Here is a 72,089-nt window from a genome sequence, read left to right on the forward strand (position 1 = left end):
TCCAAAGATGTAATTTTTGAGTAGACTCGCATTTTGTTATCCTGTGCGCTAAAAACTTAGTTCATATGCGCTAAGCAACGCTTGTTAATTTAAAATATTACCTTCTGTGCGGCTGTTTATCAAATCTGAGAGATGGCAAGTCTTCGGCTTCAGCCCCCATGCCACGAGTGCTGGGGTGTTCGGGATAAACTTGAGCACTCTTGTTCCCATTTTTGGGTCCATCTAGGGAGGCGCTCAACACAGCGAACAAGGCAACCGGACTTATAATGCTTGAACACTCTCACTTAGCCATAGAATTCTATAATTTTAAATTTCGGTGAAGCCCCTAGTCTTCGGAAGGCCCAATTTGGGGCGCTATCCACGCCTGGGCCAGACAAGATCCGGCTCCTCGCTCTAAGCGGCATAAGTCTTTAAGGACTCGCAAAAAACCTCTCCGAACAGCGACCGGCCTCGCCTCATCATGACGGTCAGTTTTAGCTTTCTCCACTGAGGCATTAACCCAGCTCAACTGGGGCGCAATCGCAGTGGTTCTCCTAGTGCTACCTTAGCCGATACAACGGAACGTAAGGTACCAAAACATGGGAGCCGGGCAAACCCAACTATTGACCCAAGACATGATTCGGAGCCGATGCATATAGTTCTATAAGTTCGGGGTGCCGCACTTGTGAAAGTGTTCGGACTTATCACACCATGATGCGGGAAGCATAAGCCCGTGGTGTATTGTAGCCGTACAAAAGTGTACGGATGCGACATGCCATAAATGAACATATGTATAAAAAGAAAATGCAATTATAAGCAAAAAGGTGTTGCATTGTTTTATGCAATAAGTGCTGCTATGAATGCAGAACGATGCAAATGGTGCGATAAGCAAGGGATGGGATTGTTAAACATGTCCCCCTCCAGGGGTAGGCTGCGGATTGGTGTATAAAAATGCTCGTAATGGAGACCACCTGTATTTTCGTTGTAGCTTTTATCCTTCCCTGGCTGTTGCATCGTGAGTTCGGCAGGTCTACTGCCGGACAAGGCCTCTGACTAACGGAGTCCTGTGGGTAAAAAAGAAAAGGTAAAAAAAAAAAGAACGACACACTTGAGAGCCCCTGGTGTGGTTGAGCCGTAGTCTGGGCTTATCGTGGTCGTGCCCCTCTCCCCATGCCCATGGTATCTTTAGAGCGTAGTGGTGTACACGAAGGACTTGCTTTGACGTTTTGCAGGGGCTGGGGTTGGGGCCGCACTGCTACGCGTGCTCGGAACGTGCCAGGTGGTCTTGTTGTAGGTTACTCCGGGCGCGCTTAGCTATGTCCGGCTGTTTAACGGCCGGACTCAAGAATTGCCTTAAGAGGCTGCTTTGTACTTCTGTCGCGAGAGCCGCTGTATGTTCCTCCGTTCGGAGAGAATGTTCAGTGTTTCCATTGACCGTGATGACTCCTCGAGGGCCTGGCATCTTGAGCTTGAGGTATGCGTAGTGCGGTACCGCGTTGAACTTTGCAAACGCGGTACGTCCTAGCAAAGCATGATAGCCGCTGTGGAACGGGACTATGTCGAAGATTAACTCCTCGCTTCGGAAGTTATCCGGGGATCCGAAGATCACTTCCAGTGTAACGGAGCCTGTACAATTGGCTTCTACACTTGGTATGACGCCTTTAAAGGTCATCTTGGTAGGTTTGATCCTTGAGGGGTCTATGCCCATTTTGCGCACTGTATCCTGATAGAGCAGGGTCAGGCTGCTGCCGCCGTCCATCAGGACTCTGGTGAGGTGAAATCCATCGACGATTGGGTCTAAGACCAATGCGGCAAATCCGCCATGGCGGATGCTGGTGGGGTGGTCCCTTCGGTCGAAAGTGATCGGGCAGGAGGACCATGGGTTGAACTTCGGGGCGACTGGCTCCATCGCGTATACATTCCTGAGTGCACGCTTCCGCTCCCTTTTGGGTATGTGTGTTGCGTATATCATGTTCACTGTCCGCACCTTTGGGGGGAAACCTTTCTGTCCTCTATTGTTCGACGGTCGGGTCTCTTCCTCGTCGTCGCTATGCAGCCCCTTGTCATTGTTTTCGGCAATTAACTTGCCCGCCTGCTTGAATACCCAACAGTCCCTATTGGTGTGGTTAGCTGGCTTTTCGGGGGTGCCGTGTATCTGGCACAAGCGGTCGAGTATTCGGTCCAAATTGGACGGACCCGGAGTAGTTCTTTTGAATGGCTTTTTCCGCTGACCGGGTTTAGAGCCTCTGAATCCGGCATTGACTGCCATATCCTCAGTATTGTCGCCGTTGATGCGGCGCTTGTTTTTGTTACGACGCGACCTGCCATTTTGGTCCTTGAAATCCGGACTGCCAGAATGTTTGCTAAGGTTGTTGCTGCGTGCTAGCCAGCTATACTCACCCGCGCAAAAGTGGGTCATCAGAGATGTGAGGGCTGCCATGGATTTCGGCTTTTCCTGTCCCAGGTGCCGGGCAAGCCACTCGTCGCGGATGTTATGCTTGAAGGCTGCGAGGGCCTCCGCATCCGGACAGTCGACGATTTGGTTTTTCTTGATTAAGAACCGTGTCCAGAATTGTCTGGCCGATTCGTCTGGCTACTGAATTATGTGGCTTAGGTCATCAGCGTCTAGTGGTCGCACATACGTGCCTTGGAAGTTATCGAGGAATGCGGCTTCCAAGTCTTCCCAACTCCCAATTGACTCTGTTGGCAAGCTATTAAGCCAATGTCGGGCTGGTCCTTTAAGCTTGAGGGGGAGATATTTTATGGCGTGAAGATCGTCACCGCGGGCCATGTGGATGTGAAGAAGATAGTCTTCGATCCAAACCGCGGGGTCTGTTGTGCCATCGTAAGATTCGATATTCACGGGTTTAAACCCTTCGGGGATTTGATGATCCATTACTTCATCTGTGAAGCATAGTGGGTGTGCAGCGCCTCTGTACTGGGCAATATCACGACGGAGCTCAGAAGAACTTTGCCTGTTTGGTTGACCCAGCCGGACTTACTGTGTCCGGCGCGACGGCTGTCGTCACGTACTGTGGGGCGCCCACGCGATCCATAGATCGATCTTGATTGTCTTGCCTTATCCTCCAATATATCTCGCAAGTCCGGAGCGTTCCCCTGTGGCCTTGCGCTTTTCGAGCGATGCCGGGGTACGGTCTAGTGAAGGGCCTAAAGGCCTCTCTGTCTCGACCACGGGGTGGTCGGTCAGCCGTATTGTCTCCTGGTGATGTGGGTTCATATGCTTCCTCCTCTAATCGGGGGAGCAACTTGCGCTTAGGGTAGCTTTTGGAGGGGCGTTCGAGCTCATGCTCTTCGGCCGCGAGGACTTCAGTCCATCTGTCGGCTAGCAGATCTTGATCAGCTCTAAGCTGTTGCTGCTTTTTCTTGAGGCTGTTTGCCGTGGCCATAAGCCTGCGTTTAAAATGCTCTTGTTCGACGGGATCCTCAGGCACGACGAATTCATCGTCGTCGAGGCTTGCCTCGTCTCCGGAGGGAGGCATATAATCCTCTACCTCTTCTTCTGCCGCTCTCTCATGAGGGTTGGCGTCTCCGTCCTCCTGCGCTGCATCTTGCTGGAGTGGGTTATCTTCGGCACTGTCCGGTGTATTATTATCTCGGTGCCGGAGTCTTCATTCTTGCTGTGGCGGGATTTAGAGCGGCGCCGCTGACGCCGGCGCTTGGGCTGCTTCTTGGAGGGGTCATCTCCTACTGTTTCTTCGCCGTTCCCATCCTTTGGGATATCCACCATGTATATGTCATATGATGAGGTAGCTTTCCAGTGCCCAGTAGGGGCTGGTTCTTGGTCGTCTCCGACATCTTCGTCCATACCGTTGATGTCTTCGGAGTCGTAGTCTAGCATGTCGGTTAGATCGTCGACAGCGGCTACGAGGTGGGTGGTGGGTGGGCTTTGAATTTCTTTGTCGTCCGCATCCCAACCGTCCTGACCGCAGTCCGGCCAGGGCTCTCCCGATAACGAGAGATACTTTAGCGAACTCAAGATGTCGCCAAAAGGTGAGTGTTGAAAGATGTCCGCTGCGGTGAACTCCATGATCGGCGCCCAATCGGATTCGACCGGAGGGGGCGCGGGAGGTTCGGAGTCCGGCAAGGAATCCGGCACCTCGGAGTCACAAACTTCATGAGGGACAAGGTCACTGTTCGTCTCTATCGCCGTAGAGGTTGCGGTTCCCGAGGCGGTGTCTAGCCATCCATCCTCGGCCTGCGCAGCCCGCCCCCAATTGAAGATCGGAGCGGGTTCGAGTGCAGCCTCCAGGGTACTGTCCGGCTGCAGAGCTAAATCATGCTCGCCGTGACAGTGCGGCACGCTCGGCTGTGGCTCCAATCCATCGAAGATCAAGTCCCCGCGGATGTCCGCCGTGAAGTTTAAACTTCCAAATCTGACCTGACGGCCAGGGGCGTAGCTTTCGATCTGCTCCAGATAGCCAAGCGAATTGGCCCGCAGTGCAAAGCCGACGAATACGAAGATCTATCTGGGGAGAAAAGTCTCACCCTGGACTGCGTCGTTGATAATGATCGAAGAAGCCATCGAGCCTATCGGTGACGACACAGAGGAACTCTCAATGAAAGCACCAATGTCGGTGTCAAAACCGGCGGATCTCGGGTAGGGGGTCCCGAACTGTGCGTCTAGGCGGATGGTAACAGGAGACAAGGGACATGATGTTTTACCCAGGTTCGGGCCCTCTTGATGGAGGTAAAACCCTACGTCCTGCTTGATTAATATTGATGATGTGTGTTACAAGAGTGGATCTACCACGAGATCAAGGAGGCTAAACCCTAGAAGCTAGCCTATGGTATGATTGTTGTTCGTCCTATGGACTAAAGCCATCCAGTTTATATAGACAGCGGAGAGGGCTAGGGTTACACAGAGTCGGTTACAATGGTAGGAGATCTACATATCTGTATCGCCAAGCTTGCCTTCCACGCCAAGGAAAGTCCCATCCGGACACGGGACGAAGTCTTCAATCTTCTATCTTCATAGTCTTGGAGTCTGGTCGATGATGATAGTTCTGCTATCCGGACACCCCCTAGTCCGGAACTCCCTCAGCCGTGGTGGTGGTAGAGGCCGTGGTGATGGTCTTGGCCGTGGTGAAGGCGTAGGCCGTGGTGATGGTCTTGGCTGTGGTGGTGGTAGAGGCCGTGGTGATGGTCTTGGCCGTGGTGCTGGTAGAGGCCGTGGTGATGGTCTTGGCCGTGGTGGTGGCGGTAGAGGCCGTGGTGGTGGTGTAGGCCATGGTGCTGGTGGAGGCCGTGGTGGTGATCTTGGCCTTGGCGGTGGCCGTAGTGGAGGAATGTTCCCTTGGCTCAATGGACCATTGCCGTATGTGACTTACTATGATCTTGTTCTTTTGGCTCAATGCTTGTGTTGTCATTTTGTATTGTGTGACTAACTATTATATTGTCATTTTCATAGGTATGGAAACAATGAAGGGGGTGGAGGACATGGAGGGGGAAGGTGAGATCCCTTGGTGGTGGGAGGAGGGAGAAGAATAAAAAGAAGAAGAGAGGAAGAAGAAGAAACTACAAGGACCGTGACCTTCTTATGAATCAAAATTTGTGCCACTATGTGTTTTGGCTCAATGTTTGTGTATGACTATGTGATTGGACTACTCTATTGCTATGTGTGTATGACTATGTGATTTGGACAAGTATATGTGCTATGTGTGTATGACTATGTGAGTGGACTACTATTTCTGTGTTTTGGACTACTACATGTAATTTGGATATGATTATGTGGCATCTATATGAATCACAAAACAAAAAAAAAGCATTAGGTATTTGAAAATAGCAGTTGTTGCAGCGCCCAAGGGCAAGGCGCTGCACTGTGTAGTATGGCGCCCAAGGGCAAGGCGCTGCACTGTGCAAAACCTACTGGAATGCTTCTGTTGCTCTCTGGACTGGCATGTCCAGGTGTGCAGCGCCTAAAGGCAAGGCGCCACACTACACAGTGCAATGCCTTGCCCTTAGGCGCTGCACACCTGGACATGCCAGTCTAGAGAGCAACAGAAACATTCCAGTAGGTTTTGCACCTAAAAATTTGCTAAGTCAGTGTGCAGCGCCTAAGGGCAAGCCGCTGCACTGTGTAGTGTGGCGCCTTGACCTTAGGCGTTGCACACCTGGACATTTATTAGGCTGCACCAACTCCCTCCCACCCATCCCCACCCCACACACCCCTACCCTCCACACAAACCCGTGCCTCCCCTCTGCCCTCCTCTCCCCCCTCTCAAATCCTTCTCAGATCCGGAGTATTTGACCGTGGATTTCGAAGCCAACCTGAGGGAGTTTCGGACTAGGGGGTGTCCGGATAGCCGAACTATCATCATTGGCCGGACTCCAAGACTATGAAGATAGAAGATTGAAGACTTCATCCCGTGTCCAGATGGGACTTTCCTTGGCGTGGAAGGCAAGCTTGGCGATACGGATATGTAGATCTCCTACCATTGTAACCGACTATGTGTAACCCTAGCCCTCTCCGGTGTCTATATAAACCGGATGGCTTTAGTCCATAGGACGAACAACAATCATACCATAGGCTAGCTTCTAGGGTTTAGCCTCCTTGATCTCGTGGTAGATCCACTCTTGTAACACACATAATCAATATTAATCAAGCAGGACGTAGGGTTTTACCTCCATCAAGAGGGCCCGAACCTAGGTAAAACATCATGTCCCTTGTCTCCTGTTACCATCCGCCTAGACGCACAGTTCGGGACCCCCTACCCGAGATCCGCCGGTTTTGACACCGACATTGGTGCTTTCATTGAGAGTTACTTGTGTCATCACCGATAGGCTCGATGGCTTCTTCGATCATCATTAACGACGCAGTCCAGGGTGAGACTTTTCTCCCCGGACAGATCTCCGTATTCGGCGGCTTTGCACTGCGGGCTAATTCGCCTGGCCATCTGGAGCAGATCGAAAGCTATGCCCCTGGCCGTCAGGTCAGATTTGGAAGTTTAAACTTCACGGCCGACATCCACAGAGACTTGATCTTCGACGGATCCGAGCCACAGCCGAGTGTGCCGCACTGTCACGGCGAGCATGATTTAGCTCTGCAGCCGGACAGTACCCTGGAGGCCGCACTATAACCCGCTCCGATCTTCAATTCGGAGTCGGATGCGCAGATCGAGGACGAATGGCTAGACACCGCCTCAGGGGCTGCAACCTCTACGGCGATAGAGGCGAACAGTGACCTTGTCCCTCATGAAGCTTGTGACTCCGAGGCACCGGACTCCATGCCGGACTCCGAACCTCCCGCGCCCCCTCCGATCGAATCCGATCGGGCGCCGATCATGGAGTTCAACACTCACCTTTTGGCGACATCTTGAGTTCGCTAAAGTATCTCCCATTATCAGGAGAGCCCTGGCCGGGCTACGGTCAGGACGGTTGGGGTGCGGACGACGAAGAAATTCAAAACCCACCCACCACCCACTTGGTAGCCACTGTCGACGATCTAACCGACATGCTAGACTACGACTCCGAAGACATCGACGGTATGGACGACGATGCCGGAGACGACCAAGAACTAGCGCCCACCGGGCACTGGAAAGCCACCCCTACTCATGACGTATACATGGTGGATACACCAAAAGGAAGCGACAATGAGGAAAAGTGGGACGTGGCGAAGGACAACTCCCCCAACAAACAACCAAAATGGCGACGCAAGCGCCGCCCGAAGACCAGCCTCGATAAAAACGGCACCCATACGGACAAGGCCCTAGAGCAGGGCGAAGCAGTGGACGACGCACACGTCACCAAGCAGCCAACCGGACATGAACTGGACAAGCAACCCATCCCCGGCGAAGATGATCTCACATCACCAGAGCACACGAATCTTCATAAAAGGCTCATCGCCACGGCAAGAAGTTTGAAGAAGCAAAAGCGGAAGCTCAAAACAGCGGAGGACGCACTCAGAATGAGATGGAGCAAAGTACTCAACAGCGCAGATAAAAATGGCGCTAGTCACCAGACAAAGAGCTACCCCAAGCGCAAGTTGTTGCCCGAATTTGACGAGGAGGCCTTAGAGCCCCCGCAGTCAAAAAAGAAAGAAGCCGCCTGGCCGGATAGACGACCAGATGACAGGCCAAGAGCAACAAGGGGCGCCGCACACAAGCCGGCACACGATCAGCATAAAGATCCTCGGGAAAAAGACTACCCAGTCAGATCTATTTATGGACCAAAAAAGAAGACTCCAGGAAGCAACATAACCCGCCGAACATTTGAAGACAACGGCACACCCAAATATAGGGGCGCCGCACACCCACTATGTTTCACCGACGAGGTGCTGGATCATGGATTTCCAGCGGGATTCAAACCCGTAAACATAGAGGCATATGACGGAACAACAGACCCCGAAGTCTGGATTGAGGATTATATCCTACACATACATATGGCCAGAGGAGACGATCTCCATGCCATTAAATACCTACCCCTCAAGCTCAAAGGGCCAGCTCGGCATTGGCTTAAAAGCCTCCCAGAAAATACCATCGGAAGTTGGGAAGAGCTTGAGGATGCGTTTCGAGCAAATTTTCAGGGTACTTATGTCCGGCCTCCGGATGCAGACGATTTAAGTCACATAACTCAACAGCCCAGAGAGTCAGCACGCAAATTCTGGAATAGGTTCCTCACTAAAAAGAACCAGATAGTCGACTGTCCGGACGCTGAAGCCTTAGCAGCCTTTAAACGCAACGTCCGAGACGAATGGCTCGCCAGACACCTCGGCCAAGAAAACCCAAGAACAATGGCCGCACTAACAAGCCTCATGACCCGCTTTTGTGCAGGGGAGGACAGCTGGCTGGCTAGATGTAGCGCCAGCGAACCGAGTACATCCGAAGTCAGGGATGGAAATGGGAAATCAAGATGCAGAAAAGATCAGCGCCGGAACAAGGAAAATGGCCCAAATAGTATGGCGGTCAATGCCGGATTCAAAAGCTCTCGGCCAAATAACAAAACACTGCCCCTCAAGGACAACAGTGACGAGCTATCGAACCTAAATAAGATTCTGGACAGGCTATGTCAAATACACGGTACCTCCGGAAAGCCTGCAAACCATACCCACAAAGATTGTTGGGTCTTCAAGCAGTCCGGCCGACTTAATGCCGAACACAAGGGGCTTGACACACCAAGTGGAAGTGACGAACCCCAAAAGCAGCACTCCGGACAACAGAAGACTTTCCCACTAGAAGTCAAAACAGTGAACTCACTTCATGTGATAACACGAAAACAGAGTGCGGCACCTGCCATACCAGGAGACCGTCCGCAGAATGGGGATAGACCATACCAACATTCGACATAACAGCACTTCCTTTAAAGGAGTGATGCCAGGCCTCTAAGCCAATCATACGGGCTCTGTACCACTAGAGGTCGTGTTCGGTTCATCCAACAACCTCCGTCGCGAAAGGCCCATTCTTCGCAGCACCCCATTTCACAGTGGCCATAAAGCACTACTGGGGCACAAAGCTTTCGCCCGCTTTAACGCCATACCACACTACACGCCTCTTATTCTTACAATGCCTGGTCCACGCGGCATAATCTCATTTAAGAGCAACTACGAGTGTCCCTCAACAACAGAGAGCGTGGGGCTGCCTTGACAGCCACTCCGACCTTGCAGGTCAAGGCCCCTAACCACAGGTCATTCAGACCCCGGACACGGTTAGGCGAGTCCGGCTTAACTAAACAAGGGGCTTCCAGCCGCATATCCCCTTTACAAGGGGCTGCTGTATAAATGATGAGAGCCAATAAAGCTCAACTTTCTTCATCTTCCAAATTATACTTTATTTCATACAATTTTTTGCACGATATTTCTTAGAAACTAAGTCCTTCTCTTTTACAGATGAAGCACGTGCTACACCCGTCCAGGATATAGCACAACGGAGACACATGCGCAGACGTGCAGCAGGGACCCGTTGCAAGGATTCTTTTCAGATTAAGACCCTGCGTAAACCTTTCTTATTGTCTTTGTTGATACACACCCCCCGGTTTCCCACCATAGCCGAGGAGGAGGCTGGTGTTTTGGCATCGGCCGCGCCAGAAGTTCCCGCCCGTACCTGGACACTAGGGGCTTAGGGCATTGTTCTGCCCAATATCATAAAGACCGAACACCTCAGGGAGTGTTTGGCGTCTCGAGTTAGGCCTTATATGCATCAGCTCCCAATCATGTCTTTGGTCAAATGTTGGGTTTTCCCGGCTCCTGTGTTTTGCCGCCTTACGTTCCGTATCATCGGCTAACGCGGCACCAGGAGAACTACTGCGATTGTGCCCCGGTTCGGCCGGGCGAGCACCTCAGTAGAGAAAGCCGAAAACTGACTGTCATGATATAGTGAGAGACTAGTCAACCACTCGATCGACCATTGGAATGTTTAGAATTCCTCCGCTTTGACGAAGGACCGCTTCCCGGTCAGGCACATACGCGCCCCGAAGTTCGGAGAGGAGCGGTGCCGCTAGGGGCTATATAGTAGCCCCACATTCGAGCTCCTATGGCTAAGTGAAAGTGATAAAGCATTATAGTCCGGTTGCCTAGTTTGCTATGCTATCACCTCCCTAAAAGGACCAAGACATTGGATTAAGTGTGAAAAAGTGCCTTTTTATTTGCAAACACCCCCGCACCATGTGCGTGGGGGCTGAAGCCAAAGACTGCAACTTTCAGGTTATTCATACATATACGGCCGCACAGGAGATAGTTCAATACTTGAGCACACAAGTATAAAAAGTTATTGCGTTATAAACATGATCTCAGAAATCATACATATCATTCAAAAATAACATCTTTCGAGCACTGTGCCTCTATTATACAAGCGCCCTGCAGGACTTCCTCAAAATAGTGCTCGGTGGGGAATCGACTTTTGTCCGAACCCCGGGATGCAACAGTGGTGGCATCCATCTCCGCCCAGTATGTCTTACCACGGGCGAGAGCCATCCGTGCACCTTCTATGCATGCCGACCGCTTCATCGCCCCAATACGCGGCACCGCCCCAAGGAATTGCTGCAACAAGCCAAAATAACTCTTCGGCTTGGGCCTTTTCGGCCACAGATGAGCGACCACATCTGTCATGGCAAGTCCGGACAATCTACTTAGCTCAGCCCACTCAACCAGCCGATCACTCAACGGAAGTGGACGCTCCGGACTATGGAATTGAGACCAGAAAAGCTCTTCCATTTCATGATCCTCCTGGCTTCGAAAGTGCACGACTGCGTCCGCCGCACTCGCCACCAAGTCCAGATAAGGATCCTCCGCACCGTACAATTGGCCCAGCTGAGCATACTTCGGATCCGTGAACTTCCTACGCAGCATAAAGGGCTTTCCAGCCACAATGTCTCCAATCTGACGAAGTTCCTCCTTCATAGCCCGCATCGCACTATGGGCATCCTTGGCTTCGGCGTCGGCCTTCTTCAGGTCCTCTTGCTCCGCTCGGCGTTCTCCTTTAAGAACCTCCAGGCGGTCGGTAGCAACTTTTAATTTCGTGGCCATTCCGGCCATCTCCTCCCTGCTTCGGCAGTGAGCAGCCTTCTCGGCTTCTAGCTCTTCCGCTGCCTTCGAGGCAACCGCCTCGCTTTTTCTGGCTTGCTCCTTGGCCCGAGCAACTTCTACTCGAAGGCCTTCCACAGCGGCAGCACTATCTGCATCAGGCATACAAATTGTAAGGAATGGGCGTCAGCTCCCTTACTAGGCGACCATAGAGCAACCACACACCTTGTGACTCATCGAGTCGTTTATCGACCAGCGAGATGTCCGCATCCGCAATGTCGAGTTGCCTCTTAAGCTCGGCAACTCCATTAGTCCGGCTAGACACCGAACGTTTCGCCACCTGCATAGGAGAGGCGACATTATATAACTGAGATTATGATCCTCGGCACGCTGCCGCTTTCGACAGCATACCAAGTCTCAGGGGCTACTATCTATACAGGCCGCACTTCATGTGCAAAAACTATCAAAAGGTATATCATTTTTTGCGTACCTCAAATCCCGTCAGCAAACTTCCGACGACCTCACACAACCCGCTTTCGGCGGACGAGATCCTCTCAATCACCATACTCGTTAATGTGCGGTGATCTTCTGAGATGGATGTCCTCTCAAGCAAATCCTGCAGCTCCACCGGCCGTACTCCAATGGGTGCCGAACTCTCTGGCCCCGCCGGACTCGGGGAGACCCTCCGCGACGACACCTCAGGGTCGTCCGCCCCGCACGATGGGGCGGCAGATGGAGGCGTTTCGCTCTCCATCATATCCGGACGAAGGTCTCCCGAAGATGAGCTATGCTGAGATGGGCTGAGATCTGAACTACAAGGTGAAAACTTCGGTTACCCTTAGAAATTAAACAGGGATGTTCACTATTACAAAATTCCCCCTTTTTACTTACGGCTCGCTAGAGGGTTGATTCCTCCGAGGAGACAGTTCGGCCGGGGCTCTTCCCGGCACGGGACCTTTCGGTACAGATTTCTTCCCCCGCTTTGAGGCCTTGACCTCTGGGTCTTCGGAAGCGGTCCTCTTCTCTCCTTGGAAGGAGGGACTCTCGATTCCTCCCTTACTGAAAGCCTCCGTGGCTGAGGTGGTAGATCCCTTGTGTCCTCCTTCGCCCTCCTCCGAAGGTACAACCTCTAACATTTTGATTAACACGGGATCCTGCGTGGTCTCAGGGAGGGGGGCTGGACACCATATCAGTTTTGCTTGCGCTATCCACTCCTGTCCAAGGGATAGCTGGTTAAAAGGCAAACCCACAGTAAATAAATGGACGATGTGTCTGGACACAAGGCTACTAACTTCAGTATCCGGGCGATTGCAGCTTAGGCCAGCATCCTCGGTCAATTCCGGACGCATTTCTTGCGATCCGAAGAACAGTTTGTACATCTCCACGGGTGTCGAACCCATGAAGTGTTGGAGAGCTCGTGGCCCGTCCGGATTAAATTCCCACAGACGGAGGGGGCGACGTTTGCAGGGCAGTAAGCGCCGGATCAACATAACCTGGACCACTACGTCCAGATTGATCTCCCTTTCTTGGAGACCTCGAATCCGGTCCTGCAACAGGGGAACATCCTTGGATGGCCCCCAGTCACGCCCCTTGTTGACCCATGACGGCAGCCGCTGTGGGGGGCCCGAGCGGAAGACGGGCGGCAGCCTCTGCCTGCTGCCCCTGGGAGCGGTGATATAGAACCACTCCTATTGCCACAAGCCGAGCTCCTCCTGAAAAGAGCCTTCGGGCCATGGAGCATCGGCCCTCTTACTTATAACCGCCCCTCCGCACTCTACCTGACGCCCCTCAATCACCTTCAGCTCCATGTTGAAGGTTTTGAGCCACAAACCGAAGTGAGGGGTAGTGCGAGGAAGGCTTCGCAGACGACAATGAATGATGAGATGTGGAGGATAGACTCCGGAGCCAAGTCATGGAATTCCAGCCCATAGTAAAACATGAGCCCCCTCACGAAGGGATCCGTCGGGAAGACTAAACCCCGACGGAGGTGAGACACAAACACGACGCTCTCGCCGCGCTCAGGATTAGGAATAACTTGCCCTCGGGTAGGCAGCCTATGTGAAATCTCGTAGGTTAAGTACCTGGCGTCTCTTAGCTTTAGCACATCCTCCTCTGTGATGGAGGAGGGAATCCACCGGCCTCGTAGGTCGGGGCCGGACATTGTCGAAGATCGAAGATACCCGAATATGGAGCCTTGGGTGTTGGAACTCGGGGCGAGGGGCAGATTCGATAGAGGATTGAAGAAGAAGAACGGGCCTTGGTCTCATTATAAAGAGGAAGAATACCAAGAGTCGTCCCCGTGACCGTTTGGAACCCGCCTTCGATGGAGGGGGCGTGGCAACGGGCGCGGTTGGGTTACCCACGTCCGTATTGATGGGAATCCCGGAATAAGGGGAACACGATCTCTGCTTCGACAAGACGTGCCAAGGAAACCGCCTCGCTAAACGCGCCGAGGTTGAACAATAAAAACAATTTGAGGGCTTGGTAGTGGTGTGACGTTACGCCGCAAAATACGTCAGCAGATTGAACTTGAATAATATTATTCTCTCTACGGGAGTACGTGGAATTTATTTTTGCAGAGCCGGACACTATCCTGATGTTCACAATCTTCTATAAATTATTCGGAGGAAGAACCCGCCTTGCAATGCCGAAGACAACATGCGCGCCGGACTCCTCGTCATTGAAGCCTGGTTCAGGGGCTACTGAGGGAGTTCCGGACTAGGGGGTGTCCGGATAGCCGAACTATTATCATCGGCTGGACTCCAAGACTATGAAGATAGAAGATTGAAGACTTCGTCCCGTGTCCGGATGGGACTTTCCTTGGCGTGGAAGGCAAGCTTGGCAATACGGATATGTAGATCTCCTACCATTGTAGCCGACTCTGTGTAACCCTAGCCCTCTCCGGTGTCTATATAAACCGGATGGCTTTAGTCCATAGGACGAACAACAATCATACCATAGGCTAGCTTCTAGGGTTTAGCCTCCTTGATCTCGTGGTAGATCCACTCTTGTAACACACATCATCAATATTAATCAAGCAGGACGTAGGGTTTTACCTCCATCAAGAGGGCCCGAACCTGGGTAAAACATCGTGTCCCTTGTCTCCTGTTACCATCCGCCTAGACGCACAGTTCGGGACCCCCTACCCGAGATCAGCCGGTTTTGACACCGACACAACCCCTCCCTTAAGGTAATCTCCTCTGATCCCCTCGTTTTCATCCATAGAAATTGTCACATTTGCTCAAATCTTGCTAGTTTGGGGAAACCCTAGTTTTTGCTTGGATTTGGAAATTTGTGTTTCTTTGCTAATTTGGTATGGTTAGGCTTTCATAGTATGCTAGGGTTAGGGTTATGTGTGTTTGATGTTGGTGTTAGGGTTATGTTAGTCTTAGGGTTGTGGTTATTGTTAAGTGGGGGTTAGGGTTAACCAATAATTCTCGGTTTTGTAGGCATGGCTTCATCCGGTTCCATGACGAGGCCACCGTGTGCTAACCAAGAAGACATGCCGAACAAGTGGGAGGACGCATCTTTGGACAAGGTGAAGGAGAAAGATGTCAACATCCCACCATGTTGGTGTGGAGATGTTTGCAAGGTGAAGGTGTCCACCGACCGAAAGAAAGCATGGACGGAAGGGCGGAGATATTTTGTATGCCCGAACTATGCTTATGATCGTGCACTTCCAACTCACGCCTATGACCAACCATAATCGTTGCCGTTTCCAACCGGTGTCTTCTCCAGAATAGACTGGCTCTCATCAGCTGCTTTCTTGATCTCGGTGCACTGCGGATGAGAAAGAATGAATGCGTTAGCCATTCAAACATGTGTAATACGGTCAACGGGAAAGTAAAGAAGGGAACACTTTACCACATAGTTAATCACCGGAACAGCAGGGACTCCTTGCCCTCGCCTGACATCTCTGTTGTACTTCCCCTTTGCTAGATCCTCAAAGTTTACGGGTTCTTCAAGAATATCCTCATTATATGCCGGCGGGCATATCTCAACTCGAGTAGTTACAATAAACCACCGTACGTAGTTATCAAAAGCAAGTGGGTTGTGCTCACGAAGCGGGGCGCTTGTAGTGCTACGAGCTTGCTCCACGGAAAGCTGGAAGTGGGTAACATACAGAGCATGATGCTTGTCCCAGTCCTTTATCTTCCGTTGCCTTCTCCTGTCCAACCTGCGTGGTATAAAACCAAACATTAGCACAATCAAAAGGAGTCCCGATGCTTAGACAATACGCAGACATGCTCTCTTACCTATAAAGTGCTTTGTCCGTGTCCACCCAATCCGGCGGGTGAGGCTGGAAAAGACCAAACTGACAATACACGCGATGCGGCAAATAAAACTCAACCGCCCAGTTGCATATCAGTGGGCACCGCATAAGCTAGAGATCCTTATCCCACAAGCACATCGGGTTGAGGCGGAACTCCTCGGTGTACCCCAAGCTCTCACCCGTGCCATATGGCTGCCATACCACCTATGAAACAGGGCAACAATGCAAATTTGATGACTATTTTTCAAGCAAGCATGAGAAAGGACTGAAGTAATGACCTCCTTACCTGCTCAGGCGTAATCGTGTCCAACTCGGCAATGTACTTTTGGTACATGAGATTGACATAGTTCGTCATCTCGGAAACGATATCCCACTTGTAATCCCACGTGGGGCGCTGTAATTCGTCATGTTCATCTGCATACCAAGGATCAAACCTGACGCTCTTCGGGCGTCCAACAGGCAGACGCTCCCAGCTCCATACAGAAAGTAGAAGCAGATTACCACCAATGCCTGCACTATCTGTGATCCTGCAACACGCATCGTCCAGCTACATATGAAAGAAAAACAATGTTAACTTGACAGCAAGCTTGCATTGCTAATGAAGAAATGAGTTGATCACAAAACATACCAACTACCTGTCGGTACAAGTAGGCAAGAGTCGTTGAACCCCAGCTCCATTTGCTATCGAAGATGGTCAACGCCTTCAGCCACATCCATGGAGCGTTCTTGCCAGTGGAGTCAGGAAACAAAGTCCTCGACACAACGTACCACGTATACACACGAGCATGTGTTTGGATCACATCATCAGTGGCATCCGGAGGGCACGTCGCAAAGTTATTTTGAATCCACGTGAAAGCAGCTCCGGCTGCTTTCCTTTCCCTCTTCTTCTTCTCTTCTCCCTCCTCTACATCAGCCTCAGCCTCGGTAGGAGCCATACCGATAAGAGCAATCATCTGCTCGCGCCATCCATCAGAATCGGTGCTCATACAGAGAGGCCTCCAGTCGATAGCAAGACCGGTGATCAACGAGACATCCTCGAGCGTCACGGTCATCTCCCCAGTCCGAAGATGGAAACTGTGCGTCTCCGGCCTCCACCGATCAACAAGAGCGGACACGAGTGGAGCGTTCAGATTCGGCGTGGACCGGCTAACCAACAGAATCCACGGGAGTAGTCCTGCCTACTTGATGTACGGTGTGTACCGCTCATCGTAAGGCATGGCAGGACCAGAGACCCCATGATACCGAATCTTCAGAGGTTCAAGCTTCTGCAAAAAACAAGTAATGACAAATCTTAGGGCATGTAAATTTCAACTAAAGGCAAATTTGCAAAATATTTAGATTACTAGCTGTTACCTTCTCCTTCTCGCGCATCATGTAGGCCCGGTGTTGCACGTCGTAAACATCGTCCAGAAGCCAAACCATCCTTACAAATTTCAAACAATAAACATATATGAGTTCATCTCAAATATCGGTAAACACTCAACATTTCATATGTGTTCATCTAAACATCTCATATGTATTCATCTACAAGAATCTCAACATCTCCTTCTCACACAATGAATAAATGATTGTAAATTCTCATATATATCTCGTATGACATATGTGTTCAAATAAATCAACATCTCATATTTCAAATAAACTCAACATCTAATATATATCTAAAAAACTCAACATCTCACCTATAGCTACAAAACTCAACATCTCATAATTATCTACAAAACTAGGCATCTCATATATATCTAAAAAAAATAAACAATCTAGGTTTCACTAACAAGAATCATATACTACCGGATATGACTACACATCCTCCATCACAACACACAATCTTGGACAAACAAAGATCCAAACCAAGTAAATCTAAAGTTCCACCTAATCTTGGGCAAATCCCTAAAATTTCAACGGTTTTACGGAGGAAAAGAAAGGGAATGAAGGAGTTTACATACTAGGAGGGATTGGAGATCGAATCCAGGCCTCAAAACTTCAGATCTGAGAGGGGGTGTGGGGGGGATCCGAAGGGGGCGCCGCCGCCGCTCTCTGTACAGAGAGCAACTTCTCAGAGGTGGAAGAACTGCCTGGGAGGGGCTGGCCCGATGCGGCCTAAGTCAACGTGCAACGCCTAAGACACGGGCGCTGCACTATACACAGTGCGGCGCCCTAGCCTTAGGCGCTGCACTGCTGTCTGTGGGGCCGCAACTGGACCAGGGCTGCCACGCTGGCTGGATCTGCGATGCCTAAGGGAAGGGCGTTGCACTGTAGGGTGCGGCGCCTAGCTGTCGGGCGCCACACTAAAGGGTCAGCAGAGTGATTTTTTTTAAAGCAGGTCAGTTTGTGATTTGATTTCGGCCTCAGGTCAAATATGTGATTTCTGCCGTTGTTTTCCACAAATTTGATCAAACTATATGCAGTTTGACTTAAGACAAAATCAATATGCAGAGTTAATAAAAGCAGAGCGAGTACAGGCACATGAAAGGAAGATCGATGACCCGTATAAATTGGCTGCATACAGTTGTCGAGATGGCCGTGGCCTGATGGCCATCCTTGGGCTTACTTGAAAATGACATCATTTTCTCTTTCATACAGGCTAGGTCCGTGCCATATAAAACAGACACGAAGTCAAGTACAGCATAGTCGGGCACACGTCGGTGGCGCCCGGCAACATCCGGGGACCGGAGAGGACGCGGTCGCGGCCGGCCGTGCCAGGCAGCGGCGAGTTATTTGCGCAGGCGGCGTGTGCACCAGCGCACAGCACAGCACTGCACCAGCGCAGCCGGTTCGTGGGCGCAGTGCAAGTGCAACAACCCCACCCACCGAAAAAAAAACCTGTGCCATGGGGGGCACGTCGCGTGGACGAATGATTCCGGCCGCACCCAACCTTCCAGTCCCCCAATGAATTCATCGATGCGATTGATTCCAGCGGCCGGCAAGGGGACAAGCCGGGGAAAAGGCACCGAGTACGACGCCCATACCCTATGGCCGTAGCTCTCGTCCCTCGACGACGACCTACTAGAGGGCGAGAGGGCGAGCACAGCACAGCACAGCGATCGTACTTCTCTCCTGTAGCCGATCGAAAGGCGCCGCTGCGGCATCACATCCCGTGCACCGAACCCAGCCCGGCCGGGGTCCAGCGAGGTGATCGCCGAAGGATCGATAATGCTTGTGCATCCTGATCGGACGGGTCAAGGTCAATGTGGCGCACTGTGCTGCGAGGTGGCGCCCTCCACAAATGCGAGTCCTCCTCCTCCCGTCGGTGCCCAGTTCTGACCCTGCGCCGCCGTCTCCTCCACCGGCATGGACGCCGTCGCCGGCCGGTCGCCGGTCAACGGCGAGGCGAGCTCGACACGCAACCGGCGAGCTCCCCAAGATTTCTGTCGAAGCGAGCTCGCCTTTCATGCGACAAGTCACGTTAAAATTATCCCTCCCTCCGCATTTCCAGATAGGCACAAAGGCCGGACCGGACGCAATCATGCAAGAAACAACAACACGAGGACTAATCTAATCGTGTCCCATGACAACGCCAGTGTGATGACAGGTGCAGTGTCCAGACACGGGGAATTCTCTGCATCAGCAAAAGCATATCGATCGGTCGGGGCTTAGCTTGTGCAGCTTTTATCTAGTTGAAAATCCAAACAAGACTTCGGCCATATGGTTGTTTACTCCAAAGAATGGGCGAAAGGAAGAACGAACATATTCCTATTGGATGGCTCGCCAGATAGAATTGGATCCATGCTACACAACAAACAATTGCATGATAGACGTCGTTAACCGCAACGTAAATGTAGTGCGTAACAGCGACCCAAATTAGTAATCATTAATGGCGATTTGGCAGCGGAGAGTGACACAGGCACACGGCCAGCCAGGTGTATCTAGGTAGTAAAGCCAGACAAATTCGGAAATTAATAGCCTAATGAACTGCAGTTACTACTGGTAATCATGGTGACAGTGCAGTACTAGCAGAGCACAAATCTTAATCTCGGGGAGTACTATGCACAAAATTCAGGTAACTGTCGAAGGAAAAAAAAAGGAAGGTGTGAGCTGTAAACGAAAAGGAGTAATGGCGCCGTTACATGGAGGCCAACGGCGTTGGTGTCGGCGTCGTCAACGTCAGAGCGGGAGCCACCGGCGGCGTCGGAGGCGGGGTCTGGAGCGGGCGGGGCGTCACGTTCTTGCCGCCGCCGACGGAGAGGGAGCGGAAGAAGGTCCTGGGCCGCGGCGGGGCGGCGGCCTGGCGCGCGGAGCGGCTCTTGACGGGGGCGGGCAGCTGCTCCCCCTTGCGGCGCACCTGGTGCCTGCCGCTGCCGTTGCTGGGGATGACGCAGGTGAAGACGACCCCGATCTTGGCGAGGCGGTTGACCCAGCGCGGGATGCGGGCGCGGGCGACGAGGCGGCGGCACGCGGCGTCGCAGAAGTGGTTGCAGTTGCGGGAGACGAGGTTGTAGGCGTCGCCCGGGAAGTCGGCGGCGAGGTCGGCCATGAGCGCGCGCACCTCGGCGCGGGTCAGCGCCGTGGTGCCCACCAGCACCGCCTCCCGGAACACGTAGCCGGGGCACCGCCGCGGGGGCACCTCGAAGATGCCGCTCCCGGCGCCCTCGTGCGCGCCGTACGCGTACTCCACCCCGTGGACCTGCACGCCCGAGTGGTACACGCCGAGGCCCAGCCACCGCGCGTACCCGTTGGCGGGGGTCACGTCGTACACGTTGAGGAAGACCGGGGACGACGACGGCGCGGCGGCGGCGTGCGGCGCCTGGCGCGGGGCGGGCCGGGGCGTGGAGGTGGACGCGGAGGAGCCGGCCGAGGAGGAGGTGGAGGACGAGGACGAGGAGGCGGCGGCGGCGGTGGCCATTCCCTCGGCCCGTGTGCCGTCGGTCGGTGCGGGCGTTCCCTCGCGCCGCGTCGGCCGAGAGGAGGGAGAGAGAAGGAGACGCAGACACCCCCGCACGGCACCGTGGTCGCCGCGCGGCGTTCCGGGCGCTGTGCGTTTTTATGTGGGTTTCTTTAGCAGCTTGTCGCGCGGCTGTGTCTGATGCTGATCGCTTTTTCGTGGCATCGCATTGGGGCGCTTTGGCTTTGGCTTTGGCAGGCTGGCGTGTCCATGATGCAGCGCCGCAATAGAGGATGCGAGCCGCCAAGATTCGTGCTGGGCTTTGCCCATGAACGACTTTTTCTTTTAGCAGTAAAATCTTATTTTGGTCACTGCCATTTGTTTAATAATTTCCGAATGCGGGATGATTTACAGCTCCCATTTGAACATCGCTTACTAAATGGCACCACGTGCCATCAACTCTCAATTCCTGTCCATTCAAAAAGAAGGAAAACTCTCAATGCCGACCAAATGATGGTTTTGACCAGACTTTGCAATTCTGTAATCAGCATGAGTACATGACAACCACGTCGTCTCTTTCCACCAAAGATTCTGGACCTCCATTAGGGCCTAGGATACTGTCAGATGTGCGCCCCTGATGAATACTGTTGGGTGTTGGCCTCACGATCAAGCGTCGTGTACTCTTTTTTTTTTGGCGGGGTAAGCGTCGTGTACTCTCTGCACGTCAAAACCTAGTCACGACACTGAGGGTTCTTGCCTGGTGGGCGAAGGGGGACGGGATAGGCACAATGAGAATTTGTCGCTGAAAACATGCTGACCCTACAAAAGCAGCCCGATCGTAGAAATTATGGCTCGAACTAACATGCAGCAATAGCTGGCAAACAAAAAAAGCAGAAAAATAATCTTTTAAAAAAGCAGAAAATATAAATTTGCCTGTGATATCATGACCGTTGTTGTGAGATTTCAGTCACCTCGTGTGTACTTGATTGGCAGTCTGCGCTTGGAGAATCATTAGACATCGGGCAGGCACAAGCTGAAAGCTGTATCGGTCTCCTATGATTGCAATCGATGTTGCTTCAGCTCATTTGTAAATTCAGATTCAGTGAGGTGGCCTGCTTAAAGCTGGAAGGATAACAGACTCAGGTCCTCCATCTTAACTCATGTCAGCCTTCACCTAATGTTAAGTTGTACCTACCGTCATAATTCACAACCTCTGTCCCATTATCCTTGTCTACGCATGAAACATAACGCAAAAAGGCGTCCAACTTATGTTATGCTCATATGCTGCAACAGTCCGAACCAGTGCAAGGTACTCTTGTGTTCTAGAAAAACAGATCTCACGCAATATCAATTCAGACTATTTTTAGAAAGGCCATACAGCCCTGCTTTTGTTAGAAAGCAGAGGTTCCAGCTGGGAAATGCCAGCGCGTTCAAACATCAGCCTAAATTCAGAGTTTCAGACAGCACAAGCACAAAGCAGGGAACTGACTGGTACACACCGTACAGCTCAACACAAACATCTTCATGCACAAAAATCGATTTGATCTCTCAATCTAGAAAGACCGAACTGTTTTGTTGCTTCATGCACAAAAATCTGTTTCATCTTTGCCTCTAAAAGCACCGTAATGTTTTGTCGCAACTGTTGTGGGGGCATGTATCTATCTATACAAGCAACGTACAATCTAGTAACAGAGGTAAGAGTGTATTAGCATGAGATATACATGGGAAATGCCTAAGAAAAACTGCCCTGTGTCTACAAGACTAAGAAACTTCTGAAAGTGTCAGTATGTTAGCAGCCATATGATGCCCCCCTCCAACAACGAACCTGGAGCTAATTTCTGCCTCCGTCTACCCTGTGTGGTTACTGTGATGGAACTCCATCTCCTAGACTCGCCTCAGTTCTGCTTCTTTCCGCCAGCCAAAATGCGAGAGATTTGGAGGCCTCGGGAGAATGCCTGGTTGAATAGCAGCCTCGTCTGGAACTCCGAGACAAAAGGGAACCATGCCAGAACCGCCACTGGCACGAAGATCACGATCCCCATAAGGTACTCGTACCCCCTGGACAAGGCCTTCACAGATCCCCACAGCCCTAAAGCCTTCACCACTGGCTTGCTTGCCTGTGATATCTGTTGCAATGATGCCGAAGGGATTAGAGCCAGTGAAAGATGTCAATTTCGATAATAGCAACTTTAACTCGATCAAAATTCTCTCGTTTCTCTCTCCCTATGAATTGATACTGCTCCTCACTCCTCGCTCCTTGCTCGTGATAAGCTGGGAGTAAAACCTTAAAATAAAACAAAAGGAAAGCTTTGGTGCTGATGACGTACCTGCAGAATGGCCCATCCTGTGGGTACAAAGGCAAGGAAGCTGGCGAATATGTCACCAACTGTAAGGTGCAGAAGGGTGAAAAGAATCGCCAAAGTTCCAACAGATCCAATGAACAAGAACAACTTGAGGAGCCGGAACATAAGCTGGAAGTCAGCACTAAATTTCTTTCTTCCCATAGATACCACCTAAGAAAATGGCACCATATCAGCAGCATAACAAGGACATAAACTAGAGGCATACGCCAACCAATATATACTTATTGATTTCATCAACAGCAAGCAAATGAAATTTACCTTGAGGATCAACACTACTGCTACAATGACCAGCCAAGACAGACCATAAATCTGAAGCCACAAAATCAAATTTGGAAGGGACAGTCACTAAATTGTATCCGTAAACAGTGATTATAAACAATCAAAAAGTTCATGTAATCAGTCTCATGAAATCCATTTAGTTCGAGGAGAGTTGTAAAATACTAGCAAAAATAAAGGATGACTTACTGATATGCTTTTGTTGCCATTAGAGATATTCAGGTGGTACATGATACCATACTGAAACATGAAGAATCGGAGAGATAATATGATTTCCCATATGCGGCCGATGATGCCTGTTGACAGCAGATGTTCCTGCTCCTCTTCCCACCACGACTCCCAGGCCTTATTGGCCGGCACACCAATCCCGCCACGGCTGCTTATCCATTTGTTCCAATCATCCCAATCATCCACCACCTTTTGCCATTCAAATCCGGATGGGTTGAAGAGGAATGGAGCAAACAACCATGTGATTACCAAGAACCACATAGATGATGTCAGCAGAACATAGGCAGTGGAATCGGTAGCCACATCACCATAGAGCTCATACACTACAAGTAGTAACATGAGCTCAAGTCCTTTCACAAAGTGACTCCTGCTATACATTCTGTAATTTTCAGCGAACTTTACATGGCGAACAACAAAGCCTCTGCCAGTTGCTCTATATTTTGCACCACCGTGGAGGATTGTGCGGCCAAAATAATGTGATTTTGTCCCGAGGGAAAAGGTAAAGAATACTGCACATAGCTGTAGCTGCATGATGATGAAATCCCCCAGGGCGCTTCTAAAACCCCTTTCCAGTCCGATCTCCATAAACATGGGTAAGGCCATCAAAAGACCTAGCTGCACAATAGATTGGGACCCCATGGCTGCCTCAAGAGCACGGTTGCCTCTCATTCGTGCTTGCTTCCTAATTGCAAACTCAAGTCCACTTAAGGCTAAATAAAGCCTCCCATACAAGAAAACATATACTATTATGACAACCATCTGCACAGTAATAAGAACATCAAAAAACATGGACGATGGCAAATCAAGACAAATGTGATGCAGGTAGATGTTTTGTACCATTGAGCTGACATAAAATCCCACAGTTGTGAAGTAACATGAGAGCATTCGGAAGAAGTCAAAGCGGTGGCCCAAACGGTAGATATCTCTGCTAAGCACTTGTTCTCCATTGCCACACGCTACTTTGGCCTCAAAGAGTGAAATTTGATTCAACCCAACATCACGTCCTTTTCCGACTTGAATGTACTCGTGATGGGTGACATTTCCTCGCCTCAGAGTTGAGTTGAAACCTGAAAAAGAAAATTTAAGTTTGTGTTGTTCCAGAGCAGAAATGGGAATGTTGGAATATGCGTTAATGTGTTAGATAAGAGTAGCATCAGTGTCTTAATCGAGTTTAGAGTAGTCTGTCTGAGGCCCATTGTCAAGGGCCTCAGTGCCCAAGACAGCGGGGCCTCGACTACGTAGTTCGTAGTCTCGATGGATAGGAGCGCTACGGTTTTTGCCTGGCTGCTCAATGGTGCGGGAGGAGAGGATAGGAGACAGAGGAAGAGGTACGAGATAATAACTTTATTGCTTGCCCTTAAAGGGTGCTGATTATACGATATATAAAGGCCCCATGGGCTGCTAACAAACTAGAAACCTATGCGTAACAAACTAGTCTTTTATTCTAGGAACTAATGTATCAGGACCAGGACTCCTGCCCAGCCTACGCCTCGCCTGATGCGGCCGACGGCTGCTGCTCCTGGCCGCGTGGCCCACGCCTGTAGGACGTGCCCCACATGACATCTCTCCCCCCCTCGACGAGCAGCTCGTCCTCGAGCTGAAAAGCGGGGTAGTGCTCGACGAAACTGTCAAGATCCTCCCATGTAGCTGATGATGCTGCTTCACCCTTCCAGTGGACGAGCGGGAAAGGGCATCCGCCACCGTGTTTGTACTACCGGCCTTGTACTCCACGGTAAAGTCGAACCCCAGTAGTTTGCCGACCCAATGATGCTGCGGGATGGTTGCCAAACGCTGGTCAAGTAGAAATTTGAGACTGTAGTGATCCGTTTTTACCACAAATTGGCGCCCCCAGAGGTACGGTCTCCAGTGACGAATCGCGAGCACCAGGCCGATGAGTTCCCGTTCATATGCTGCCAGGGAACGGTGACGTGGCGCGGCTGGCCGGCTAAAGAAAGCCATCGGGTGTTGGTCCTGAAGAAGGACGGCCCCGAAGCCATATGTCGAGGCGTCACACTCAACGATGAACGGCCACGTGAAATCCGGTAACGCGAGGACGGGAGCCGTGGTGACTGCCGTCTTGAGGGCGTTAAAAGCTGCTGCCGCCTCCGGCGACCAGGAGAAACCATCCTTGCGAAGGAGGGCCGTTAGTGGAGCGGCAACCACGCCAAACTCCTTGACAAACTTGTGGTAGTACCCCGCAAGGCCGAGAAACCCCCGAACCGCGCGCGCCGAGCGTGGTTGCGGCCATTCGGCCACTGCCTGCACCTTTTCCGGATCCATGGCCACTCCTGCAGCGGAGATGGTGTGACCCAGGTATGAGATCGACTCGACGGCGAATGCGCATTTGGATCGCTTGACGAAGAGCCGGTGCTGGTGCAGGACGGTGAAGACGATGAGCACATGTCGGAGATGGTCAGCCCATGTCTTGCTGAAAATGAGGATGTCGTCAAAGAAGACGAGAACAAAACGGCGCAGGTACGGCCGCAGCAGATCGTTCATGAGGGCCTGGAATGTTGCCGGCGCGTTGTAGAGGCCGAACGGCATCACCAGGAACTCGTAGAGGCCGTCATGAGTACGGAAGGCGGTCTTCGGGATGTCCTCCGCACGCATCCGCACCTGGTGGTAGCCGGAGCGCAAGTCGAGCTTGGTGAAGAAATGAGCGTGCCGGAGCTCGTCGAGGAGTTCGTCCACCACCGGGATCGGAAACGCATTCTTGACAGTAATGGCGTTCAGGGCGCGGTAGTCGGTGCAGAAGCGCCAGGACCCGTCGGCCTTGCGGACCAGCAGTACCGGGGACGAGAATGCGGAACAACTCGCTCGGATGATGCCCTGGGCGAGCATGGCGGCGCACTGACGCTCCAGCTCGTCCTTGTGCGCGGCCGGGTAGCGATACGGACGGACGGCCACCGGGGCGGAACCGGGTAGCAGGGTGATGCCGTGGTCGCGGCTGCGGGGCGGTGGCACGCCGGAGGGTTCGGCGAAGATGCCGTCGAACTCGGTGATGATGGCGTCGAGGAAGTCGCGGCCGCTGCATGATTTCAGGGCTGGCCCGTCCGGTCCTGCAATGCCGCGCCAGCACACCCGATGGCCCCTCCGCCAGAATGTCATGGAGAGGGCGCGGAAATCCCACAGGATCGGTCCGAGCGTCGCCAGCCACTGCGTGCCCAGGACGATGTCGTAGCCCGCGAGCGGCAAGGCGAGGAAATCCTCCGAGAACTCCTCTTGGCCGATGCGGAAGGGCACGACGCGGTACGCGCCCTGGCACGGAACGCGCTCGCCGTTGGCCACCGTGACGCGCATCTTCTCGGTGGTGGGGGATGGCAGCGTAGCACGAGCGGCCGCCTCCTCGGCGATGAAGTTGTGGGTGGAGCCTGAGTCGATTAGGGCGAGGAGGGAGACACCCCCGAGAGTAATATGCATCTGCATGGTTTCGCTCGTGCGCACGCCGGAGATTGCGTGGAGCGAGATCTGAGGGTCGGTCCGCGATGCATCATCAGTAGCAGAGGCCGTGTCGTCGTCGTCGTCGTCCGGCGCTAAGTCGAGGAGAAAGATGCGCTGGCACACGCGGTTGTGGCCCCTACCAAACTTCTCGTTACAGTTGAAGCATAGGCCCAGGCGACGGCGTTCCTCCATCTCTGTCTGGGAGAGACGTTTGATTGGGCGCCCGTCCGGCAGACTGTGGCCATGCTGGGGTGCGGCTGGTGGGGCCGGTGCGGGGGGCGCGAGGCGTGGTCCTGGCGTCGGCAGGATGCCCTTCTGCGGAAAACGCACTGGTGGCGCGGCGGGAAGCGCGCACTGGTCGCGCAGCTCCAATTTGCGGGCGAGGCTCATGGCGACGGCGAGGGACTGCGGGTTATGGATTTCCACGTCGAGGCTGAGGGGTGGCTGGAGGCCTGCGGTGAAGATCTGAACTTTCTACGTTTCCGACAAGGAGCCTGCCCGGGGAAGGAGCGCCTCAAACCGCTCCTGGAAGTCGACGACGGACGTCGTGCGCTTGCACGCCATCAGTTCGCCCAGCGGGTTTGCGCGCAGAGGAGGCCCGAAGCGGAGGTTGAGCAGCTCGGAGAAGCGGCGCCACGGCGGAGTGCCCTCGTCACGCTGGACCTGCATGTACCACAGCTGGGCAGAACCCTCGAGGTTGTATGACGCCATCCAGACTTTCTCCTCCTCGGCGATCCGTTGTTGATGGAAGCAGGACTCGCATCTGTTGAGGAAAGCGAGCAGGTCAGACTTGCCGTCGAACTTGGGGAAGTCCATCTTCTGAAACCGCGGGGGCCGATCGTTGTGGTCCCTGTCCGTCGTGGCTGACATCGGCGGCTGACGAGGAGGCTGACTTCTCCTTCTGGAGGGCTGCCACGAACGACTGCAGGGATGTCACGGTTGCAGTCAGGGCTTCGATCATCTTGGCCAAATCAGCGGTGGTGGGTTCCGACATGGCGGAAGAAACCGAGGCGGCGGCGGATGGCGGCGATGGAGGTGGGCGGGGCGGCGGGTGCAGCGTGGAGGAGGCCGAGGAGCGTCTGGAACCTGATACCAAGTTGTCAAGGGCCTCAGTGCCCAAGACAGCGGGGCCTCGACTATGTAGTTCGTAGTCTCGATGGATAGGAGCGCTAGGGTTTTTGCCTGGCTGCTCAATGGTGCGGGAGGAGAGGATAGGAGACAGAGGAAGAGGTACGAGATAATAACTTTATTGCTTGCCCTTAAAGGGTGCTGATTATACGATATATAAAGGCCCCATGGGCTGCTAACAAACTAGAAACCTATGCGTAACAAACTAGTCTTTTATTCTAGGAACTAATGTATCAGGACCAGGACTCCTGCCCAGCCTACGCCTCGCCTGATGCGGCCGACGGCTGCTGCTCCTGGCCGCGTGGCCCACGCCTGTAGGACGTGCCCCACATGACACCCATATAGGCCCATGTGTGAATCAGTTGTCAAACCCAGTTTGAGTCACATATATGAGGATGTGGATGTCCCAGGGACTTATCCATTCTTAGATTTCCCTCAAAAATCCACAGGAGTTAGAATAGGTGGAAAAGTACATACCAGCAAAAATGTCTTCACTTAAGTTTATACCACAGGAAGCCTTGCTAATTCCACCTCTTGTAATGTGAAAAATCCTATCAAACACATCAGGATGTCCATAGTGAAAACGTACCCTGCCCAGAAAAGAGAATGTCAGATACATAGCAATGACCAATGACCATACCACACACTTTAAATTAACAACATTGTTTAGCTTGAAAAGCTCTGATGCCAGGAAAGTTTCAGGAAACAGCATGTCAGATATAAATCACTTAGATATAATACACATTTTAAATTGATGACATTTTTAGCTCAAAAAGCTTTACTGACAGGAAACAGCATGTCAGATATACAGCACATACACAATAATACACCCTTTAAATTGGCGACGTTGTTTAGCTTGAAAAGCTTTGATGCCAGGAAAGTTTCAGGAAATAGCATGTCAGATATACAGCACTTAGACCACAATATACACTTTAAATTGATGACATTGTTTAGCTTCAAAAGATTTGATGCCAGGAAAGTTCCAGGAAATAGCACTTGGTTGTTTTAATATTTATGGCCTTATTGCCTCTAAAATCTCCAACAAACATGTGTGTGCATTTCAAGAGCTGATACAAAAAACATAAGGGCTCATCCAGGAGATAGTCACCATAGATGCTCAGCACTCCCTACTCATATTGCAGCATATAAATGACACAAAATGCTCCATATGATAACTATGGATTGCGCTTAATTCAAATAGGACATATCAAAGTATATTCAGGCTTACTTCAATGGATTGGCAAGAACCCTCTGTCCTATTGTCACAAAGCTGGTTTCCTGGTTTGACATAAACCAGGCAAGAGATGACACACTACAATCCAGCAATGTCAGATGTTAGGCATTGATTTGCAATTTTGACAAAGAAAACTAAGTAAAACCTACTGCAAAAGCTTAAAACACACCTTCCGGTGAATATGTGTTCACGTACTCCAAGAATTGTTGGAGGACGAATACCATGGTTCTCATTGAATTCTTCCAGCAAATTCCGCATTTTCAAAGCTTCCTCCAAATAATTGTCCTAAACAGCATTGATAAGTACAAAAGACAGAATGCAACCTACTTACCCGAAAGGTACTACCGTACTATAACCAAGAAGTTCACCTGGTTCATATCAATGGTTTGCAAAGCTTCTCCGCGGGTAAAAATGATCGCGTGATTTTGGTTTTCAGGTTTCCCTTCACCTAATTTCGCTGGCCCTGGCAATTTTATGCGGTATATTTCCTTCACAGGACAAAAAAGTACATAACGCACTACTGAGTACTGAGGTTTAAATCAGAACCAAAATGAAAGTTTGAACTCGCTTCACGTAAAATGATTACCTGATCGTGATTGTCAAGAGCTTTTACTAGCACCGAATAGAAGACCTTTTGCACCTTCTCACCATCCCTCTCCTCAACTTCATCAATGTATGCCACGCGGAGACCAGGATAACTGTAGTTTCAAATTTTAACTAAAATTACTTTGCACAGACGGAAATAACAATTTGAATAAAAGAAGCAATTCAAAATTTTCCCTCAAGGAACATCTCATTATCAATTAAATGTGAACTAAATATAAACATAACCGAGACACACAGTCTCCAAAGAGTTATACAAGAAAACATTTTGCTCATTGGGGTAGACATGATGTATCTTGCGCTTGGCCAAATGTTGTATATTAGTTTCTAGAATAGATCATCGAGATCACTTACTTCACCATCAAGTTCAAAATATCTGTTGCGTGTCGATCACCCGACTGTTTCTGATTTCCATAGATCTGGCACGTAGCAACATATGTGAATTTCATATCTGCTATAGCTTCAAGCTGAGAAGACAGAGATCTTTGGCTTTTCTTCTCTTCCTCTGCAGGATCTGCAATGGCTTTATAGCCTTCTAGTATCTCTGCAAACAAAAGAGGGTGATGTTGGACACTTTGTATAAGTCCCCTGTAAGCCCAGTTTGAGTTTGTTCCTAAGAACATCCTCAGTGTATAGACCCCTTCCAAGTGTCCAATAACATTGGGTCTAACTTCTAAAAAGATGCTACAATATGTAGACCTAGTTCTCTTCTCTTGATGGTACCTACATGAAAAAAAACTATTCATCTCTCTCAAAATATTCCTAAGATCCCCCTTTTTGCACCTATTGCGGATGCTCCCCTAGACTAGGGCCCCTAGTTCTACAATATAAAATCAGGAAGTATTTGTAAAAGGTACCCTCTCCGTTCACAAATATAAGATGTTCTAACTTTATTGATAGAAGCTTAGTGTGTTTGTTCACTCATTTCAGTCCACATGTAGTCCATATTGAAATATCCAAAACATCTTATATTTGTGAACATGTCTAGGAAAGCTAAATACATCATGTCTAGGAATGCTCGAATTGGAAGTTGAAGAAGCTCACCAGATTCAGAAGCCATGTCTAGGAATGCTTGAAGCTTCAAAGCTTTCCTGTAATACATCATGCCTCTCACTATTCACAATACGAAAAACATGTAAACACGGAATCAGCTAAATGATCCATATTTGACAAGGTTGAAGGGTATGGCCGAAGTACCTGTTCGACATAGTGTCTGCCCTCTAAGAGAGGCCCAATGACGAAGTTGAAGAACATTTTCTTCATTTCCCCAAACTTCAGTTTCTCTTTTGCAATCAATCCTTTCCATGAAATTATCCCATTCATCTATATAACAAGAATTATCAAGAATAGAAGACAAAAAGCTGGCAATCAAATTCATAAAGAACTGTAGGCATTAAAACACATCAAATAGGAAAGGAACCTGGAAAGATCTTCTGCAGGTAGAATATAATTGATACACCATCCTCATTCTCCAGATCAAGGTCGTTTCTTGAATATACAGTTTCCTCACTGTAGTATGGTGTCATTACACTGTGAAGAACAAGTGTCATATGAATCATCTAGAGCCCAATCTTTTTCGCTGAAACTCTTATGATCACAGAAAATTTAAACATACGGTTTATCAGATATTTGTCGTTGTGAACTGATAATATATTTCTGGTGTTGACGTTGTTGATTTGATTATGAATGCACTTAAAGATGGGTGGCACACATTCTATTGTACAGGTCTCCACCTGGAAGTTCACCACTTGTTCTTTTTTTTAGAATATCTAGGTGCATTTTTCCTGTAAGGTGGAAACAGATGTACTTGTACAAGTAACAAGATTACAGAGTGCCACTGCCAGACATTGTGGATGTTCAAGCGAACATGAGCCTCTGTTTATAAATTTTGTTTACCATCAAGCGAACATGAGCTGATGAGTACAGAATCAGTTGTAATATAATGCAACTTTAAATGAATTCTGATCAAAACTGTAGATGAACTTCGGTTCTAGTATGATCATGGCGCCATTGGGTTAACTGGTCAAGACACAAAACTCCGAGTCTGTAGTTAATACCGAAAAGGGGCATGCAAATCTGCTGAGACAATGAGAGTGACAGACTCAAAGACAGTTTCAAAAGCAACTCAATACCATAATGGCATCACTCCATTTTTAGCTTAAACGACACATCAAATGACAGCAAGAAGTTTTTTGAGACTACGATGAGGATGGCAGTGCTCAAAATAACAACCTGTAATTAAAAAAATCCTAAACAACTGACCGTAAAAATTAGAAACCACCCCCGCCATTTAGTTCAGAATATGAGTTCATCAAACAACAAAAATTTCAGTTAAAATCCCAACATTGATAAGCTTCTCCTTGGTCTTAATGGTGCTTTCCTCTTTCCTGACTAGCACAAATTCACATTCCACGCCCAAAAATATTCATGTTTTCTGTTCTTTCAAACTGATCAGAGTTAAGAACATACCATAATTCAGCCCAAAATATTTCTTGACAAGCAGATATAATTCTTTTTAAGAAGCACAGTAAAAGGACCATTAGCCAGTAGCTGCCAGGCTCCAATGAATCCAGCTAATTTAGCTAGACATTATGATTTTCAATACTGCGATATATTTAGAAAAGTGGACGACACTGTGATATGTTGAAAGTTTACATACGAGACAAACCTGAAAGAGAGCATTTTGCGCACTCTAGGCGCACGTGGCATCTCCATGAACAACGAATTAGTGAAAAATGATATTCTCCGGCGGGCTTCAAGATTTGTAGGCACATCCATTGCTGATTCTTTAACAGTCAAAAGAAGGTGCAAGCGCTTAATCTGTAGATAGGTGAAGTTAGTGAACCTTCTTTGTTACAAAAGCCAAATAAGAATGTGATGTTATTACTTGTTCTTCCCACTGCGCAGAAATTGGTGGTGGGAAAACAATTGCAGGCTTTGTGCCTGTGCCCGCAAAAAGTTGTCTTCTTGGAACTAAATCCTTGTTCCCATGACCAAATTCAGCTAGTTCTCTGTAAACAACACATGTTAAAAAATATATAGTCATAAGTTTCTATGACAAGGCACATGTATGATTAAAATTGGTGCAGAAGGTATTACTTGATCTCATTGACCATCATATCCCTCGTGATCACTTCCAGCATGTCTTGAAGCAATAGCACTACATTATCAAATTTTGAGGCGTCTCTTTCTTTCTGCAGATGTGATCACATAATCGTAGCAATAATTGAACGTGTTACTTGTCTAAAAAAATATCAAGCAATGCAATCTTCAATAGGGTTGGTGTTCAGTAGAGGTAAGAACATTGCTTACCAAGGTGGATACAAGCTCCACAAACTTCTTGCAAAGGACTGGCAATGCGCTCATCCTAAAATTGGCGAGGAATGTATTCTTTGCGATGTTAGCTTCAATCTCTTTGATTATAATGCCAATAATCCTGTTGAAGTTAGTGAACAAACATGTCAGTAGAAGATCAAGATAACAGTGAGCATGCAATGATAAAGAACAACGCAGTAAAAAAAAACATGAAAGATGGACACAGATGCCTCCAATAGTACTAAGGCTGCCTATCTAACACACGTTGCACATTTAGAAGTTACAACTAATCATGGTTTCCCTTCCATGCATATTGCACAATGGAGGTGTTTGGCAGTTCTTCTCCCTAGTTCAGTTTGGAATATCTTGATTCTTAAGTTTGAAAGTGATGATGTGCAGCCATACGCAACTAGCCAGATATATATATATTTATTGGTAAAAGTAATGGATTTGTAATCTTGAACTCTCAAACCCCATTATCATATAGGGTTGTAGATTTTTAGTACTCCCTCCGTCCAAAAATACTTGTCCTAGAAATGGTTGTATCTAGACTTATTTATCCATTTATAGGACAAGTATTTCCGGACGGAGGGAGTAATATATTTGTATTGATTTTTGGCATCACTACTACGAATGGAAACGTGCATGTTCAAACTACAAATATTCAGCCATGTCTGACCACTTTATATGTTCAAAAATACTTGTCCTGACCTGCGTGTTTCCCAGTTTATGGTAAGAATGCTTTTATCATATTGGAACGAAACAAATGATTTCCTGGGTGGCCCTGTCTTGCTCAAAAGTGGCAAGGATTCGTCAACAGAGGAGCCTTAGACAATCATAGAAATTATAACCTATAGGTACTGTGCGGGCAAAAGAAACCTACTAGGTACTAGTAACGATTTTTTTGAAGAAAAATAGTGCACAATGTCTATTCCGGATGTAAGTATTTATGTCCTAGTGTTATCATTAACTGAATACCTAAAAGCTATGACAAACAACATCAATGTCTTTCTCACATAGAGATACGTGAAACAGTGAAAAATGGAAGTATAAGAAGATACCTTTTTTCATTTTCTCCAACTACCACTAAATTAAGAACAAGTTTGAATGACTCGTAGCATTCAATTACAGCGCACTTCATATACTCGTCTGCACATATACGCCTCCACAAATCACTGTCTCTCGGTCTAAATTGTGCTGCCATGTCTAAAGCTATAGGTATCTGCAAATTTCAATCAAAATGATTTCCAGTAAGAGCCGAACACAAACATGTAACAAGGTAGACTGGACATATTAAATTTGTTCTGTCAAACCTTGCTAGCAAGCAAGAACAACGGCCACTGCATCAATTTTAGGCTCGGGTCTGACGAGTATGGAACCACCAATAGGTCCATCTCCCTGCATAACAGAAGGTCTATTATCTGCATTGCAATGATAATGTTTTCTAGGTGAACATGATCTAAGGGCCTCACTTATCACTTATAAAATCTTCGTCGCGGAAACTGCAAATCACTTCATTCCACAGTTGAGCAAACTTCGCAGCTTCAGTTCTCTTGTTGGGGGAAACCTGTACTTTAAATTCTTCATTATATCATAACTTTTAAGGGGGGTTATAAGTGAAATCTTGACAATAATTTTCGTTATTGTCATTTGGTACCTCTGCGAAGCGCTTTGAGAGTGAAAAACGTCTGTTTCTGCCTTTGTCTGATGGCACCAAATATGTATTGAAGGCTCCAGGCAAAGAGTGAAATCGTGATCTCAGCATTCCTAGTGTTCGAATCTGGTACAAGAGTGTAGCAACTCCATCAGAAACCAGAACAGTATTTTGTTCAGCTTCTTAACTCTCGCAAAAAGAAAAAGTTACACAACGCTGTAGGGCAATAACAAAGTAAAAAAGGCAGTGCTAATACAAAAATGTTGACGGTTAAAAAGGAGAATATCCGACTATAAATGCACGAAGCCACCAGCAATAGAATTTTTGCTTCATTTCATGAATATGAAAAAGGTTTTCTTGTAAATACGGCAGCATAACAGAAACAAGACTGAAGTGCGACTCCCAGAGGATCCTCCTAAAAATGAATATCCCATTTGCCTTGTGAATACACTTCCATATTTATCTACTTAAAATTACCATTATAATCTAATGTAGTTTATTCTGAATTCTCAGGCTGCAAAAACAAAAAAGGTGATTTCCACTTATTAAAATACCTCACTAAGCTTCCTGAAACAAAATATTCTGCATAAAACTGTATTACCATCTACATAGCCCGCCGTTATGTTTATAAAGTACTCCCTCTGTAAACTAATATAAGAGCGTCTTATATTAGTTTACGGAGGGAGTACGAGCTACTCCCTCCGTCCGAAAATACTTGTCATCAAAATGGATAAAAAGAGATGTATCTAGAACTAAAATACATCTAGATACATCCCCTTTTATCCATTTTGATGACAAGTATTTTCGGACGGAGGGAGTATTTGGTTCATGCAATTGACCGAGACCTCGACACGTTCAGTTTACTCCTGAATATAAAGAAAAAGCCCGTTAACTATCCATCAATCTTGGGGTGCACTACACTTATGGTCATTATAAGTTCTAAACTATAAAGCAAAACAACAGATTACAGAGAATAGTTCAGATCTATCATTACCTCCCCAAGTCGTCCAAGTGCCCCAGACATACCGCCGGATATTGTAGAGAAAATGGCGTACCATATCTGTGTATCCATCAAATAGACCTACAAGAATAAAAGCATTGTAGTTGATAAACCAAGATTTAGAATGCAGTTTCTAAACAAATGGGAATAAATGAAGCTACTTCTCAGCTAATACATAGCTGGATAGGCACTACACTAGCAGGCTGGATCAGTGCATACCAACAGAACAGGGGCCCAGAGGGATAGGATAGCAGCGATATTATATGATGCTGAAAAGGCAACGAATTATCAGTAAAAAAGGGTTCCAGAATGAAGGCGGCACCAAAAAAAAAGCATTGGAATTACCGTTTGGAAAAAACTCATGCCACTCATAACGAATGTTATGAACACTCATTATATCCTTGGTAGGCCTTATAAGAGGTTGTATCTGCAAATTAAACTGTTTCAGATCAATCTCGTCAAAGCATGTTTGCAAATAACTAAGCATGGAACTTACCTGGACAAAGTAACTGAAGGAAAGCTTCGCGCATAGCAGCAAAATCCAAAATAATGTGTACCTTCTCAGTTGAATAGAAGAGAATTGAGTTTTTTCTGCAAAATAAAGCTCTAACAGAAGAAAAATTGAACAGAGTAACTTACTTCAGAAGAGCAGCTTGACTTTCATGCATTCCACGGCCAACATAAATTCGTTTCTGCAGTTATTTATACAATTAGCATGTACAGCAAGAACAAGGAAAATGGGCATTGCCATTAGTGTAGTGTAGCAAGCCGCACAAGAAATAAATATGAAAAACGAATAAATGTACAGCGCCTTATGATCCAGGGAAATTCATCCAGTTATTTTACTTCCACGCATTGCATACAAAATAATCTATTGCCTTCACGTTTTCCACCCTGTTTTGTCCATCTGTATACCCTTGCAATATCATTTTCATTACTGGGATAGCAAATGTGTTCAGTTGAACACATATTGTTAGAGAAGTGAAAACTATCAATTTTTACAAGCATGGGAGAACTTTTTAACTAACCATAAAATGCTTTTTTTCAAACTAATGACAAAATAGCAGGATAATCTCTGCCCTGGCATCAGAAGTCATTGGATTATTTTCTCTTCTTGCTAGTTACAGTTTACAATTTATCAGTAGTTTCTCAACCCTCTAGGATACTATGACAAACAATAAGCTGGCAAGGATATCAAGACAAATTCATTCTACAAAATACAGTTCCATTTTATCAAATATTACCTTATTAAAAATGCCTCATAACAGAAATTTTGAAATGAATATTTACAATGAGGATAAGCTGCATATGTAATTTTCCACATAATAGAACATAAACAAATAAAATAGATTGAATTGAATACCTGAGACCACCACAGTAGCAGTCTAACAATATGCCAATCCGAGCTCTCTATCCACCTTCGAAACATCGGAAACAGGAAGAGCGTTGCACTAATCATATTAGGTATCAGGTACACCGCCACAGCCAGGATATATAGTTGTGGCACTCCTTTCACATAACCAAACCATCTGTCCAGATTTTTCAGTGGTAAATTGACTTTTGTTTGACTGCTGATGTAGAAAATGGGAAGAATCACAGCCCACGCGGCACTAACTACTATCTTAAGAATATTTCTCACGACGTCAATGAACTTGCATCTAATGTGGCCAGGAAAGTTCAGAATAAAGTCTAAAATACCTGCCATCAAAATCAAAGAAAATATCAGTTTCAGTTTGGATGACGAATTTGTTATTGCACCAGAACCCTCTTAAGACCACAAGAATTCCAGATCGGAGAGCATCTCAAGAACATGACTGCTCGGTATAGTAACACTAGTTTAATGCATATGAGAAGAGATCCTAAAGTTGCAGATATCTACATGAATGTTCTTGCCAGTTGCTTTCTGCTGTGAAAGTGCTCTGTATCACGGGAACCTAGCTTAACATAGTGTTACCGTAATGCCATTGACAAAAGCAGAAGGTAGTACATACATAAAGAGAACTAAATTATGCCAATATTCATCACTTGTCATACTAAAAATTTCAGGTTCTCAAAAAATAAAAGGAAATATTACATGCATCAGAAAAATGCCTTGTATATAAAACAAGTATTTGAAATGGGAAACATACTTTGGAGGAACTGTAAAAATGCTGCTGTGACAAATATGCTTGATAGAGAATATAAGAGGTCCTTCTGAAGGATTTGAGTCACTGAGTATTCACTCCAAGCAAAAATCAACATTGCCTGTTCGGTTTAAAAATATAAGATTCACAGAGTGTCAAACCATCAAAAACCATAGTACAGAGAAAAAAGCCCATCGAAAATTTCGGCACAGTACCTGTAGAGCCAACAGATAGAAGGTCCACATTCGGTCAAAACTACGAAAGATGTGCCAAAACGATCTTGTCTCTACAAAATTTGTCTTGCCTGTGCCTTTACTAGAACCCTTTGGTGAGGAGCTTCCAGCCTACAAATAGTTATTTGTCAGTATTCTCCTCCTAATCGAAGTCTTTGGAAGAGATACTGACAGACTGATATCGAACTGTACCACTGCTACAGGCCTTGAATCATGCACAGATTTGAAGAAGTCGCCATCATCTCGCATTGGCCATCCCAGTGAGAAACAATCAGGTGTCCTGAAACAGAGTAGGATCTATCAGAGAAAGTGTAAAAAAGCTGTCAGCATGTGACCAGAAAATAGGGCTGTAAACAGACCAGAAGTACTCATTTAGATCATCATAATTACACCATGCTGAATGTGCAGTTTTTCCATGTTGGCTTTTTCCTGCCTCCTGAAAAACCACAACAATTATATTTAGAACAAACTAACTTGGAATTTCAGGTAATGGTAATTTCTCAAAGTACCTTTCTGATGACACGATAGATAGGTGTGACCACTTTCTTTAAGAAAGCCTCCTCATCCCCACCATAAGATGGCCTGATATTTTCACCAGTCACAATACTAACATTTCCAGCAAGCAACCCATGCAACTCATATGCCATCTGAACACATTGAGAAGAATCATTCAAAGATATATTTTTGCAATGAGATTTGGTACTTGATATGATAATAAGAATGCGCAAATTACATTGTGAAAAATGTAGCAAAGACACTCTGGCATAAACCGGATATTTGCTGATTCGCCCCAGATAAGAAGATAAAGACCTAGGTACAAAATTCTGCGTTGCTGAACTTCCTGTAATTGAGCACCTGGAGGATTTCTGCAGTTGCAAGATTATCAGCACAATAATGTACATAAAGAGGAAACTGATTAAGGAATTATATACCTCAAACTATGTTTCCGTGACAAAAATTTGCACCACTTCTTGTAGTTGTTGAACAACTTGTTCATCACTACATCAACAGCTCGGTCATCTAGCTGTTTCAGGGGTGAAAGAATGGATGAGATCAATCATCACGCAACAATGAACAAAAAGGAGAGAAGGAAAGCATGGTAAATGGAGGGTGTAATTAACATTATTTAGCTACGCACTTGCTTCAGAATAATGCATACAGAAAGTTCAATCAATCGAATTCGTGGCAGAATGCCAACAAGTCAGCTATTTTTGCAAGTAGTGGCACCAGTCCAGCAAATTCTAATGTCAAGAATATGGAAATCAAAAGTAGTAGTATCAAGAAAGAAATTAAACTGCATGTGTATGTTATATGGCAAGTTACACAAACAATCACATCATAACATTGAAGGTAAATAATTGGTTACTAATCCAATGAAAAATAACATTATTTTTTCTAAAATATTAGAAACTCAGACAAATATCCTGTTCCGTCAGAAGCTACCACCACATTTTTATGCATGCAAAGCCCATTGATCTTATGCTTATCACATTGATATTCATAAAGTCAAGCTGTCAAGGTAAATATCGATAGAAGAGTGTGCCTTGCTAAGTGGTTCAGGCTTTGGCTCAAGTCTAATGTGCACATTAGCGAGGAGAAGAATCAAATGCTCCCGTTGATTCCTGACACTGTCCCGCTGCACACAAGAAGATAAGCTAGTGTTAGCTTAGTAATACAATGGACCAATCGAAATTGGTTTGCCTGGAGTGAGTAGCAGACCTGAAAGCCAAACATAGCTCTCAACCAATCGAGCAAATCGAGCTCACCCCCCTTCTGCCTTTCCGGCTCAAATGCAGAAGGCCAGGTCAAACCCCGTGTGTACCGCAGAGCTGCGACTGCTGCTTTTATCTGTTAATGATGCATTCAGTGACCACGTCAGTTTCTTTAATTGAACCAGTACATGATGCAGTTGTTCCTGTTTTGAGGAAATAGGCTGCATTGTTGCGAGTCGTATACCTCCTCTAGTTGCATGATGGACTGGGATGCACTGGCCGCATCGAGAGGCAGAATATTGAACGGTGCGTAGATGTCTTTCTTTTCTTGCACCTCAGTGTGCCAGCGCATAATCTGCGCAGAGGAAATTTGGAGAAACTCGATGCATTAGAGGGAACCTAGATTTCTAATGAGAAAGAACGACGACAGTTGGCTGGAGTGAGCACAAACCTCGGGGTTAACTTGCTCAACCTTCTCATTCTTGTTGACGGCACAGAGCACCTCGAAGAGGACTCCAGCCGTTTGGTAGGCCTTCCCAAGTTGAGTCCTGGAGGCGACAATGTCATGGGACCGGATTCGTGATAGCGAGGGATTGGACTTATAGAGGAGATCGCACTATAGGTTAGGGATTGGGAATTACCTGTCGGCTTGTTCCCCTTTGTCGAGGGTGCGGACATAGTTCTCATAGTATTCTTGATAGAAACTCTCAATTTCGCGGGCATCAGTTTTCTTCAATCGCTTTGCGAGACTCGGGCTATTATCCTGTTGGATTGCGTAGGAGCGAAATGGGAAATTTTAAGGCACGATCTTTGGATTCAAGAGTAGGTTAGGCAAAATCCGATTAAGAAAACAAGGGAACCCTAAGTCCTGCTCCTTTTCCCCATTCTACTACATTCGCTGGCCATTTCAAGTAGGAAACAACAAAGTGGTAAATTTGAACTTGATCATCTGAAAAAATAAGCTCAGGTGAGAATGTGGCTACCTCATTATATCTCTAACAAACAAGAATCTGCCATTGCAAACTGATCAATTGAGAGTTGAGACGAATCATGAGGAGGATGGTGTAATCTGAAGTCAGTTTACCTCATCCCCCTCCTCAGCAGAAACACAAAATTAATGTTGAATCTGAACTGAAGGTTTAGTTGTGACTTTGAAAGAAAAGCACAACATTCTATTACTGGAACCATGTTCTTTATCTATCAGGTAGGATCAAGTGAGCTTGTAGTTTTGCTTGGCTGATCACAACTCCCAATATGGTTAAAAATTAAGATAATCACAATAAAACAAAGCACACCATTCTATTAATAGAACAGTGTTCTTTATCTGTTAGGTAGGATTAAGTGAGCTTGCAGGTTTGCTTGGCTGATAACAACTCCCAATATGGTCATCAAATTAAGATAATGACAATAAAATTCCCAGATTGAGTATCGACAGTTATCAACTTATCACTAATAATCAAATATACTCCCACCATTCTAAGATAGATAATGTTTTACATTTTGAGTCTTTAATGAACAACATATATAAGTAAAAAGTATATATAGTGAAACTGTTCTGCCTTCGCAAAAAAAAAAAAAAAAACTGTTCTGAATTACAAATCTAATGGTATAATTTCCATTAAAAAAACTAAATGATTTGATTTGACTAATGGTCAAAGGTAGAGAAGTTTGACTACATGCTTTCTACGTCATGTATTTGGACATGGAGTTGGTAAGCTTATCATGAAACAAATGTGTACTGAATTATAGTCCAGCGACCATACTCTTCAAGTTAAAAATCGTGTATCTGCAAGATATATATTACAACACAAAAATGAAAAGTAGGAAATACTTTCATGTCTTAAACTGCATGCATGTTGCCTATTTCCCTTTGGTTTATCTGAGCATTTGGACAACATATAACTCGGACCACTACTACATTTTGACAACTAAATTAAGGTAGTGTCGTCCATATTAGCTTCCAGCTTGTTTTTAACTCCATGAGGCTTATTAGCCAAACAAACTCATATATTGCCTATATATCCTGCAAGCAGTTAAAAAGCTAAGATAGTAGTAATAATACTTCAACAACTTGCATAATATATCTATGAAGGCCAGATACAGTCACCCAGTCAAAACCAGCGAGGGAACATGATCAGATCGACATGTATCAACTAACAAAACAAACCCTCGTGTACGCCAAGTCAGCTAGATCATGCAGAAATTATGGAGGGGAAGAGACAGAGAAAGATGTCTCACACCTTCTCTAATCGTTGAAGCAGGGATGTTTTGAACTGCCGGACGCCACGGCCAACGGAGTTCTGGTCCAGCCTGTGCGCCTTCTCAAAGGCATAGAACCGACCTAGTTCACAGAATAACAGATCAAAGTGAGATCCCGAAAAAGGGCGAACCAGAAGCACCCATTCGTGCTACGTGACATGCAGTTATGCACTCTTCGAAGAAAAGCTGGTAGAGCAAAACTGTCATATCTGACATGATTCAAACAACACAGAGCGTGCTCATATTCAATCAAAATGAGGGAGAACTGTCGGAAAAGCCATCAGATGAATCAAATCTGCAGCTCTGCACTCCGAAAAACATACAGAAGCAAACCTGCCACAAAATTAGCTACTGAAAAAAGGAGAAAACACACAAAATCCAAAATCTAGCGCAGCATGTACAGCTAGATCGACATAGGCGGAGAAATCTCACATAGAGACACCGCGCGAGGAACCAACACGAGCTACCTGATATATGGTATTCCAACTTTCCAAGCAAACTGATCGCGCAGCACTATCCTAGCCTAAATTAATGATTCAAACATAAGCAGCAAGTATTAAATAGATACCAAATTCAAGCAAAAGCAACACAATCGAGGGAGAAGGTTGGAATCTGGAAATTGCATCAACTAAATCTAATCTGCGCTCTCAAACACAAGCCATCTCGTCGATTCGATCATATACGAACACCTCATTGTGCAGCATACAGGAGAGAAGCTGGCTACTTCTAGGATCAGCTTCGCGAGTAAGGAGAAACATATCAAAGCCGAGGATCCAGCTAACGCAGTAAATCCAACATACGCGGAGAAATCTCAGACATGCCCCTTAAACTCATACCAATCAAAGCAGCCCAGAAACAAAAAAACAACAAGCGACGCACGCGGCATAGATTTTTCGAGATTCGTGAGCACAAAACCTTCCCAAATAAACACTACAACGGCTGTGCGACATTTATGAGTCGCCAAACATATCATCACGAATTGCCCGTTTCGTCCGACCGAGACACTAAATGCGCCAAGCTGTGCCAGGAAAAGGCGTCGAAAATCTCCCAAAACAGGCACACGCGCGCGGACGGCTTCGAGGTGCAACGAACTTACAGAGGTAGGCGACGCGGGGGCGCTCGTGCTCGATCTCGGCGGCGACGCGCAGGATGGGGGCGATGCTGCTGAGGGAGGACGGCACCACCTCGTTGTCGAAGACCTCCATGGAGAAGGAGGCCATGGCGGCGCCCCTCGACCCCCGCCGGTTGAGCCCCGACGCGTGCGCCGACGACGGCGTGTTGGGCTCCGACGTCGAAGCGGCGGCGGCGGCCGACGCCGTCGACGATGGCATATCCCCGCCACCGCGCGGCGCCGTCATCTCTGCCTCCACCACCTCGCGATCTCGGGGGCTTCCGCCTGCATTCGGCGCAGCGGCTCAGCGCTAGCCAGCTAGGGTCGGTCGATTCGGCCGGAACAGGGAGGGGGAGAGGGAGCGGACGAACCCTAGCGCGAGCGCGCTCCGCTTCCTTCCGCCTCCGCCTCGCGCGTCCCGCCGTCCTGCGCTGGAATGGAATGGTGGAACCAAACGGGGGAGGTGGCCGGGGAGGCAAGTACAGGAATAGGCACGGCCCGCGTGCGCGTCGCTACTTATACCCGGATCCGACGGCCCAGCCTCCCTTCCCTAGGGCGAGGGGGGACACGCTGGCGCGATCGGAGGGGTGGAGGCGGCGGAAATGCTGAAGCTCCCTCTGTCCCGGCCTCCCCGGGACGGGTCTCTTTCTCTGTGCGCGGTGGGCCGAGCGCAGTGGCGGGCCGTTGGACCCCAAAACTGCCCTTTATCACCTTCCAAGCACCTTACCTGACAGTCAAAGTTAGACTGACGTATATGTCCCACAGCTTTCAGCAAAAGGAGGAGGGTACGTGTTTATGTGCAGGAAGACTTACGGGCTCCACCAATTCTGTTTTGCTGCTCATCGGGGGCCCCGTGTCAGTGGGATGATAATATCCCGTATGAGTTGGTGGGGTGCGGGTTGAAAACCATTGGAAAGGCCGAAAGGGGGGAGATAGGATTTTTGTCTTGTGGCAGGAGAAGAGGGGTTGTCACGTGGGCCATGCGGTTGAGGGCATGTACAATGGGGGCAACACCTACCTGCTGCCCCAGCAATTTACGTAAGCAAATGGTGTTCAAACTACCGCTTCAACTATGCATCATCCAATGCAAAACTGACTCTTCCCAGGCCCCACTTAATTCTTTTTCTGTCCAACTTTCTCACCTCCATGGCACTCTCCCTTGCTTTTCACCATGGGCAGCGTGGTCCTCTTCCACTTTATCAGCGGAGAAGCCGACTCCTCTGCAGGAACTAGTATGCTCCTGCAAGCATCACCTTTAATTGAGCTGGACTGTATCCACCTACGTGGCACGCTGGGGCAGCGGTCCAGCGTGGCCCGTTGGCCATGCCCTGAATGGGTCGCTTAACCGAGGAGACGGCTGATCTTGGATCATCATTGCACGTAAGGTTTGCATGGCTTGGCTTGGATGCAATTTTTTTCATCTTTGCTTCTGTGCATTGAGCAATCTTAACCTGCTAAGCAACCTCAAACTAGGTAAAGTCATGCTTCTCGTGTGATCCATCATTATCTATATCTATATCTATACCTCTATATTTGTATCTGTATCTATATCTATATCTATACCTATATATACCTATACCTACCTACTAATAAAGCAAGGTGTGTTTCTCCAATATTTTCATCCGTTCACTGCTAATTTTTTTTTCTATCCGACGTGGTACTAAATTTTTGTTTGTCTCTACACTAGAAAAGACAAAAAAATTGCCCAGAATTCCGCAATTGGGCCAGGCGCACTCCAGCCCAACAAAGCCAACCCAGTAATTATCATGCCCATGCGTTGGGAGGATCTTATTTGTCGCACGTGGCGACTAATAGTTGAAGGTATGGTCGCCCAAGACTGGGCCGGTCCGTTTTTATTTGTTTAGTGTTCTGTTTCTGTTTGGTTTTCATTCTCACCTTTTTTATTTTTATTTTTCCGTGAAACAGAAATATAAAAAATATAATTGGAATTTCATTTTTTGTTTAAATATTCAAAAAAATCAGCATTAAAAAAATTTATTCCTGTTTTGAAAAATATTAGAAATTTAAAAATATCTGGTTTCGGAATTTCGTCAACATTTAAAAAATGTTGCCATTTAAAAAATCAGAAATGTTGGAGATTTTTTTATAAAATTAATATTTTTTAAAATGTTCCATATTCAAAAAATATTCCTATTTTAGTGAAAATTTAACAAAAACGAAATAATGTTTGCTTCCAAGAAAACATTTTTTAAAATTATTTTGAATGTTCCCATTTAAAAAAAAATCAATAATGTTGTGTTTTATAAACGGTTTATTATTTCAAAAGAAAATATACGATTTCAATTACTATTCCCGTTTCTATTTTTTTTTCTTTTTTAAAAACTTATATGGAATTTTCGAAAAAAATGTTCACGTTTTTTAAACTGTCCGGGCTTTCAAAAAAAGTTAACTTTTCGAAGAATATTTGGCAGTTCATATTTCTTTGAATGTTCAAAAAAATAAAAGAATAAATCAATCTGAAGCTATCGTATTTTCATAAATATTCGCGATGGACATTGGTTAGCAGCGTGTGTTTGTTTATCCTGGTTGGATATAAGTTAAAAAGATTATGGGCATGTGCCAATAAAAGAGAAAATATTGTTTGGCTCTAATTTAAAGAAAATGTGGATACGCGAGCTCTAAAATAATCAAAGAGAATAAACCGTGATAATGAAGGGACATTCATGTCTGATTATTTTTATGAAACATGATTTATGCGATGCAATTAGTAATCCATCAGGTTACGCCGTCGTAGGAGAGTGATCCAAACAACCGTGTCCCGAAGGTCATCACAAATCCACCAAATGAGGAGGCATGCACAACCCCGAGATGGAGGCGGACGCGAAAGAAAAAGGCATGAGTTGGGTGCTCGCCACCACGCCTACCAACCTTACCACTATCAAGATTTCACGGGCCAAACATGTCCAATGAGAAGACTGCAACTCATTGCTCTGTCGCCTACCGTTGTGGAGACCTTTTTTTTGTGGACACATCGATTATCTCTCCCGTTGTAATGCACGGGCATATGTGCTAGTACTTGTAATTTGAAGCACGCTACAACAATGAAATTTCAAATAAGCACACAATTTGTTAAGCTCTTCATAGAGGTATGTTGCAATAGATGCCCAACTATAAGGATACGGATAAAAATTCTTGCATTTCATTTTCATACCAACACTTCTAAGAACCGAAGGAGAAACACGTCAATTACTGGCCAACGGGCATAGGTTGCCCAAGTTGATGTAGAGTGCTTTGACCAAGATGGTGATAACTCCTCCACAAGTGGTGTGGCCGTGTGTTTGATTTCCTTAGCGACTGAGATGGAGTAGAAGCATTGCACCCAAGTTTGGCATCATATTGGAGTTTAGAAACACAGATTTTGCAAGTAGAACCATGTTCTCTTCATAAATTTTTTAACTTCATTGTGTGCTTGCAATGTGTTAGTGATGATGTAATAGATATAACAAATAGCAGTACTTTCGATTGAATTTCCCTTGGGAATAATATCATAAATCCGTCATTGAAATAATGTTGAGGGCTAGGATTAAGCATGTCATCACTTGTGCGCACCTGCATGCTTAACTTTGAGTTTTTTTGCAGATGGGCTTCCAAAAAAGAAGGAATTTCTTATTGATACGGGTACTCAATCAATCTTATTAACCCAGATGTTATACTTCCCTTGATGTCGATGACATCCCTAATGAAGTAGACCTTCATACAAGCAGAACTTAACGAAATTGTGAGCTCAATTAGTCCATAAATAATTACTAACAACTCTACTTGATGTATATAAATTATGACAACATCGTACTCCCTCCGTCCAAAATTACTCGTCGCGGAAATGGATAAAAATGGATGTATCTAGAACTAAAATATATCTAGGTACATCTATTTCCCCGACAAGTATTTTTGGACGAAGGGAGTATAGCAGTAGCTATAGTGATGAACACAATTGTAGGCTATCTTGGTCAAGGTAAAACCAAAAACTATGCAAACATATAACTAACATACTAGTTGCACAAGAATCCGTCGAAACAGACCAAAATGTAAAATGTATTAAAAAATTATGTAACTTGTAAACTTTTCCGATGAAAATTGCTTGAATACTAGACATATGTTGTTAGCATTTCATCACCCTCCAGTAATTCTGGAAGATTTTTCAATAAGAACAAAACCGCCATTTCGCAACAACACAACCACATAATCATAATATTGAAGATAAAGGCAAAACTTGGCACTTCATTAAAAAGAAAGCAAGGAAACACATTTTCCAAAAAGGCATAACAAATGACCGAACCATATATAAACAAAGGATACATATGGGGTGCCTCCCACAAGCATTTTCTTCAATGCCTTTTAATTAGCTAGGCATTGGTATTGTTGAGATATCTAGCTATAACCATGAACCCCTCTCTCATAATAATTTTCAGTGGCATCATGATCAAACTATATAATATACCTAACACACAAAACACTATTATCATGATCCATATTCATAAAATTATTATTAATCTACACCTAAGTAAATTCATGCTCATTGCATGACAAATTCAGAAACATGATTATCATTATTCTTTATAGCATAGGTATCATCATAATAATCATCCGAAAGTTTGTAACCATCATAGTCAACTGTAACACCCACCTAAATAGTTGGATCAATGGTATCCGAAGTACTCTTCCAACCCACTTTCTTTAAATAAAAACAGGGCCTTGCCTCGGCTCCACATTGTATTAATATGAAGCCCAACAATCAACAATACCAAATTTATAACACTCGGGGTAAAAGGTATAGGCGCCTAACCCAGAAGGGGCAAACAGAAATGAAACGAAGTCCTAGAGCAAAAACCAAGATAAATGCAAACAACATCATAGAACAGTAATTTCAGCCTTTCTAGCTTTTCTATCTCTTGATAGCAAGACATCTGTTTCATCACAATAATCATCATATATTGCAATGTTGACAACGTAATGTGATAAAGACAACAAAACTTTTGAGCATAATAATAGAGTTCATTAATCAAAAAAATTTGTGCTCAAACTTGTTCCTTTTACAAAACCTTTCATTAATAAATGCCTTTCGTTCACAAATTCTATCCTCTTCACAGTAATCAATATACTTATATGAGAACATTTTTTTTGTAATTTCCAATATTTTACAAGACAATTAAACTACAATTTTGTTTTCTTTTCTTTTATAAGCACAACTAGTGAACAAGAAACTAAAAGATAAAATTGCAAAATCTAAAGAAGATACCTTCAATCGCTCACCCACCCGACAATGACACGAGAAAAAGCTTGGTGTATACTATGCATTTCTATTATTGTAAACACTTGTTGGGCCTTCAAGTGTAGACGATTGTAGTGTTGAAGTGTATATGTGAATTGCATAGCCTTTCCATCAGTTCGAACGTTTGGTTGTGTTGCCTAGTGCATGAAGTTTAACATGGTATCTGAGTCAAGAGGTCTTGATCTCAAGAACCTGCTAACAGACTACTAAAAAAAGATTATGTGGCCTACATCGATCTCACGTCTAAGGACTAAATAAGTCTAGACCTGAGGGCGAGTGCTGAAATATATTGCCCAGCTTCCTCAATCAGTTCGGACTTTTGGAGCAACTGGCTGGAGCATAAATTCAATATGTAGGACATGGACAGTTTTTCCTCAATTGGTTAACCTAAGATTGATCAATCTGCAGGAGGTGTAGGATGAATGTATTCCCCTCTCAAGCAACCTTGCAATAAGATAGAATTAGTCCCTTTTGTCCTCGACACAGAATACAATTGTCAATCGTATGGATGTAATAGTTTGAGAAGAGATTGATAATTTGGATGACATGAATATTGTTGTTTGTAAATAAATAAAAATAGCAAGGTAAAAATATGTAGAAGTGTCTGACACGAGGTTGGAAAGATGCCCGGGGATCGGGGTTCATAGGTTCACTACCGTCAACTCTCAACATTAATAACTTCGTTGAAATGCATGATATAACCTCACTAGGTACGGTAAAGGCATACCCATCTCGTAGGTACAATAATTACACCTCAAGGTTGTCTTTTCAATATTAATCTATTGAGCACCCCATTATCATCTTAGGTGTCTCTAAAAAATATTATATGTACATCATATGATCTCGCAAATTCCCAAAGTTCAATGTAACATGATCAAGACGGAATCCATAAAGTAACTCACCACCATAGAGGCAAGGATACATCCTATAATTCAACTCATCATCAATTCTCAATATCACAATCATGGATGCAACTCATATGGTCAAGAAAGAGATACAGATGGCACATAACTACTTCTTAAAAAAAACTAACCTCGTGGGAGGAATACTCTCCCACATCACCACGGTGACAGTAAGGGTCGATGAAGAGGTCAAATACAAAGATTCCCCCTCCGACAGAGTGTCAGACATGGCCAAATAAGATTACCTCGAAACACAAAGTGGTGGTGTCAAAAAATGTCCATAAAAATACGACAAGGGTTTTGGAAAAGGGATGGACGCGTGGGGGGGGGGGGAGTCCAAATATTTTATATTGAAATCAAAAGCATTGAAAAATATGGACTAGTATCAAGCTCTAAATTAATACGTTAGTTTTAATAAACTTCAATAACTTTGCATAAATTATGAAAAATATGGAATGAGCAATACAAAATTATAGATACATTGAAGACGTATCAGCAGCGTGTCTCAAAGCAACGATGAGACGTAAAACATAAGTATATGCATGCGTATTGACAAATCAAGCACTTATGAGAAATCCTAGCATATATGGGAATTATGTTATATAAGTAGTATGTCCATAAATCCACTAGAATAACTATGATCACATCTAATGACTAATGCCACTTAAGTGACCGACCACCATCGCACGAACAAGCATTAAATAATGAAACATAATAGGCTTGCAAGGCCTGCAAGGACACCGTACAAGCAGACAAAGGGGCATCTTCGCTCGTTTCCCTCACAAGTCATGAAGATCGAGAATTTGGGCAGTGGCCCGGTAAGCTCTAATGGCGGCAACGATCTTTAGTGGCCATGAGGATGGTGCAATGTTGTAACCGATAAGGGGTTGCTTGCAACTCTGCGTTTTCCTCACATGTTCGTCTCTTCCAAAAGCTCCGACGATGCTCGTCATTTGGCGCCTAGTGCGCGCTGCGGCCCAACGTAGTTGTGGCGGCCCTGGCAACCGGTGTTATGGCTAGCATGAGCGCTCAGTCCCAAAGACATGTGATCTTACCGATGTGGTTCTAGAAGGACCTGTTGGTCATTGATATAGTCCTGCATCCTGGCCCTTTGTGTTGCCGTAGTTTTTCCATGATATGGGCATGGGTACTTGATACGTCTCTGTTGTATCTACTTTTCCTAAGGCTTTTGCTCTTGTTTTGGACTCTAATTTGCATGATTTGAATGAAACTAACCCGGACTGACGCCGTTTTCAGCAGAACTACCATGGTGTTGTTTTGGTGCATAAATAAAAGTTTTTGGAATGAAACAAAACTTTTTGGAGAAATTTGTGGGATAAAAGAAAAATACTGGAGCCAAGAACCACTGGAGGGGGGGCCCTGGGGGAGCGCAACCCACCAGGGTGCCCCCCTCCTGAAGCACCCAGGTGGGTTGTACCCACTTGGTGGCCCCACTGGCCCTATCTCCGACTCTATAAAATCCTATTTTTGGAGAAAAAATCAAGGAGAAAGAATTATCGCGTTTCACAAGACAGAGACCACCCCCACCTCCTATTCTTCATCGGGAGGCCAGATCTGGAGTCTGTTTGGGGCTCCGGAGAGGGGGATCTTCGATCTTTGTCATCACCAACCCTTCTCCATCGCCAATTCCATGATGCTCCCCACCGGGAGTGGGTAATTCCTTCATAGGCTCGCTGGTCGGTGTGGGAGTTGGATGATATTCATCATGTAATCGAGTTAGTTTTGTTAGGGCTTGATCCCTAGTATCCATTATGTTCTAAGATTGATGTTGCTATGACTTTGTCATGCTTAATGCTTGTCACTTTGGGCCCGAGTGCCATGATTTCAGATCTGAACCATTTATGTTATCACCATTATATCTATATTCTAGATCCGATCTTGCAAGTTATAGTCACCTATTACGTGTTATGATCCGCAAACCCCGGAGTGACAGTAATCGGGATACTTTCCGGTGATGACTGTAGTTTGAGGATTTCATGTATTCACTATGTGCTAATGCTTTGTTCTAGTTCTCTATTAAAAGGAGGCCTTAATATCCCTTAGTTTCCTTATGGACCCCGCTGCCACGGGAAGGTAGGACAAAAGATGCCATGCAAGTTCTTTCCATTAACACGTATGATTATTTACGGAATACATGCCTACATTATATTTATGAACTGGAGCTAGTGCCGTATCACCCTAGGTTAGGACTGTTATATGATGAATATCATCCAACAAATTCACCGATGCAATGCCTACGAGTTTTCCACATCTTGTTCTTGCTAAGTTACTATTGCTATTGCTACTGTCACAACTGCTACAAAAATCATTGCTATCATTGTTACTATTACCGTTACTATTACCACTGCTATCAAAATTATCATACTACTGTGCTACTGATTATCTTGCTGCAGATAATTGATCTCCAGGTGTGGTTGAATTGACAACTCATATGCTAATACTTGAAAATATTCTTTGGATCCCCTTGTGTCGAATCTATAAATTTGGGTTGAATACTCTACCCTTGAAAACTGTTGTGATCCCCTATACTTGTGGGTTATCAAGACCTTTTTCTGGCGGTGTTGTGGGGGAGCGTAGCTATACTTTTTTGAGTCACTTGGGATTATTATCAATTTATCATTATGAAGAATCTGAAGGATACCAAGACTAAGATTTTCCCTCGAAGACGAGGGGAGGTAAGGAACTGTCATCTAGCTCTGCACTTGATTCACCTTATATTTTGAGTAGACTTGCAATACCACCACATGCTATTAATTCTGATATGTCGCGAGTTATTGATGATGCTACTTCTGCTATGGATAATGCTTATGATGATGCTAGTACCTTGCTTGATGATGGTGTGCCACTAGGTGATATTCTTGATGAACAACTTGCTAGAGCTAAAGTTTTTGAGAATGTTGAAACTGATGAAATTATTGAAACTGGAAATCTTGAAACACCTATTCGGCCTAGCTCTCCTAGATATGAATTGCCTAAGGTACCTGGGGGCTATGTTATGGATGAGGAGACAACTAGAGACTTTTTTGCTTGCAATGATAGACATGATCTTAAGAAATTATTATGCAAACTAAAAGAGAAATCTTTGAATGCTAGAATGCAATGTGATACTCAGTTTGCTACTTCACCTATCTTTTTTGATGATAAGGATTATGAACTTTCTGTTGACCCAAAGTTGATTACTTTGGTTGAATCTGATCCTTTACATGGTTATGAAACTGAAATGGTAGTGGCACACCTTACTAAGTTGAATGATATAGCCACCCTATTTGCTCATGATGAGTGATGACCCACAAGTATAGGGGATTTATCGTAGTCCTTTCAATAAGTAAGAGTGTCGAACCCAATGAGGAGCAGAAGGAAATGACAAGCAGTTTTCAGCAAGGTATTCTCTGCAAGCACTGAAATTATCAGTAACAGATAGTTGTGTGATAAGATAATTCGTAACGGGTAACAAGTAAAAAAAGTAAACAAGGTGCATCAAGGTGGCCCAATCCCTTTTGTAGCAAAGGACAAGCCTGGACGAACTCTTATATAAACCAAAGCGCCCCCGAGGACACATGGGAACTACTGTCAAGCTAGTTTTCATCATGCTCATATGATTCGCCTTCGTTACTTTGATAATTTGATATGTGGGTGGACCGGTGCTTGGTGTTGTCCTTCCTTGTACAAGCCTCCCACTTATGATTAACCCCTCTCGCAAGCATCCGCAACTACAAAAGAAGAATTAAGGTAATCCTAACCATAGCATGAAACATATGGATCCAAATCAGCCCCTTACGAAGCAACACATAAACTAGGGTTTAAGTTTCTGTCATTCTAGCAACCCATCATCTACTTATTACTTCCCAATGCCTTCCCCTAGGCCCAAACAATGGTGAAGCGTCTTGTAGTCAATGTTCACATAACACCACTAAAGGAGAGACAGCATACATCTCATCAAAATATCGAACGAATACCAAATTCACATGATTACTTATAACAAGACTTCTCCCATGTCCTCAGGAACAAACATAACTACTCACAAAGCATATTCATGTTCATAATCAGAGGAGTATTAATAAGCATTAAGGATCTGAACATATGATCTTCCACCGAATAAACCAACTAGCATCAACTACAAGGAGTAATCAACACTACTAGCAACCCACAGGTACCAATATGAGGTTTTGAGACAAAGACCGGATACAAGAGATGAACTAGGGTTTGAGAGGAGATGGTGCTGGTGAAGATGTTGATGGAGGTTGACCTCCTCTCGATGAGAGGATTGATGGTGATGACAATGGCGGTGATTTCCCCCTCTTGGAGGGATGTTTCACTGGCAGAACAACTTCGCCAGAGCCCTAGATTGGTACTGCCCAGATTCCGCCTCGAGACGGCGACGCTTCATCCCGAAAGCTTATCTCCTATTTTTTCCAGGGCAAAAGACACCATATAGCAGAAGATGGCCGTCGGGGGCCTGCCAGGGGGCCCACAAGATAGGGGGGAGTGCCCAGGGGGTAGGGCGCGCCCTCCACCCTTGTGGATGGCTGGTGGCCCCCCTCTAGTGCTTTCTTCGCCCAATATTTTTTATTTATTCCAAAACTGATCTCCGTGAAGTTTCAGGACTTTTGGAGTTGTGCAGAATATGTCTCTAATATTTGCTCCTTTTCTAGTCCAGAATTCCAGCTGCCGACATTCTCCCTCTTCATGTAAACCTTATAAAACAAGAGAGAAAAGGCATAAGTATTGTGATATAATGTGTAATAACAACCCATAATGCAATAAATATCAATATAAAAGCATGATGCAAAATGGACGTATCAACTCCCCCAAGCTTAGACCTCGCTTGTCCTCGAGCGAAAGCCGAAATCGAAAAATATGTCCACATGTTTAGAGATAGAGGTGTCGATAAAATAAAATACAGACATGAGGGCATCATGATCATCTTTAGAACAACAACATATGTTGTCATATGATTTCTCATGCTAAAGTAACCATTCATTCACAAGGTGAAGTATGAATCAGAAACTTCATTGAAAACTAACAAACTATGATCTCAGTCATTGATGCAATTGCAATTTATCATAACATCAGAAAGAGTCAATATAAGAGCTTTTTAGCAAGTCCACATACTCAACTATCATTTAGTCTTTCACAATTGCTAACACTCACACGATACTTATGGGTACAAAGTTTCAATCGGACACAGAGAAAGTTAGGGGCTTATAGTTTTGCCTCCCAACCATTTACCTCAAGGGTAATGTCAACAATAATACTTGAACCTACATCCAAGTGGATATATATATATATACATATATCTGGATCTCTCCAACAAATAGTGCTTGCCAAAGGATAAAGTGTAAAACGGAAAGGTGAAGATCACCATGACTCTTGTATGGGGGTAGAAGGTAAAAATAAAAGATAGGCCCTTAGCAGAGGGAAGCTGAGGTTGTCATGCGCTTTAATGCTTGGATGCACAAAATCTTAATGCAAAAGAACGTCACTTTATATTGCCGCTTGTGATAGGGACCTTTATTATGCAGTGTGTTGCTTTTATGACAACTTACTTGAAGGATCTTACTCAATCCATAGGTAGGTATGGTGGACTCTCATGGCAAAAATGGGTTTAGGGATGTTTGGAAGCACAAGTAGTATCTCTACTTAGTGCAAAGAATTTGGCTAGCATGAGAGGGAAAGACAAGGTCAACATGTTGGATGATCCATCACAATATAACTTCTATTCAGATATAAGAAAACATAACCCATTATGTTGTCTTCCTTGTCCAACATCAACTTTTTAGCATGTCATATTTTAATGAGTGCTCACAATCACAAAATATGTCCAAGATAGTATATTTATATGTGAGGGCTCTCTTTCTTTACTACTTCCTATTAATTGCAACAATGACCAAAACTATGTTTGTCAACTCCCAACAACTTTTATTCACCATAATCTTTATATGTGAAGTCATTACTCTCCATAAGATCAAAATATGGTCCTTTTGTTTCTTTCTTTTTATTCTTTCTTTAATTCCCTCAAGATCATAGCAAGATAGCAAAGCTCTCAACTCAAAACTACTCTTTATTATATATAACTCACAGACTCGATTACATAGATAGAGATCAAAACAAAACTTAAAGCTAGATCATACTAAAACTTTATTCTACTAGATCAAGATATAACCAAAAGGATCGAACTAAGAAAAAAAAAGGATAAAGATAGAGGTGTGATGGTGATACGATATCGGGGCACCTCCCCCAAGCTTCGTAGTTGCCAAGGGGAGTGCCCATACCCATGTATTTATGTCTCTTTCTTCAGAGGTGGTGATGATGGAGTTGTTGATGAAGTAGGCTTGTCATCGATCTTCCAAGGCATAGGCTCACCATCATAAAAAGATGAACGAGTCTCCGGGATCCTCAAATCTGCAGCCAAACCCATCCTCTTAAATATGTATTCATACTCACAGTTTTGGTTTTGCAGGTCATAGATCTGGGCTTGGAGGTGCTTGATTTTCTCATGAAGCTTGAAGATGGCCTCCCCGATGTTCTTGGCATCCATCTTGTGATTGTTGGTGAACTCCGCGATCATCATGTGATTAGCATTGAGTTCATGTTCCACTATCCCTTGGCACTTGAAAACTTGTTGCTCCATTGCTTCGAGTCTTGTCTCAACGCTTTCGGTCTTCTTTGGCCCCTCAACATCGCGGATGTGCAGCACCCCCTCACGCATCTCAATGGTTTGAGGGTGTTGCAGCACCTCCGCGAGGTAAGGGTTGATGACCTTCTCAAAGAACTTGTCCTTGGGGCGCTTGGAGACGTCATGGTGATCTAGATCTGCCAGAAAAGCAGCTCGAAACAAAAACAAAGGATTTTGTCGTGGTACGGTGGTCAAAATCTTCGGGAGATTATATAATGAATATTTCCCGACCAAAAGAAGTATTGAGCAAGAAAACAAAGTCTGGAGGGAACACGAGGTGGCAACAAGGTAGGGGGGCGCATCCTCCACCCTTGTGGTCACCTCGTGTCCCTTTCAGACTACCTTTAATTTTCCTAATTTTTTAAATATTCCAAAACAGAGAAAATTTGCTATTAGAACAGTTTTGGAGTCGGTTTACTTACCGTACCACATACCTATTCCTTTTCGGAGTCTAAAATGTTTTGGAAAGTGTCCCTTATGTACTCCTCTAGTGTCACGGTGTCAATTATATTGGTCTCAACATTTATGGGATTACCTGAGATATAATGTTTGATTCTTTGACCATTTACCACCTTCGGTTTGTGCCTTCGGCGTTGTTGATTTTGATGGCACCGGAACGATAGGCCTCCTCGATAATGTAAGACCTTCTCATTTAGAGTGAAGTTTTCTTGCAAAAAATCTTAAACGAGAGTTGTATAGCAAAACATGATCACCTACATTAAACTCACGCTTTTGTATCCTCTTGTCATCCATCTTCTAACTTTCTCCTTAAACAACTTGGCATTCTCATAGGCTTGGGTTCTCCATTCATCAAGCGAGCTAATGTAAAATAATCTCTTCTCACCGGCAAGTTTGAAATCATAGTTGAGCTCTTTAATAGCCAAATATGTCTTATGTTCTAGTTTGAGAGGTAAGTGTGACATGCTTTTCCGTAAACCATTTTATACGGAGACATACCCATAGGATTTTTATAAGCAGTTCTATAAGCCCATAATGCATCATCAAGTTTCTTGGACCAATTATTTCTAGATCTATTAACAGTCTTTTGCAAAATCAATTTAATATCTTTATTACTCAATTCTACTTGACCACTAGACTGAGGATGATATGGAGATGCAATTCTATGGTTAACATCATATTTAGCAAGCATTTTACGAAAAGCACCATGAATAAAATGTGAACCACCATCAGTCATTAAATATCTAGGGACTCCAATCCTCGGAAAAATAACTTCTTTAAGCATCTTAATTGAAGTGTTATGATCGGCACTACTAGTTGGAATAGCTTCTACACACTTAGTAACGTAATCAACAACAACTAAAATATGTGTATACCCATTAGAGGAAGGAAAAGGTCCCATATAACCAAAGCCCCAAACATCAAATGGTTCAATAACAAGTGAATAATTCATAGGCATTTCTTGACGTCTACTAATATTGCTAATTCTCTGGCATTCATCACAAGACAAGACAAAGTTATGAGCATCCTTGAAAAGAGTAGGCCAATAAAAACTGGATTGCAATACCTTATGTGTAGTTCTATCTCCAGCGTGGTGTCCTCCATAAGCCTCGAAGTGACACTTGCGTAGGATCTGTTCCTGTTCATGCTCAGGTACACAACGTCTAATAACACCATCTACTCCTTCTTTATAAAGGTGTGGGTCATCCCAAAAGTAATGTCTTAAATCATAGAAAAACGTTTTTCTTTTGCTGGTATGTGAAACTAGGTGGTATAAATTTATGAACAATGTAATTAGCATAATCAACATACCATGGAGTATTACGAGAAGCATTTATGACAGCTAACTGTTCATCAGGAAAGCTATCATCAATAGGCAGTGGGTCATCAAGAACATTTTCTAACCTAGAAAAGTTGTCTGCAACGGGGTTCTCAGCTCCCTTTCTATCAATAATATGCAAATTAAATTCTTGTAACAAGAGAAACCACCTAATAAGTCTAGGTTTAGCATCTTTCTTTCCATAAGGTATTTAATAGCAGCATGATCAGTGTGAACAATTACTTCGGAATCAACAATATAAGATCTAAACTTATCACAAGAAAATACAACTGCTAAAAATTCTTTTTTTTTCAGTAGTAGCATAATTTCTCTGGGCACTGTCTAGAGTTTACTAGCATAATGAATAAAATTTAATTTCTTATCAACCCCTTGTCCTAGAACATCACCAACAACATAATCACTAGCATCACACATAATTTCAAAGGGTAAATTCTAATCAGGTGGCTGGACAATAGGTGCAGAAATCAAGGCTTTCTTAAGTATTTCAAATGCTTCTACGCAATCATCATCAAAAACAAAAGGAACATCTTTTTGCAAGAGATTAGTGAGGGGCCTAGAAATTTTAGACAAGCCTTTAATAAACCTCCTATAGAAACCAGCTTGACCAAGGAAACTTCTTATACCTTTGATGTCTTTAGGACATGACATCTTTTCAATAACATCTACTTTAGCTTTATCAACTTCAATACCTCTTTCAGAAATTTTATGCCCCAAGACAATACCTTCATTAACCATGAAGTGGCACTTCTCCCAATTCAAGACAAGATTAGTTTCTTCACATCTCTGCAAAACTCGATCAAGGTTGCCTAAGCAATCAGCAAAAGAAGTTCCGTAAACAGAGAAATCATCCATGAAAACCTCAACAATCTTTTCACAAAAGTCAGAGAATATAGCAGTCATACATATTTGAAAGGTAGCAGATGCGTTGCATAAACCAAAAGGCATACGCCTATAAGCAAAAGTACCGAAATGGCAAGTAAAAGTGGTCTTTTCCTGATCATCTTTTAACACAGGTATTTGAGAGAAACCAGAATAACCATCTAGAAAGAAAAAAATGTGTATGTTTGGTTAATCTTTCTAGAATTTGATCAATAAATGGTAGAGGGCAATGATCTTTTCTAGTAGCTTTATTTAATTTGAAATCAATTACCATTCTATAACCTGTAACAATTCTTTGTGGAATCAACTCATTTTTATCATTAGGAACAACAGTAATACCTCCCTTCTTAGGGACACAATGAATGGGACTTACCCACTAACTATCAGCAATAGGATAAATTATACCTGCCTCCAGAAGCTTTATTATTTCATTTCTTACCACTTCTTTCATCTTAGGATTTAACAGTCGTTGATGATCAACAACTGGTTCAACATCCTTCTCCAATTTTATTTTATGCTGACATAGAGTGGGACTAATGACCTTAAGATCATCAAGAGTATATCCGATAGCGGCATGATGCTTCTTCAGAGTTTTCAATAATTTCTTTTCTTCATGCTCTAAAAGGTTAGCACTAATAATAACATGATATATCTTCTTTTCATCGAGATAAGCATATTTAAGAGTATCAGGTAATTGTTTGAGATCAAACACGGGATCACCCTTGGGTGGAGGAGGATCTCCGAGAATTTCAACAGGAAAATTGTGTTTCAAAATCGGTCCCTGATTAAAGAATATTTCATCTATTTCCCTTCTTTCATTCATAAACATATCATTTTCATGGTCCAGCAAATATTGTTCTAATGGATCATTAGGAGGCACGGCAATAGAAGCAAGACCAAAAATTTCATCCTTACTAGGCAATTCTTTATCATGGGGTTGTCTACGAAATTTAGAGAAATTAAAATCGTGAGACATATCCCCTAAACCAACAGTAACAATATCCTTTTCGCAGTCTATCTTAGCATTAACAATATTCAAGAAGGGTCTACCAAATATAATGGGACAAAAGTCATCTTGCCGGGAAGCAAGAATAAGAAAATCAGTAGGGTATTTTATTTTCCCACACAAGACTCCAACATCTCTAACAATCCCAACTGGTGAAATAGTATCTCTATTGGCAAGCTTAATAGTAATATCAATATCTTCTATCTCAGCAGGTGCAATATCATTCATAATTTCTTTATATAAGGTATAAGGTATTGCACTTACACTAGCACACACATCACACAAGCCATGATAACAATGATCTCCTATTTTAACAGAAACAACAGGCATGCCAACAACGGGTCTATGTTTGTCTTTAGTATCAGGTTTAATAATTCTAGCAGCTTCACCACAGAAATAAATAATATGCTCATCAATATTATTGACCAAGAGATCTTTAACCATAGAAATACTAGGTTCAACTTTAATTTGTTCAGGGGGTGTAGGTGTTCTAGTATAACTCTTACGAACCACAGTTGAAGCTTTAGCATGATCCTTTATTCTAACAGGGAAAGGTGGTTTCTCAATATAAGCAGTAGGAACAATAGGATCAACATTATAAGTAATAGTTCTTTCTTCAACTTTAATAGGTTCTACTACTTTCAGTTCAATGGTAGGATTATGTTTAAACCACTTCTCCTTAGGGAGATCAACATGAGTAGCAAATGATTCATAAAAAGAGGCTACTATCTCATAGTCAAGTCCATATTTAGTGCTAAATTCACGAAAGCATCGGTATCCATAAAAGATTTAACACAATAAAACTTAGGGTTTATACCTGACTCCTTACCTCCGTTGAGTTCCCAACCTTTAGAGTTGCGTTTAATTCTTTCCAATAAATCCCATTAGAATTAAATAGTCTTCATCATAAAAGAACCAGTACAAGAAGTATCGAGCATGGAGCGATCATTATGAGAAAGCCGAGCATAAAATTTTGAATAATAATTTCTCTTGAGAGCTCATGATTGGGGCATGAATATAACATTGACTTAAGCCTCCCCCAAGCTTGAGCGGTACTTTCTCCTTCACGAGGCCAAAAATTACATATATAATTCCGATCACGATGAATCAGTTGTAGTTCCATGATCCAATATCATCACATAGCCTATACCATGTCAATGCCTTTCCCTTCAAAGATAGACGGAAGACCTTCTTCTTGACAACATCCTTGGGCATACCTGCAAGCTTAAATAATCCACAAAATTCATCCACATAGATTAGGTGCATACCGGGATGTAATGTTCCATCTCCTGTATAAGGATTAGCTAGCAGTTTCTCTGTCATACCCGAAGGAATTTCAAAGTAAATATTTTCAGTAGGTGCAGTAGGTTGAGGAGCAAATCTTTGCTCTTCTGGTCGAGGTGAAGATACCCCGAGCAAGCCCCTCAAAGGATTATTTTCCATAGTAACAAGTTATAGTATATTTCAGCATACTATATAAATGTTTCCTTCCAAAATTCCACTTACCAAAGGCGCTTCACTCCCCGGCAACGGTGCCAGAAAAGATTCTTGATGACCCACAAGTATAGGGGATCTATCATAGTTCTTTCGATAAGTAAGAGTGTCGAACCCAACGAGGAGCAGAAGGAAATGACAAGCGGTTTTCAGCAAGGTATTCTCTGCAAGCACTGAAATTATCGGTAACAGATAGTTGTGTGATAAGATAATTCATAACAAGTAACAAAAGTAAACAAGGTGCAGAAAGGTGGCCCAATCCTTCTTTTTGCAAAGGACAAGCCTGGACGAACTCTTGTATAAAGCAAAGCGCTCCCGAGGACACATGGGAACTACTGTCAAGCTAGTTTTCATCATGCTCATATGATTCACGTTCGTTACTTTGATAATTTGATATGTGGGTGGACCGGTGCTTGGGTGCTATCCTTCATTGGACAAGCCTCCCACTTATTATTAACCCCTCTCGCAAGCATCCGCAACTATGAAAGAAGAATAACATAATCCTAACCATAGCATGAAACATATGGATCCAAATCAGCCCCTTACGAAGCAACGCATAAACTAGGGTTTAAGCTTCTGTCACTCTAGCAAACCATCATCTACTTATTAATTCCCAATGCCTTCCCCTAGGCCCAAACAATGGTGAAGTGTCATGTAGTCGACGTTCACATAACACTACTAGAGGAGAGACAACATACATCTCATCAAAATATTGAACGAATACCAAATTCACATGATTACTTATAACAAGACTTCTCCCATGTCCTCGGGAACAAACATAACTACTCACAAATCATATTCATGTTCATAATCAGAGGAGTATTAATAAGCATTAAGGATCTGAACATATGATCTTCCACTGAATAAACCAACTAGCATCAACTACAAGGAGTAATAACAACCCACAGGTACCAGTCTAAGGTTTTGAGACAAAGATCAGATACAAGAGATGAACTAGGGTTTGATAGGAGATGGTGCTGGTGAAGATGTTGATGGAGACTGACCCCCCACACTACAAAAAAATACAGTTCCATGATGATACGTGTTTGTCACAGTATGTTGCGTTTGTTATCATGCATGTACATCCATGACGATTTTATGACAGAAGATAGTCATACCTGTGCTGTCGTAGAAGTGTTCCAAGACATTACCAAAATTATCATCACGGAAGTGTCCACTTCCATGACGATAAATTGCGCGTCACAGAAGTGCTTTCGTCAAGGGTGACCGACATGTGGCATCCACCGTAACGGAACGCCGTTAAGCTATCGGGTCAGATTTTGGATCCGATAACTCGTTAACAGCCCTGACCAATGGGAAGTTTCCACATGTAAAATTCTGATTGGCCGAAGGGAACACCTGTCAGTTCATCAGTGGGCCAGATGTCGCCCGTCCATTGGAGGAGACATGCCTATGATACGTCGACACGTGGCTGGGCCCGACAGAGGCCCATATAGGTTAAAAAGGCCGGCCCAGTCAAAGGCCCGTAGAACTTAATCAGGTACTAGTGGGCCAGCCCGATAACGGCCTGCTTAATAAAGGCCCATTTACGGCCCGAAGCCAGATCTGGCCCGTTAATTGTTCGCCCAATATTTGGGCCCATTTGCGGCCCGAAGCCAGATCTGGCCCGTTAATTGTTCGCCGAATATTTTGGCCCAACTACAGCCCAGTGACTTTAGGCCTGTTAGAGGCCTGATGTAGACATGGGCCCATTTCAGCCTGGTGTGACTTTCGGCCTGGGAATGGCCCGTGCTGCCCATGGGCCATATATGGTCCGACGGGACATCGGGCCCACTAACGGCCCGTGCTAAAGGTGGCAACAGTTAAGCCCAACGTGACTTTGGGCCTGTTAAAGGCCTGTCACGTAATTCGGCCCGTTGATGCCTGTACTAAGCTTTCGGCCTCTTAAAGGCCCATGATATCAGTGGGCCAACTAAGGCCCGAGATATGTTTCGACCTGGTAACGGTCTGTGAGCTAACTGGGCCCAAAACGGCCCGGTCCACATTTCGGCCTGCTGAAGGCCCATCGACGACTAGTGAAAATTGAGGCCCAACATGCATTTTGGCCTTCTAAATGCCCATGGTTTCATCTCGGCCTTAACATGCCAGTACAATATTCAGCCTGTTAATGGCTCAACGCTACCTGGGCCAAACTAAGCGCTGGGTCGACAAAAGGCCCAACTAAAATATAGGCCGGTGTAAGATCAGGCCTCGCGCAATGTGTGAAGGCCCCAATCATTCGGGCCCAAGAAAGACGCATGCCGGCCCAATTGTGGCCCGCTAAAAACCTGGCCCATTAGAGTCGAATGTTTCGGCCTGGTCGACTATATCTGATTTTTTTTCAGATAGCGAATGATGGCAGTAACTAGTAGGAATGAAGAACAAACCTACTCTATATAATAAAGAAATTAAGGCATAGTAACTAAGAAAAAACCTACACTATACAATAAAGGATTTAAGGTATATTACATCCACTGGGCATCGAAGTTCGCCACCAGTGATCATAAAGCGCAACGAAGAAGCAGATTACAAAAACTGGGCACCATTGCAGCGTAACAAAATAATACTGAACTGAGACCACTTCCAAGACAATTCAAGAAGGTTAGCCTTGCGGGGGAACTACTGCGCAAGCTGCTGAGGAAGGCTGTGAGACCAGCCTGGCATGTCGGTCATAGCTTCCAGGTGTAGCTGTTTAGCGATGAGGTTCTCATTGGTGTTCTCCGCAATCTTTCTTAGAGATAGGACTTCAAGTCAAAGTTGAGTTACAGAATGCCTTTCTGCTAGAACTTGGGACTGAAGAAGTCGAACTGATTCAGACAACAAATTCTATGAGCTTGTCTGACTGTTAGTCTCAAGTAACTTGAAAACTGCATCAAGACAAGACTTTGGGGTTGTCTTGCTATCTTCAAGATGTTTTGCCTTCTTTGCTGCAATATATGTTGGGTTTGTCTCACAGCCTTCAGCAGACTTGTGCATGCCATCAGGCATATCACCCTGAAACAAAGCAGAGAGATGACAGGTTTTGCATGTGTATAAACAAAGATGATAATTGTTCTGTCAATTCTATCCAATTTCAAATTAGAAAATAAAGAGTAAGTTCAAAATATCAATAGCATAATTTGGCATTGTTCATAATGTGGGGAGCTTCCCCACACTACTGGATTACCATGTCAACATAACAAGCATAGATGAAGGGCAAAGAAAATCATTGTATCTATTTTGGATAATGTGCATGGCATGTTGTTCATATCATCAGCCACATCAATAAGAAAAAACAGGAGATGACAAGGTGCAAACATGGGCTGCTTCACCACACACTGGATTATAGATCCAGAAAACCAAGCATACATATAGGGAGTATTAAGTAATGTGCATGGTATGAATAAGGAATTTGGTTTTACAAGTAAAACTTAGAACTTACGGTTCTTACGAACATGCATTTTGGTAGAAACAACAAACTAAACAGCAGTAAACGATAGGGAGTATGAGAAAATTAAACAGCAGTTGAGGATAAAGGCTTTAGAAGGACTGACTTACATTAACAGTTAACACCGGCTTTATAATGCCCTTCTCCATGTCAAGGGAAGGATAACTCAAGAATTTCAGCACAAAATCTTCTTCATAAGCATTGCCTGTACTCTACATTTTGTAGAGAGTAATTATAGATATGATAATGTTGGAAGGGATAGAGGATAATGAAGATAAGATGCAGATTGATGCTACATAATCAACTACCAATCCCTGGAAGTACAAGTGTTACAGGACAAAATGTACTGACAAGAGCAATGGGCTACACTTCTGCACTGGCATTGTCTGTGTATTCTACTAGTCGATAAGATTAAATATAGATCTGATCTTTTTTTAGTAAATGGTGGGCGAGGGAGATAAGATGCAGAATGCTACAAAATGAACCAATCCCTCTTCCCATAATACAAGAGTGTTTTGAACACCGGTGTATTGTACAAAACATTCTTATTTTATGGGATGGAGGGAGTATTTGTTAATGTAAGTACAGTGATAGACCACGTTCAGTCCTTACAAGAGGACTGCAGAGCTAAACCTCTTCAAAAGCATTGGGTTGATTCTAAATTTGTTTAAGAGTCCATACAGATCTTATAATGTCCACCAAATGGACGATTACGAGGCTAACATGTGCAGTGATGCTACATAATCAAACAGCTATGAAAGTAAGTATGGTCATACAGGGCAAGAGGTACTCAAAACAGCAATGCAGTGTGCAGTATAGTCGCGAGATTCTGTGGTCCCTTGAGAATGAATGTTCTACTAACAGTTTTCGTACAAGTGAGACATTAAGGCAAATGCAGAAATGTAGTTCAAAGTGTGATGTGATATCATATACAGTACCTTACGCTACAGCCGAGACCAATGTGTAACAAGATTATTCCAGTCACCGTCGGATAAATGTAGCACTGGAGACTTCACAGAAATTCCGTTCAGAGGCTTGCCATTGAAGTGCGCTTGCCATAGGTAGGACGATACTTCATCAATGAGTGCTTGAAAAGCGCAACCAACCCTTGCTCGTCATCACAATCCTTTTTGCTCCTCGCCTATTTAAAAGAATGAAATCTTGTGTCTTCTGTCAGCAGAAACATATGCAGTAATGACCATGAATAACATTAGTACATTACTTACGCGTAAGTTGCGGAGGAAGACTGGAAATTGTTCTGTGTCTGCGGTATAATCTTTCCATGAAGGAAAGATGCGCACGAAGTTCCTGACAACAACATAAGCTTCCTCTTCTAAACTGGGAAGAAATGGAACAGGGGTCCTATTTGCTGCAATTGGGGCTCTCTCTAGTTCGAAAAGGGATTTGGCAACTGGATTTGGTGTACTCTTTGCTAGAATGGGGGTTTTGCGTCGTACAGCTGGTGCTATGTCAACTGGCATAATCATACTGTTTGTTACAGTTGGGGTCTGCTGAGTTGGGGCATCAGAAATGACCAGTGTAGTAGGGCTAGAGTCTGCTAGAGTTGGGGTATTTTGTGGGTCAGGTGATATTGCAACTACACCTAATGGGCTATTTGATTTATCAGGTGCCACTACCTTTTCCAAATACTTTGCTTGTGCTCCTCCATGATCAGCAATCGCCCTTTTCCTTTTGAACGTCTGATACACAAAAACAACATTTGAATGGATAAATATGGTATGATGACAGATGGAATATGTATTGAAAATGGATAGGAAGGGCGTATTCACATACACGATGTGTAAACTAAGCTAATGGCAGTTCAACAAAGTAGAAGCAATGCAAAGCATCAGTTGCAAGATATGTGCGAGCAATGTAACCTTGGAAAGTTAGAGCAAGTACCTTGATGGGTGAATAAGATAGGGCATCTTCCTCTGACTCCTCCACTAGGGAGCTACATTGACTTAGGTCTCCCTCTAGCTCAGAATCACTGTTAGGATCATATTCTGAGCATGAATCTGTAGGTGGAGAGCGTTTGCATTGCATTGCATCCAGACTTGATTTCAGTCCCTTAATACCAAGTTTGACAGCCATGGCATTGTTCTGCTTTATTCTTTTCATGCGCGCAAGCTCATAATCATTATGATGCTGTTCAGAATCTGAGATTCATGAAAACATAAAAAGTAGTCAGATTATCTATGGAATGCATTGTGGATTCAACTCGGAGAGTGTCTCCCTATAAACCCATGCATATGCAAAGTTCATCTCCCCAACCGTGCTGACCAGACCACACACAGAAATACAAACCCCTTATGTCTCTATAACAAGCATGCACACATTTCAAAACCGAAGTAGGAGCATTAGAATCATATGAAATTCGTATTTGAACAAATAAACTAAGCAATTATGAGTGGCGTAATGTTTAGCTTCAAGGGTGGAGTGTTGGTAGTGCGACACAAAGCAAGTAGGCAGATTGTATTCCATGTAACAGATCGAAACCTATGTAAAAGCTGGAAATGACACTTTCTTTTTATACAATGCAGTGTTCATTACCCACACATGATGGAAGAGATCACATAGAGAAATACTATTCACTCATGTCTACTGTTCCAGTATTTAGAAACAGGGTGGTCACCCTAAAAGAATTTTGACAACAAATATGACAAGGCAAGCATAGATGTAGTGAATCAATCATTTACTTGTGAGCTTATTGGGACAAGTATGCAGAATTGTAACTGCAGTAAGAGACCGTCCAAAATCTGAATGAAGAAGTTTGTCTAGCACTTATTGTTTGCAACTAATCGATGTGAATAATTGGACATTATATCGAATGAGTAAGAAAGACAAGTAAAATTGTCAACAAACCTGGCTTGCAGTAGTAATCTGGGTCAATGTCACTACGACCAACATTCCAAAATGACTAGTTTCTGTTCCGAGGGCCGGAATTTTGAAAACCCTGTGAACTTTAGAGGTACTAAAGATTACCGAAATACATCTGAACCATTAAGTGTAGGTAGCACTGAGCACACAACAAACCCTAATGACAGTCCTGCCTAATGAGTAATGAATCAATTAGAAAATGGGTGATGGGGAGTGGCTGCTAAGTGTTGAGGACGTATCTCAGGATAAATCGGGTTGGCTTGGTGGGTGCTGCACGCCTGAGCCCTGAACAGACTGGGAAGGTAGGCACGGCGGCGCGCCCGGGTAGTGGTGGCGTTGTTGGGCGAGCGGCTCCTGGCCTCGTGTTAGTCCGGCGTCTCCTCCTAGAGTCATGCCGTCCGGGGACGGCAAGTCGCCGGCGAGGCAGGCGGCTGGGGGCGAGTAGAGATCAGAAGTGCACAACAGAACATAGGGTAATCGGGGCCTGGGACGACCCAAAATCCCAGGGTGGGCCGGCCCACTGTGGGCACCCTATAGAGATACACACCCGAGCGGCGAACATGCATTTTCGAAACTAATTTAGGAACATTTAGCTGACCAATTAAACAACTCTATTTTAATAATATCAGATTCGTATTTGAACATCTAAGCTTGTTTAGCTTGATGGGTGGAGCAGTGTTATTATGACACGAAGCACATATTCTGATCGTATAGTGATCATAAAAGGGGGAAACTCTAAGCATATTTTTTTAGCAAAAGAGGGTTTCCCCTCCGATTTCTATTAAAGAAACCACCACGAAACCAACATGATCAATTAAACCCTAAGCATGATTAATTAAACCATATTATGGCTGTGCCATGGCAGATTTGAAGCAGCAAACCGGAGAAATGATATTTAGCATCCATTGTTTGCTTCGAACTAAGAACTAAATTCTAAGAGATGAAAAGAAAGTAGAGTAGCCAAGTTAAGATCTATTTTCTGGTTGAGATCAAAAAGTTGAGGAGATATGAAGTACCACCTCTCTTGCAGCACCGTGTAGGCATCGGGGGTGCGATGACTGTCGGTGGCGTTGAAGCAGATCTGCGATAGTAGATGGGTGCATCAGGGGATAAGTCCCGTTGCGGTGGAAGAGAAGGTCATGTGAGCGGCCCCGACAAAGAGGACGATGACGCCGATGAAGCGAGAGGACGCGATGCAAGGCTATTGGTTCATCGCCGTGGATGAGAAATGTCCATTTCTAGTAGTGGACGACGCGGTCTTGGTAGGAGCTCCGGCATGGTGGAGGACGGTGGCGATGGATGTGGTGGAGGACGGCGGCGATGGATGGGGTGGCGGACGGAGGGTGGTGTGGGGATGGGGTGTTCCAGCGCGGACGGTGTATGAATGGGAAAATGGAGGGAGAGGTACAGGGAACCACGTTTTTGGGACGCGCCTGTCTAAAATATGGGAAGTTACAAACTTAGCCCCCGTTTAAAATTTGGACGTCTTGTCGGTTGGGGATAGGACGGTAATCTCGCATCTCGCCAATATTTGCCCAAAGTGACTTCGGGCGAGGAGAGGGTGGTTGGCGCCCATGGTTGGCGCTCACGGTGTATGAACGGGGTTGACAGGTAGGGCGGTTGTGTCACGTCTGAGTGAAGTTACAAACCTGCCCCTATTGAAAATATTTGCCTACATCGATTTCGGCCGAGTCGAGTTTGTTTTGCCGCCCACCGTGTATGAATTGGGAATGGAGGGAGAAACAGAGGTCTTTCGGACGAGCTTGAATCAAATGTGTTTTTCCACCCATGTTTGACCTCCACCGTGTCGGAATGGGCTTAGAGGTGGTCGTGTCACGTCTAATTGAAGTTACTAACCTACCCCTATTTAGAGCAGTGGAAATCAGGCCGATGGATTGTTCGTGTAATGGGTAGACAGTAATTTCCATCTCCCAAACACTTGGCTTCGGGCAGCCGACGTGGGAGTGGACATTTTGCTGCTTCTTTCGAATTTTGGGACAATAAGCATCCACGTTTACCCTGGCAACTAAATTCGAATCCATTTTGTATTCCTATATGAATCTTTATAAATCATTCTATGTGTTTTTATATATCTTCAAAAGGACGACAAAGATGTATTCCACTGTCATATATGAATATGGTTTACAAATGCTGATACTCAAATTCAGAAACTAGAATCCAGTTTAAGGTGAATTCGAATATTTGGAACACTTCATGTCCAACTCAAATGTCACACACAGCATAATGTGTACTCCCATTTAGATATGTACACAAGCGATGTATCAAGATTCAAATACCAAGTCAATCAACCAAGAATGTACAGAACTAACAGACATATAAACACTTATAGAGTATATGGATCAATAATATCAACTAACATACATAAGCCAGGCTGCTGTACTTTTTTTTGGCTACAACAGCATCCTTTTTTTAGCCAGCATCTTGGCCCTTTCCGATGCGTGCCACTTATGGTCCATCTATACTACTACTATTGCTGAATGCACATTCAGCCCGATTGACATATTTGTAGGTCTGGCACAACAATCCAAATGAAATGTCTCCGAGTCTTATCAATTAATACAGACTTGTGCTTAAATAAAATTACAAACCAAAAAAAAACAATTATTACATGATCTCTAAAACAAATGGTTTGATTAATTACATGAATAGACAACACAAAGGTTATTCAACTATGGAAAGAACATTTCACCTATGATTTACCAAGTAGGAATTTAATTTCCTTTTTTCCTTCAGGACCTTAACAATCTGGTCAGTCTCAGCTTGCTTCATTTTGAAATCCACCAAATATTTAATGGTTGTCTTGAGTACTGCTTGTGATTGTGCTGTTTGCTTCCTCAACATGTCAACTTTATCTCTAAGTGCAGAAGCAGAATCTCTTTCTACCACTAGTTTAGCCTCTAGAGCATTAGCAGTTGGCAATTCATAAGGCACGATTGGGCCGGTGCCACTGCTGTGAGATGATACAACGTCCATGGGGACCTCGCTCTTTGATCTTGGGCTAACCTGTTTTGCCATTAAAGTTCCGATTGGATTCAGAAAAGTTGAAGTTAGCAAAATATCTCAACTGGGGGTTATAACAGCAAACCAGTTAAACAAACAAGGAATTAAAGAGTTTCAGTTGGATGCTGTAAAGTAGTTATTAACATCATTGTAACCCGTTGTTGCAGCGGCAAAGCAGTTAAACAAACAAGTAGATATTTAAGTTAAGGCAAACAGGTAATTCTTAACAGTAAGTATCAAACACATAGATAGGCGCAGTCTACAATATGATTAACAGGCTGTGCCATTATGTAATCAGTAGCAAACTAAATTAAGCCAAGCAACATAATTGAACAATTTTGCAATAAGTGGCTAACTAAAATTCCGAGAAGCAGGTAACTGAACTTACGCTAGTTCTTTGTACAGGCACACTGCAACTTCTTTTTCGCTTACAAGGTTGTACGAAGGACTCCATGGCATCAATTGCTTGGATACACAGTCCCAATACTTCTTTCTTCCCACACTGCATGAGTAAGTCGAATGGTTAATCTGGTAAGATGGTGCGTCCTTGATATATGTTATATGAGGACGTGTAGTCAGACTAGTTGTAGCCAAACACATCACACTGGCTTTTACTGTATATTTCATGCGATTACTTTTGGCATATCGAGATCTAAGCAATCTACAATAGGATGAAAAGACTGGTATCCTTCACATTATTGGCGAACTCAGTTAATAGAAACAAGCAATTCAACCATTCTGTGGGTAAATCAAAAGCGCCACTGGAATATTTTTCACTATCCAATCATACACGCAAAAAGGGGCGACACCACCATAGGGGCTGGTATGGGCGGCTGCCTCAGGTGGCTGGAAAGTGTGCACCTAGTTTGAGTCGTCCAGGTTGGCCCACACTAGTTTTGTTCGTCCCAACACACGAGTAGGCAATGTAAAAAATGAAGAAAAATGTTTCAATTTGGATGGGCCAATAACATAAGTGCAAGGCGGGCCCTATAGCAGGCTGATGACCCACAAGTGTAGGGGATCTATCGTAGTCCTTTCGATAAGTAAGAGTGTCGAACCCAAGGAGGAGCAGAAGGAAATGATAAGCGGTTTTCAGTAAGGTTTTCTCCGCAAGGACTGAAATAGTAGGTGATAGATAGTTTTGTGATAAGATAAATAGTAATGAGCAAAAAGTAAATAAAGTAAATAAAGTGCAGCAAGGTGGCCCAATCCTTTATGTAGCAAAGGATAAGCCTGGAAAATTCTAATAATGAGAAAGGAGCTCCCGAGGACACATTGGGAATTATCGTCAAGCTAGTTTCATCATGTTCATAAGATTCGCATTTGGTACTTTGATAATTTGATATGTGGGTGGACCGACACTTGGGTACTGCCCTAACTTGGACAAGCATCCCACTTATGATTAACCCCTATTGCAAGCATCCGCAACTACAAAAAGGAGTATTAAGGTAAACTTAACGACATCATTAAA

The 72,089-nt window shown here is 44.9% G+C and overlaps 3 protein-coding genes across 3 annotated transcripts; all 3 read right to left on the reverse strand.

Annotated features, from left to right (window-relative positions):
- Window positions 1-15,110: 15,110 nt before the first annotated feature.
- Window positions 15,111-16,253, reverse strand: LOC119335735 (serine/threonine-protein phosphatase 7 long form homolog). Its single transcript, XM_037607822.1, has 4 exons — window positions 16,012-16,253; window positions 15,709-15,929; window positions 15,317-15,629; window positions 15,111-15,232 (listed from the first exon to the last, which is right to left on the reverse strand). Exons 2-4 carry the CDS (start codon window positions 15,831-15,833, stop codon window positions 15,143-15,145), a joined length of 528 nt encoding a protein of 175 aa, XP_037463719.1. The 5' UTR covers window positions 15,834-15,929; window positions 16,012-16,253; the 3' UTR covers window positions 15,111-15,142.
- A 3,135-nt stretch (window positions 16,254-19,388) lies between these two features.
- Window positions 19,389-20,732, reverse strand: LOC119337337 (deSI-like protein At4g17486). Its single transcript, XM_037609446.1, has one exon. It carries the CDS (start codon window positions 20,563-20,565, stop codon window positions 19,786-19,788), a length of 780 nt encoding a protein of 259 aa, XP_037465343.1. The 5' UTR covers window positions 20,566-20,732; the 3' UTR covers window positions 19,389-19,785.
- Window positions 20,733-22,029: 1,297 nt separating this feature from the next.
- On the reverse strand, window positions 22,030-43,360 carry LOC119337336 (callose synthase 5-like). The gene is made up of 42 exons (XM_037609445.1): window positions 43,210-43,360; window positions 42,095-42,195; window positions 40,496-40,617; window positions 40,306-40,402; window positions 40,099-40,209; window positions 39,862-39,990; window positions 39,686-39,778; window positions 39,075-39,166; window positions 38,876-39,008; window positions 38,652-38,789; window positions 38,502-38,578; window positions 38,335-38,422; window positions 38,125-38,253; window positions 37,916-38,030; window positions 37,150-37,484; window positions 36,426-36,478; window positions 36,283-36,343; window positions 36,132-36,213; window positions 36,006-36,055; window positions 35,781-35,867; window positions 34,790-34,912; window positions 34,605-34,699; window positions 34,446-34,530; window positions 34,194-34,354; window positions 33,130-33,253; window positions 32,917-33,011; window positions 32,705-32,828; window positions 32,486-32,637; window positions 31,238-31,347; window positions 31,015-31,140; window positions 30,862-30,930; window positions 30,172-30,361; window positions 29,801-29,912; window positions 29,583-29,702; window positions 29,384-29,499; window positions 29,209-29,292; window positions 28,458-28,570; window positions 24,249-24,478; window positions 23,373-24,170; window positions 23,166-23,216; window positions 22,872-23,057; window positions 22,030-22,670 (listed from the first exon to the last, which is right to left on the reverse strand). The coding sequence occupies exons 1-42, from the start codon at window positions 43,331-43,333 to the stop codon at window positions 22,440-22,442; spliced, it is 5,712 nt and encodes a 1,903-aa protein (XP_037465342.1). The 5' UTR covers window positions 43,334-43,360; the 3' UTR covers window positions 22,030-22,439.
- Between the last annotated feature and the right edge of the window lie 28,729 nt (window positions 43,361-72,089).

This window comes from Triticum dicoccoides, chromosome 7B (assembly GCF_002162155.2).
Source record: "Triticum dicoccoides isolate Atlit2015 ecotype Zavitan chromosome 7B, WEW_v2.0, whole genome shotgun sequence".
Lineage (NCBI taxonomy): Eukaryota > Viridiplantae > Streptophyta > Magnoliopsida > Poales > Poaceae > Triticum > Triticum dicoccoides.

What these genes read in the sequence shown, in the direction of transcription:
- LOC119335735 (XM_037607822.1), bottom strand. Translation starts at nt 15,833, where the DNA reads ATGCGGTGCCCACTGATATGCAACTGGGCGGTTGAGTTTTATTTGCCG. An exon ending in ACGGACAAAGCACTTTATAG is followed by an intron (nt 15,630 to 15,708) that starts GTAAGAGAGCAT and finishes TATACCACGCAG; the next exon opens with GTTGGACAGGAGAAGGCAAC. An exon ending in TTCCGGTGATTAACTATGTG is followed by an intron (nt 15,233 to 15,316) that starts GTAAAGTGTTCC and finishes TCTCATCCGCAG; the next exon opens with TGCACCGAGATCAAGAAAGC.
- LOC119337337 (XM_037609446.1), bottom strand. Translation starts at nt 20,565, where the DNA reads ATGGCCACCGCCGCCGCCGCCTCCTCGTCCTCGTCCTCCACCTCCTCC.
- LOC119337336 (XM_037609445.1), bottom strand. Translation starts at nt 43,333, where the DNA reads ATGGCCTCCTTCTCCATGGAGGTCTTCGACAACGAGGTGGTGCCGTCC. An exon ending in CCCCCGCGTCGCCTACCTCT is followed by an intron (nt 42,196 to 43,209) that starts GTAAGTTCGTTG and finishes TCTGTGAACTAG; the next exon opens with GTCGGTTCTATGCCTTTGAG. An exon ending in TGCTTCAACGATTAGAGAAG is followed by an intron (nt 40,618 to 42,094) that starts GTGTGAGACATC and finishes GCAATCCAACAG; the next exon opens with GATAATAGCCCGAGTCTCGC.